The sequence below is a fragment of the Medicago sativa genome, chromosome 5, assembly GCF_051527215.1.
Source record: "Medicago sativa cultivar Bolivia chromosome 5, Bolivia_mono, whole genome shotgun sequence".
NCBI lineage: Eukaryota > Viridiplantae > Streptophyta > Magnoliopsida > Fabales > Fabaceae > Medicago > Medicago sativa.
This window is the reverse complement of record NC_140753.1, coordinates 70,397,668-70,468,230: the sequence shown is the minus strand read 5'-3', so window position 1 is coordinate 70,468,230 and position 70,563 is coordinate 70,397,668. Positions and strand designations below refer to the sequence as shown.

The window sequence follows — 70,563 nt, the reverse complement described above, 5'->3', positions numbered from 1 at the left end:
AGAGGGGAAGCTGCTACTCGGAATCGGTTTGTTGTTGTTCATATTCAGATTTAGATTTACCGGACGATTGTTGGGAACATGTGTTCAAATTTCTTAACAAAGATAGCGAGGTAGAAGACGACAACCGTCGCTACTACTTGAAGTCTCTCTCCCTCGTCTCAAAACACTTGCTCTCCATCACTAACCGTCACAAATTCTTTCTCAGAATCACTCATCCAACCCTCCCTTTCCTACCCCGTCTCTTCCGTAGAATCACCAACCTTACCTCCCTCGATTTTTCACACTTTTACTGTGACCTCAACAATCTTCTCACCCAAATCTCTTATTTGAAGTTGAACAATTTCACATCTCTCAATCTCTCTAACCAATCCACCATTCCCGCTATCGGCTTGCGAGCTTTTTCCTCCTCCTACTCCTCTACAATTACCACTCTCACTTGTTCCAACATAGGCTTTATCAATACCATTCATGATCTCAAGCTCATCGCAGATTGTTTTCCTTTCCTCGAACAACTTGATCTCAGTAACCCTTCAAATTTCCAAGTGATGGAGGAGGAGGAGGAGGAGGAGCTTCTTTCAGTTGTCGCAGCACTTTTCAAACTCCTTCGTAAGGTTAATCTCTCTCGTCATTACTATGTCAACGACCAATTCATTTTCCAGCTGTTTACCAACTGTAAGTTTCTCAAAGAAGCCATCCTAATAGACTGTTATCGCATTACCAACCACTGTATTGCCTCTGCTCTCCGTCTGAGACCCGACTTGAACTCTTTATCCCACTCCCCTTCACTCAAGTCCATAGCACAACCAATGTTTGTTACTTCTCATTTCATCGACTCCTTGGCCAGTTTAAAGGCTTTGACTTGTCTTGATTTGTCCTGCTGGCGCATCTCCGATCACTTCCTTTCCTCTATTGCAATGCAAAGTCTTCCTTTGACGAGCCATGGCCTCGGATATTGCACCGGCTACACTTTTTCTGGAATCTTACTTTTTTTATCCAAGTGTCTACGTATACAACATTTGGACCTTCAAGATACTGATTTTCTCACTGATCACCATGTTGCCGAGTTGTCTTTGTTTCTTCCTGATTTGGTGTCTATAAACCTTAGTTATTGTTCTCTGCTCTCATATTCTGCTTTTTTTGCACTCGTTAGGAACTGTCCTTCTCTTAGTGAGGTCAATCTCAGATTCGCATGTATAGGGAACAAAGTCATGGCCTCCATTGACAACTTTAATTCTTCCAGGGATTCTCTTGTTGCATACCCTCAATTCAAGTCTCTCGGTTTATCCAACAATTTTCGTTTACAAGATGAAAACCTCATACTATTTGCTTCCATTTTCCCCAGTCTGCAACTTCTTAATTTGAAGCGTTGCTCTTGCATAACCGACCAATGTGTTGCTCAGCTTTTAAAGAGATGCCATAAGATTAGACATTTGAACCTAACCAACTGTAAAAGTTTCAAGTCACTTCAAATCGACTTTGAAGTTCCCAACCTTGAGGTGTTGAACTTGACACATACAAGAGTAGATGATCAAACACTCTATGCAATGGCAAAGACGTGTCGTGGGCTTTTGAAACTGTCGCTGCAACTTTGTACGAATGTCACCGAGAAGGGAGTGATGCATGTGGTCAAAAACTGCACAAAACTCAGAGAGATCAATTTGGATGATTGTAGTGGAGTCCATGCTAATGCTGTTGCATCCATGGTAGTTTTAAGCCCATCCTTGAGAAAGATAGCTGCTCCACCAGATTTTCCTACGAGTGAAAGAAATAGGAAACTCTTCTCGCGTCATGGATGCCTTCTTGAAGATTGAACCGTGACATGCTCAAGTGAAAATGCTATGCTCAAGTGATGTAAGATTTACTTCTCAGATTTGCTTAAGTTATTTTGTAGCATATTGAGAAATTAATGATGTAAGTTGCTCGTCAGTCGCAATTTTTATTTTATTTTATTGAGATTTGCTTAATGATGTAATTAATATTATTCTTTCTAATTGTCCATTTTTTCCTAAGGTATGCATGATGTTTTGTCCTTTTCCTTATTGTTTGAATGTTCCAAGGAAAATTGGATCTTCCTGTTGATTGATGCCAACATATTATGTTTCTTATTTTGAAGTTGCCCTTTGTCTGATATTGTCTCTTGAAGCTATTTACTAACTAATGTTTCATCTCTGCTTTTACTTAGCGTTTCATTAATTTTAATTTGGTCCAATTAGTAGATAAAATCAAATGATGAAATCTTTTACTATTAGCAACCTTAAGTTTATAAATCCATGTGTCACTTATGCGACAACATTTATTAGGCCACATTAAAATGACCATCACCTATAACTAATTACTCAGGTTTTTTATCCTCTCCTTATTCATGTGTGGGTTATGAGGGAAAAAAACTATAACCCATAAATAGGAAACCGTTTCCATTTCCTTTCTCTATTATTTTCCTCTCTCTTATCTAAATCTGGACTTTATTTTTTGTTTAAAACTTCTTCACATTATCTACTATCAATCTCCAACATCAAAAATCTAAATCACTAAAGAGAAGAGACCTCTCTTACCTTAAATAAGAGCACAATAAGATGGAACATGAATTTATTCCTCAATATCTTAGTGATCCATATACTTTCCTTTTATGAATTTTGTCCTTAAAACTTAACTTCCTAAGTTACTGATGCTGAACACATGAATTGAAAATGACAGTAAGTGTATTTTTGGTATCACGGTGGAAGAAAAAATGAATGCATAATTCTCTTCACAATCAATCATATGCCATAGCATCAATAGAAGACATGCTATGTTTGAAACCACAACTAAGGGTAAGATCTTATTCCTTGTGTCATTAAGAGACCATTTCAAAGCACCACGAAGATGAAGCCACAAACGTTACCACCATTGAAGTTTTTCAGTTCTATAGAAGATTGTTTATCTTCCATCAAAACAATTAAAATCAGTGTCCAAACCACCTTTTTGTTATACAAGTGTCCAAACTACCTAATCACTGCAATTGTTATGCTTTGCAAATAAAACAGTGCTATCTTTTGAGAAACAAGCTCTTAGAAGTCATGCATGTTTCAACTAGAAATCTCACACTTAATAAATTTGAGTTTTTTTTTAATAATAAATTTGACTTTTTATTAGTTTTATTATTTAAAATTCAAATTTTCTCTATACTATAACGCATAAAATTTGGAATAAGATTAGTTTTTTCTACGCATAAAATTTGGAATAAGATTAGTTTTTTCTTTTTGAAGGAGGAATGATTTTCTCTATACTATAACGCATAAAATTTGGAATAAGATTAGTTTTTTCTACGCATAAAATTTGGAATAAGATTAGTTTTTTCTTTTTGAAGGAGGAATGATATTAGTTTAGAAATCCATAAAGCGTGGAGTTATCGTTTTTGGTTTTACGTTTAAAATTCTAATGATTTGATTCTTTTTTTAATAAAAAAATATTTTATGAGGATAATCTATTATTGTCTATGCATCTAATCTAATATATAGTTTATTTTAGGGTTTTGTTCTGAAAAATAAAAACCATCCATCCAACCAAGTTTTAAGCGAACAAACCTAATCCCTCATAAGTCCCTATCGGCAACGGCAATGAAATTAAAAAGGCAGGGGAGAAGCTGCTACGTACTCGGAATCGGTTCGTTGTTGTTCATCATATTCAGATTTAAATTTACCAGACGATTGTTGGGAACATGTGTTCAAATTTCTCAATGAAGGTGGGGACGAAGAAGACGACAACCGTCGCTACTACTTGAACTCTCTCTCCCTCGTCTCAAAACACTTCCTATCCGTCACCAACCGTCACAAATTCTTCCTCAGAATCTGTCATCCAACCCTCCCTTTCCTACCTCGTCTCTTCCGTAGATTCACCAACCTCACCTCCCTCGACTTTTCACACTTTTACGGTGACCTCAACGATCTTCTCATCCAAATCTCTTCTTTGAAGTTGAACCATCTGACATCTCTCAATCTCTCCAACCAATTCACCATTCCCACTATTGGCTTGCGAGCTTTTTCCTCCTCCTCCTCCTCTACAATTACCACTCTCACTTGTTCCAACATACGCATTATCAATACCACTCATGATCTCAAGCTCATCGCCGATTGTTTCCCTTTCCTCGAACAACTTGATCTCAGTAACCTGCATATTCTGAAGTAGTGGAGGAGGAAGCTCTATCGGTGCTCCTGGCACTTTTCAAACTCCTCCGCAAGGTTAATCTCACTCGTCATTACTACATCAAGGACCAATTCATTTTCCAATTGTTTGCCAACTGTAAGTTCCTCAAAGAAGCCATCCTCATAGATTGTTATCGCATTCCCAACCACGGCATTGCTTCTGCTCTCCGTCAGAGACCCGACTTAAGCTCTTTATCCCACTCCCCTTTACTCATCTCCCAAAACCAAGCAATGTCTTCTAATTTCATCGACTCCTTAACCAGTTTAAAGGCTTTGACTTGTCTTGATTTGTCCTGCTGGCACATCTCCGATCACTTCCTTTCCTCTATTGCAATGCAAAGTCTTCCAATCCATTCACATGGAAGAAACTCATTCATAATGCTACTAATTTAAGGGAGCTTTATCTAGATAATGTAGATATGTCTTCAATCGGAGAGATCTCTTTGTTTATGCTAATGAATTTGTCATGCTCTTTGGTTTCTCTTAGTCTATCAGAAACTGAGTTGCAAGGAAATTTGTCAAGTGACATCCTCTCTTTATTAAATCTTCAAAAATTAGATTTGTCATTTAATCAACATCTTAGTGATCAACTTCCAAAGTCAAACTGGAGCACTCCTTTAAGGCTTTGTTTGGGAGTTTGGAGGGGAAGGGAGGGGAGGGTTTTGGGGGGTTGAAAATATATAGAAAAATGGACAAAAAAATCACATTTTTTGAAATAACAGTTTTTTAGAGAACGATAAACTAATATTTATAATTAATATACTTTTAATTTTAAGAATATTATAAGAACATAGATTGAATTTGAAAAGTTCATATAAACCCTCCATAACCCCCCAAAACCCTCCCCCAATGCAATTTTTGAGTTCCCCCAAATGAGGGGGATTTTTTATTATGAGTAAAAAATTAACCTCCAAAGCCCTCTCCTCCCAATGTCTTCTATTTCTTCCACTTGCTCCTTCCTTTTTTCCAAAACCCTCCCCTCCAAACTCCCAAACAAAGCCTAAGGTACTTTGTCCTATCTGACATCACTTTCTCAGGTGAAATTCCTAATTCTATAGGGCATTTGAAGTATCTTTCTCAATTAGCCTTTTCAGGTTGCAATTTTGATGGGATGGTTCCTCTATCTTTGAGGAACCTCACACAACTAACATATTTGGACCTATCAAGAAATAAACTTAATGGTGAGATCTTACCGATACTTTCAAACCTCACACACCTCATTCATTGTGACCTTGGATATAATAAATTTAGCGGTAACATCCCAAATGTTTATGGAAATTTAATCAAATTGAAATTTTTATCACTTTCCTCTAACAACCTAGCAGGACAAGTTCCATCATCACTTTTTCATCTACCTCATCTTACTGTTTTAATTTTATCATCTAACAAACTAGTTGGCCGAATTCCAATTGAAATAACAAAACGTTCAAAATTGAGCTCTTCTTTGATTTTGGGTTATAACATGTTAAATGGAACAATTCCACAATGGTGTTATCATTTGACTTCATTGTTAAGGCTACATCTCAACGACAACCATCTCACAGGGTTCATTGGTGAGTTCTCAACATATTCGTTGCAATCTTTGTATCTCTCTAATAACAACCTACAAGGTCATTTTCCAAATTCAATATATAAACTCCAAAATTTTAACAACTTAGATTTGTCTTCAACAAACTTAAGTTTGTGGAGGTTCAACAATTTTCAAAATTTAAAAAACTAGGTTATCTGAATCTTTCACACAATAATTTTCTTTCTATCAACATTGATAACAGTGATGATTATATGTTAATGTTACCCAACCTTTCGGATAATGCATTGCAAAAACTAGTGAGGCTATGGACGTGCCCTACTTAGTGAGAAACTGAAAACATAGTAAAAAGAAACAGAGCCCTAGATATATATTTTGTATGCCTCCATAGTGAAGGTTTATTACACATTTTTCTTCTTACCTTTGCACACTTTTGTGGATGAAAACTTGTAATCGGTTTAGTATGTAATTGAAATCGTGTTGCATAGTTCATTCCCATTATGAAATGAAATTTCAAATGTGTATGAGAACATATTTAGAGTTGCAAATATCAACGAAATTTGGTCTTCAAATTTTGGCTAATTCAAAATTTGAATGAGGTCTTAGCAAAGTCAAATTTGGTAGATTCACAATTTTAGTCTAGGCAACTTTGCGACACTTTTTACAAATTCTCAAAAGTTATTATGTGACATTTTTTTTAATGTTACTGGTGATATTAAAGTGTTGCAAAATATAAATAAGCAACATTTTTTTAATGTTACTAATAATACTATAAACCGGTACATAAGCTATTACACGAGTTTTACCTAACAATTGTTCAAATGTTACTAAATTTAATTAGTAACATTTTTCTTGATTTGGTTATATTTTTCAATTGTTACTAAATTTCAATTATGTTGTAGTGTTGGAAAACATGGACGCTTCAATTTTACTTTTTACCTTTTGTGATTGATCATGTCATCTTCAAGGGTGGACAGAAGATAAATTGGTGCTTCTTGGTTGGATTCCCAATCAACTATTCTTATCTGACCCTATTACTCCGGAATAACAATGTTAAAATCTGGCATGGTCTAGACCTGACGAAGGTTGCCTCTTCCCACCCATACTTGAAGAGAAAGATGATATCAAACACCAAATCTATATTACAAATAGTTTGCCAAGTGTGTCAGGATTTGTGAGCATTTGAGTATAACAATGTTGAAATTTTCTCAAACAATGTGAGGTATGAGGTACGCTCACTGTGACTGCTATCATCTTTTTTTTAAATGGCAAATGTTGTGTTAATTGTTATTTTAGTTTTTCTCCTTACCAAGACTTGAACCCTGAACCCTCAACTTTTTAACCCTTAGCTCAAACTTGTTGAGATTTGTCATCGTATATCAAGTTTCTCTAGAATGGGTTCCCCAAATAAACTAAGAAGTTTTTTCTTTACATGAAACATGTTGCTCCATGGTAACATAATGTTGCAAATTCTTGCTATAGTTGTTCTACGTCGTCTTCTTACTCCTAATGAAAAGATATTTGTCTCCGTTATTTTTGTGGTTGGTTGGTGTAAGGTTTTGAGAAACAAGCTCTTAGAAGTCATGCATGTTTCAACTAGAAATCTCACACTTAATAAATTTGAGTTTTTTTTTTTTTAAGGAATAATAAATTTGAGTTTAAAATTCAAATTTTCTCTATACGCATAAAATTTGGAATGGAATGAGATTAATTTAGAAAATTTGGAATGGAATGACTAATGAGATTAATTTAGAAATCCATAAAGTGTGGAGTTATCGTTTTGAGGGTTACATCTAAAATTCGAAAGATTTGTTTGTTTGTTTTTTTAGTAAAAAAATCTTTCAAGAGGAGTAGAATAATCTATTATTGGCTATGTATCAAATCTAATATATATTAGTTTAGTTTAGGGCTTGGTTCTGAAGAATAAAAAAAACCATCCATCCAACCAAGTTTCAAGCTAACGAACCTAATCCCTCCCCACCGGTAGCAATGAAATTGAAAAGGCAGAGGAGAAGTTACTCCTCAGAATCAGTCCGTTGTTCTTCTTATTCAGACTTTGATTTACCGGATGATTGCTGGGAACATGTGTTCAGATTTCTTAACGAAGATGGCGACTTAGAAGACGATAACCGCTGTTACTTGAAGTCTCTCTCCCTCGTCTCAAAACACTTCCTCTCCGTCACCAATCGTCACAAATTCTTTCTAAGAATTCGTCATCCAACCCTCCCTTTCCTGCCTCGTCTCATCCATAGATTTACCAACCTCACCTCTCTCGACTTTTCACACTTTTACGGTGACCTCAACAATCTTCTCATCCAAATATCTTCTTTGAAGTTGAACCATCTCACATCTCTCAACCTCTCCAACCAATCCACCATTCCCACGATTGGCTTGCGAGCTTTTTCCTCCTCTACAGTCACTACTCTCACTTGTTCCAACATAGGCTTTATCAATACCACACATGATCTGAAGCTCATCGCCGAATGTTTCCCGTTCCTAGAACAATTTGATCTCGGTAACCCTGCGAATTTCCAAGTAGTGGAGGAGGAGGAGGCTCTTTCAGTGCTCCCTGCACTTTTCAAACTCCTCCGCAAGGTTAATCTCACTCGTCATTACTACATCAATGACCAATTCATTTTCCACTTGTTTACCAACTGTAAGTTCCTCAAAGAAGCCATCCTTATAGATTGTTATCGCATTACCAACCACGGTATTGCTTCTGCTCTCCGTCAGAGACCCAACTTGAGCTCTCTATCCCACTCTCCTTTACTCATCTCCCAAAACCAAGCAATGTTTGTTACTTCTAATTTCATCGACTCCTTAACCAGTTTAAAGGCTTTGACTTGTCTTGATTTGTCCTGCTGGCGCATCTCCGATCACTTCCTTTCCTCTATTGCAATGCAAAGTCTTCCTTTGACGAGCCTTGGCCTTGGATATTGCACCGGCTACACTTTTTCTGGAATCTTGCTTTTTTTATCCAAGTGTCTCCGTATACAACATTTGGACCTTCAAGAAACTGATTTTCTCACTGATCACCATGTTGCTGAGTTGTCTTTATTTCTTCCTGATTTGGTGTCTATAAACCTCAGTTATTGTACTAACCTCTCATATTCTGCTTTGTTTGCACTGGTTAGGAACTGTCCTTCACTTAGTGAGGTCAATCTCAGATTCGCATGTATCAGGAAGGAATTCATGGCCTCCAGCTACAACTCTAATTCTTCCAGGGATTCTCTTGTTGCATACCCTCAATTTAAGTCTCTCTGTCTCTCCAACAATTTTACGCTGAAAGATGAAAACCTCATACTGTTTGCTTCCACTTTCCCCAATCTGCAACTTCTTGATTTGAACCGTTGCTCTTACATAACCGACCAATGTGTTGCTCAGGTTTTAAGGAGATGTCGTAAGATTAGGCATTTAAACCTAACCAACTGTTCAAGTCTTAAGTCACTTGAAATCGACTTTGAAGTTCCCGACCTGAAGGTGTTGGACTTGACACATACAAGAATTGATGATCAAACACTCTATGTAATCTCAAAGATGTGTCGTGGGCTTTTGCAACTCTCGCTGCAACTTTGTACGAATGTCACCGAGAAGGGAGTGATGCATGTGGTCAAAAACTGCACAAAACTCAGAGAGATCAATTTGGATGATTGTAGTGGAGTCCATGCTAACGTTGTTGCATCCATGGTGTTTTTAAGCCCATCCTTGAGAAAGATAGCTGCTCCACCTGGTTTTCCTTTGAGTAAAAGAAATAGAAAACTCTTCTCGCGTCATGGATGCCTTCTTGAACATTGAACCCTGACATGCTCAAGTCAAAATGCTGTGCTGAAGTGATGTTAGATTTTTTTTTTAAAAGATTTACTTATCTGAGAAATTACTTTTGTAACTTATTGCTTATTAGCCTGGGCATGATAATTGCTTAAGTTATTTTGTAGCATATTGAGTACTTAAGATTCGTTCATTTTATTTTATTGAGATTTAACTTATTGAGAAATTAATGATGTAAGTTGCTCATCAGTCTCCGATATTTTTTCATCCCATTAGCTTTTGATTGTTATTTCATGTTCATGATTAGAAGATAGGGATGCATGCTTAAGTAGAGGTAGTCCCTGGTTTATCTATCTCACTGGTCACAATAAGGTGCGGAGCAAAATAACAAGTAAATTCAAGTATGACAAAAATATATTTTTAGTCCTTTATCTTTTATCAAAAATGTGTTTTGGTCCTTTATCTTATTTTTAACATGTTTTGGTCCTTTATCTCTTTGAAAAGATTCACAATTGTCGAATCCATACGTGAGAATGGTGTAAACTAAACCCAAGTGGCTTTTAGCTTGTCAATCGTGTTGCATCAATTTCATCTTCTTCAAAGATATCACAACAAATCATTCTCCTTCAAAGACACCACAACCAAATTTCCTTCAAACGCTTATGTTCTTGTTTTGTTGTCAAAATTCATTCACATTCACAATATTTCTACAAAATTATGTTGTTTTCCCCTCCACTATGTCGCATGAGTTTATGTTAATACCGTAATTGACATTTATTAAACTTATATGAACTTATGTTATGATTTATGACTAAAGGACTAAAACATGAATCTTTTGAAAAAGATAAATGATTAAAACGTGTTAAAATAAGATAAAGAACTAATATGCATATTTAGTAAAATATAAAGGACCAAAAATATTTAAGTCATATTTTAAATTTAATTAATATTATTCTTTCTAATTGGTTTTGCCCTTTTTCCTCATTGTTTGAATGTTCCATGGAAAATTGGACCTTTATGTTGATTGCTGCCTTCATAGTATGTTTCTTATGTTGAAGTTACCCTTTGTCTGATATTGTCTCTTGAAGCTATTTACTAACTATTAATATTAAATTTGGTTCAATTAAAAGATAAAATCAAATGATGAATTTTATTACTTTAGCAACGTAAATTTATAAATCTTGATATCACTTATAACGTGGCAACACTTATTAGGCCACATTTGAATATCTATGTCGGTATAAAAAAAAGTTTAAACTCGTTGTACCCAGACCAAGTTATCAGAAGCAATGCAAGAACTACTTTAAATGTAAATCAAATAGAAAATCAATCAAACCAGCCAAACTTTCCAATTGTAATTATTTATTCACTGCAGAGATATCATAGCAGAACAAAAGTATGTAAAATATCTTGGCAGTAACAAGAACATAAAATGCATTCTAAACAACCAAAATATCTTGGCAGACACTCCAGCTACAAGCAAAATTCATTCTCATGGAACAACCTCAACTTGAAAAGTTAAACGAAGCATCTTGCAACTCGCCGCAAAATAACATTATAGTCTTCATGTTCCTCACCAAAATCCTACAAGAAGTCAGCAGTCGAATAACAAAAAAAGTAAGGCACAACGATAACCAATTATTTGCTATAGGGTTAGAGCGATAAGGTCTTGAAATCAACTCTACTAACTAACAAAATAATAACGCAGTCTAATTATATACTAACAAGGATTTTAAAGCAAGTACGAAACATATGCAGTAACATAAATTCTAACATGTAATATGAGGAAGAGAAACTCACTTTCACTGGGTCGGAACCAAACTTTCAACATAATCCTTTGCCCACAACCACCATGTTCTATTAGTAATTCTAATTTTCTCACATTTATTCTCTCTGCAATTATAGATAAAGGCTTTGTAGTTTTCATCATTTGCAAATATCCATGTATCACCATCCGCAGACAGGTACAGCGGAAATAACTCCAACCTTGAACGTTTTCTTCTTGGATAGATATTCTGATAACTAAATTCAAATAACTTAATCCAAGACTCTTGAACTCCAAAATCCTTCATTTTCCATATAACAAAATGGGTTCCCTTGTAATCATGACAAAAACAAAGACAGTCCATCAAAACCACAAGCGTTGGCTGAACACTTGGCACCTCGGTAAAACCTTGAGGAAGCAACAGTTCAGTGTATGACTCCGTGGAGAGATCAAGTGAAACAATCACATATTGCTCAACAGTAATGCTACTAATATTGTACAAGCGATAATCATCACAAAAGTAATCGCGAATAGCCAACCAGCTAATCGTACCATTCAAATGCACACCATTGTTCTTATCACTATTAAACCAATAAAGTGGAATCACTGGAAAAGATTTGATATATCTCGGATATTGACTTCCCAAGCTGAAAATTTTCACCACACTTTTGGCATATGTTGCATTACCACGTTGCACTTCAACAACAGAGAACGCTACCAGCTTATAAGTTTCACTCAAACTATCATAACCTAAACAATAATCAAGATCATCAGGATAACAATCTAAAATAATTCTGTCGGATACCATCCTTGTAGCCGGGTTCCAAAAATAGACACTACCATTATTTCTTCGCCCATGTGAATTACACGAACCATTATTTCTACCATTATTTGTTTCGCTCAAGCATAACAATCCATTACACGAACCAACGACCCACAATTTTTTATGATGAAAATCATTGTCGTTTAATTGATAGTAAGCATCGGTGTGAAGAGTAGTACCCTCTTCTTTTTCGGAGAAGTTATCTTTTGAGAAGTGAAGGTGGGTGTATTTGTTTTGAAGTAAGCGAGAAATTGGGAGAGTTATGAGACTGAGCGAATGGCGAGATTTTTTCTTGTGTCGCCACATGAGTGCGAGATTAGGGTTTTGTGCTGAATTTTTTAGATGTTTTTGAATGAAGTGACTATTGGATATGAGAGTTTTGAAAAATTTGTTGACGCATTTGAATTGCATGAGAGGTTTCACGGGGAGAAGGGAGAGTATTTCCGCAATCAATTCTTTGGGGAGGAACAACGTTGCCCTCGCCACCATAGCTTGCCGTTCAAGTTAAACCCTAGCTAGCCAGCCACCGTTCCAAATTTTGAAAGAAGTGATTTTAATTGACTTCTGTCCCAATCAGATACTTGTTCAAATGTGGAAAAATAACAACCTAAACTAAAATTACGCCTTTTATTGGAAAAATAACAACCTAAACTAAAATTACGCCCTTTATTTTAAACTCAAATATATCAATAGTCTTTTTTTTTTTGTGTGGTGTCCGGCATTCGAGCAGACCTTGTATATAATATGCATTATCCCTACCAACCAACTGAGCTAAGCTCACGAGGATAATTTAGTCATTTTTTCAAATATTATACAACAATTTCAAATATTCCTTCAGAAGAAACATTCCCCTAAAAAAATAACAATTTTGAAGAATTTATGTACTGTACAACAAATTTGAAGATTTAATGATGTAAATGCATATCTATGGACGCGGATATTATGATATTTATTTCTGCCTCGTTCGATAGATATGATATCCATGCCTCTCCATATTCGTGCGGATATTCATTATGTGGGTAATTCATAGATTTTCAAGTCTCTACAGATATCCACAGTTCTTAAAAATATTTTTGGTAATTTTTTTATAATTATCGAAAATTTTAGATGTCTGTGACGGATTTTATCCGCGGATATGCACGTATGTATGCACGGGTGCTGGATCTTTTTGTTGTCCCTAGTTTTGATGCGGCAAAAATTATTTAAGTTAGGGAAATGTTGATGCACAAGTTAATAAACCAAATATAGTAATATTTTATAAGAATTTATACATTGAATTTAATTTATAAATTTGTAATAAATTGAATGCATAAATATTAAGAGAATATTTTTAGAGACCCCTTACATTAATATATTCTATGTATTATATTAGTTTTGATGGATGTTAACTAAAAAACGACGAACTAAATTAATTGATATTCTTTAAATTAAGTCACAAATATGTTGTTTTATAAATTTGAGGCACTAGCTAAAACGACCCTTGGACATTTTAAGAAGGAAAATGTCTATTTACTAGTTGACATGGTAACAGTGATGGAGCCGGGAAATAAAATATGGGAAATGTTAACTAGTGTCCCGGGGCATTAGTTAAGCACCCAAAGTAGTAATATTTTATAAAAGTTTGTGTATTTGTTGTATTGGAAATTGAAATCTTTACTTTTCTTAAAGAATAATTTCTTCATTAAGAATGTTTAAAGAGTGCCCGGGGCACTCGTTAACAACACTCATAAAATATATGGAGACCATGAACAAAACCTCAATATTTCTATAAATACATTTTGCATGCCACATAATGAAACAATAGTTTGACATAGCAGTAGTTTGATGGTTTAGTACAAAAAAATACTCGAAATTGTCATTCTACCATCGATTCTGTCGAAATCTCAAGTTTGTGTCATCTATAACTTGTACATCTCTCGCACATGTATTATCTGTTTCAAGCATAACCTGATTTTGAGAATAAAGATAAATGTGTTACCATAGATTAAGTATTACAATTGTACATCTTATATTGACCAATGATTTGATGAAGGAAGAATTACAACTGTGAATGAAAATTTAATAATCCAAAAGCTCATTTGAGAAAGGAAAAGGATAATTTACATCACTCGGTTCTTCATTTGCACGTTTAGGTACATCAAGATTCTTCTCAACTACCTGAACCCAACAGTTCTTCTTTCTTACACTATCTAAAAAAGGCCTAAGTAGATTCGAGGAAATATCTTCACTTTCATTGAGTATTGCAGTCATTACTATATCCATCGATTGAGTTAGAAGTGAATGAAAAATTAGACATGGAAAAAGAAAGAAAAATCAATCTACTTTTTTTTAGTATAAAAAATGAAAGATTTTGTTAGAAAGTAGTTCACCTTCATACACACTATAAAACAGAATACTCTTTTATTCAAAAGATTCAGTGAAGTTGTTTTTAGTTCTATTGAGACCAAAGTTTATCCAAGGGGTAGCTTGACAGGAAAATAACAAGGTGGACTGAATTTCCGTGACATTGAAGGCTTTAATCTTGCCATGTTAGGTAAACGAGGATGAAAACTTACCACAAATCGTAACTCCCTTCTCACACAGGTCCTCAAAGCTAAATACTTTTCCAAGTGGGGTTTCTTGGATGCGAATCTAGGTCATAGTGCAAGCTTTACTTTGAAGAGTATTCTGTTAGTTTCCCTTGGTTATAGATGGCACATTGGCACGGGTAATCAAATTAATGTTTGGACTGATCTCCAATCAAACATTGTGTCCCTGCGAGATATAACGCATACTCACTCTCAATTGCAGGTCTAAAAGTCTCCCATTTGTTTGATCCACTTACCAATTCATGGATGTATGATCTTGTCAATTTTATCCTTAACCAAAATGATGTTGATGCGGTACTTCAGATGTCCCTCAACTCCCGTTCTGATACTGACAGCATAATTTGGACTAATACTCAGTTAAGACTTAAGACAGCCTACAACATGAAGCAAATTATGTTAGAAAGCAACTCCTTGGCTCTTGAAGGTGTTTCGAGGTTTATATGGGAGCTCAATGTTCCTCCAAAAGTAAAAAATTTTAACTTGAGAGCAGTAAGAAATGTTTCATAGATAGCTCAGGCAGCTTCATACAAGCGCAGACCTCGTACCATGACTCTTTACCACCACCTCCAGAAGCAGAAGCTGCAGCTATACTTACAGCCCTCCAACTAATCATACTTAGCATTTTGACTGTGATTTTTGAATCCGACAATCAAATAGTGGTGAATGCAATACATTCAAGACTTACAAAAATGAGCTGGGAGTATTATCAACCAATGTAGGGAATTGTTATCTCTTCATGCAAATTATAAGCTATTAAAGTAAAGAGACAAGTAAATAGGAACAAAATACAATCATTTGTTTGAGCTTCAATGTGTTTTGCCATCCCTTAAAGTAAAGAGAAACATGTATGTACAGGACACTTGCAATAGGAACCAAATACAATCATTTCAAAATTTTGAGGAATCTAAACTGAAAAATTACAGAAACCAAATACAATCATTTCAAAATTTTGAGGAATCTAAACTGAAAAATTGCAGAAACCAAATATATATTTCACAAAAGAACAAAAACCATTTACCCTTATCTTATAACAGTTTTTTTATTGGTTATGTATTCATTGAAAATAAGTAAAGTTTCGATTAAAATGTTTCAATTCTACTTCCACAACTCCCAAAATAGTACAACAACAAATTTAGCAAATAAATCAAATATGTCATAAGTTACTCAAGAAGACATTGGATATACCCAAGTGTGCGACATTGATTCTGAAGGGAAAATTGTATAAGGACCAGAAGTGACATGTTACAGACTACATATATTGGATCAAAATTTATGGATTAAATTCACATGACATGTGCGCATATTCCATCTCTAGAATGAAGAACACACTAAGACTTTTGCTTCTTAGATTTCTTTTTTGATGGTTGTTCTGATGACCCCATAATGTATGTCTCAGCATTTATATTTTCTTCAGATTTGCGCTTGCCAAACTTCCTAGCTTTTTCCTGTGGAGGAACCAGTTTGGATTCAAGTGAGATAATTGTCCATTGAAGATAAACTACTAGAGTTTGGCAAAGAAAACTTGCAATAACAGAATAAGAAAAATTGTCATGCTAAATGAAAATTCCAATAGAATCTCTTACCTTTAAGGACATTGCCATTTCAGCTACATTATTACTAGCATCCTCAGAGTTACCCACTAAATTTGCAGGTTCCTAAAGAGTGCAAATAGAAGTTCGATAAAATACCATGAAGAAAATTATAAAGCAGTATGAATGACATAGATTTGTGGAAATGTAAAAAAAAAAAAAACAGCGCAAGACCTTGGGTGGGACAAAGGACTCGTCTCGTTTTCTTTTGTTTTCAGCAGTTTTTACTGCCTGCTGCGCCTGCCTCTCTTGCCATTTCTTTGCCGATTTCTTTTTGTCACTCAAAAAGTACTCCCCAGTTTCTAATTGTATATCAACCTGAAATATCACATAAATGACCAAGCACGCCTTAGAATTTAATTCACAAGTAAACAGAAAATATCTGATAGAAGAGGGAACTCTCTAGTCTAAGTTACATAATGGAAACAATCCAATATGGAAGGAGAAATCTGTTGTCTCACCTTGCTAGGCTGTTGAGGAGGAGGGAAAGGAGTATACGGCTTCTTTGGTTTAGCGTTAACCTTCTTTTGCTTTACATTTTTCCTGGAAAAAGAAGTGAGGCATCAACAAAACTGATGCAGAGGATGCATGCTCTGTATATACAAATTATGAAATAATTAAAGCCATACTTGTTAAACTTTGGGAGAAACCTATCCCAGTTCTCTTGGGCAAGTGCGGGATCTTTTTCAAGTTCCTTCTTCATCATAAGAATCTGACAATGTGAAAATAAATAAGATATTTTCTACACCTGAAATCTATACTATAAAATAAGCTGGAGAAAATTCAATTTTATAAACCTTGATGTTGTAGACAGGGTGCATTTTATTCAGCATGCATTCCTCAACAATCCTTCTAACTTGTTTCAAACCTTTGTATGAACCCATTACAGAAACCGTGTTTCCCTGTGAAATTACAAGCAAAATTAGATTCTGGACTCAGCCCAAATCTTTGTGCAAGTAAATGTCCAGCCTTTAGAAACTGAGGCAACAATTAATATTACCTGGACGAGAATGTAACAACCTGTGAGTATTTCAAGAGCCTGCACCATTGTAGTTGGAGAAAAGTGAGTTACAAAGCTATGCAGTACCAACTTATAATAAATAAAATAAAAAACAATCCCAGTGCTAAAAAAACGAATCTACACACAATATACCTTCAAGGTGGAAGAATTGGGACCCACAAGATGTTGCCTTCTTTTTACAAATCGTTCCTGCATTCAAATATCAATGGAAGCTTCCTACCATCAGGCTAATTTCTTTGAAACGTTTCTATTTTGAAAACTATCAGGCTATATACAATGTCTAATGAGCAAGAATGCTGAATAAAAAGGCCAAAGAGTTTATTGGAGCATGGAAGGAAAAACCTCTGGGGTTATATGGTTCTTTTTGGGAATTTCAGTTCTTTATCAAACAAGGTGTCCTAAAAGTGTTTAGTGAATTTCACTGCAAACAAAATTAATTGAATTAACTAACTAATAAATTCTACTCTTATTAATTTGGTGCCTCAGAAGGATAGATCGCTAAAGTTGAATAATTATTGCTCCAGCAGTCTGGTTAACATGTGTAAATCCTAATATTGTTTTCATGGTAGTCAATCGTGAACAGAAGCATTGCAGCGTTATTGTACTGCAGCCAGTGACTACTACATGATTTCCTTCATTGCAACTGCCATTGCAGCAAATCACGGTTGCGATGGCTAACAGGGGTAAACACCTGATTATTCATACAAAGACAGATAACCTGACCTGTTTTGGATTTGACCCTAGATGCACATATTCTAAGTCCAATTTTACCAAACTGTTTTCCAATTTGATAACTGGACAACAAACATACCCAACACTTGGGATTAAGAATCAAACCAAATAAGAATCTAACATAGGCATCAATATTCTGAGATTAAAACAAAACAAAGAAAACCACAGAGGAAGGGAGGACAGGAGAACATCATAACAGTAAGAACCAGCAAAAACAATATGCAGATTGCAGAGTAGCAAAAAACAATTTGCATAACAAACCCCACAAGTAAAAAAGAGTCAACTAAAATAAGAGAGGCAGCTAATTGAAGTTACCTTGTTGCGAACCAACCCACTAATTTTAATGATGTCGCATTGCATTTCATCATCAAGTACTTTTATTGCCTGAGAAACACAATCAACAGACAAACACCTAAATCAACCAACATTAATAAAATAACAACACTAAAATTTAAGTCACCCATATAAATACTTGGACATGGTTAAAATATTTTTTTTAACTCTTATAAAATAATCTCTCATTAAATTTAGCCCAGGCAAAAATATGTTTTATAATTCATCAATTTGAGTCTTGAAGTCAACAATTAAAGAACTAACATCTACAGCTACATTTAGTCCCGATGTCAACAAATTAGAGTCTAAACATTAACGAAGGACTATATTAGGTAAGATGATATTTTGTAGAGACTAAGACCCAGTTTGATTCCCGGAAAAAAAATTACATGTTTGAATAAACAGCTTGATTAAGCACATATAACATAAGCTCTCATCATATAGGCTTACGCATAAACTATTTCTATCACAAAAGATAAACTAAAATCAAGTTATTTTCAAAAGTTACCCTACAATGTTTATTGAAATAAGCTGAAAACAACTTATGGATATTTCATAACTCATAAGCTGTTTTTATAAGCTCTCCCAAACAGTATGCTAGTAGATAACCTCAAATAAGTCAACCCAAACAAACCCTAAAATGATACTTAATTGTATAACTTATAATATACTACAACTAAAAGTATAATAAGAATAACCTGTGGAGCAGGAACACTTCGAGAAAGAAGTCTGATAAGATCCCTAGCTTTAACAATAATATAAGGATCCTTAGTTTTTCTGGTTGTTGAAACTGTCATTGAACCCTCAACCTGTTAATTGTGAAAAAAAATAAACAAAGAAAACATTAACAATGAGTAAAAATTAATCAATTAGAGATTCGAAAAAGCGCGTCAAGTAAAATATCAATAGCATACATACCAAGTTGAGTTCAGCAGAGATACCGAATTCTTTGAGGGAGGATTTAACAAGTGGCCAAGCTTCTTGAAGATATTTTTCACGATATTGAGGAAACAGGGTGGAGAAGGAACTGACTTCAAGCATTCCACTTTCGTTCCATGATGGATCGAATTTCTCAACCTTCCAGTGGTCGATGTTAGGATCGTCATCCCATGGTTTTGGTTTATCGTGCTTCCCTTTCTTCTTCCCTTTCATTACTTCGTTTGATACATCATTCTCGTCCATAGCTGTTTCTGTACCTGCTGATAAAGTTAAGCATTGGTTAGCCTGTGCGGTGGATTAGGCACCAAAGTACATTCAATGCTGCATTATGCAGGTACATTGAAAACTGAACGAAACCATAAGGCATAAGCTAGATACCAAATCTATACCCCTGTCTAGAACGCAATTATTCTGTTTGATCCAACATCAAAACATAAGGCAGTATAGTAGTCCTGAAATGCAGTATAGTAGTACTGAAATTACGCACACGTCCACTTTTCTAAATGACAAGTTTTATAATTCTTTCTTAAAATCAAGTACAACCAAAAGTTCAACACATGATCCATTGATTAAAAGGGCAGGATCCGGGAAGGGGTCCCATGCTATTGGTGTATTGTATGTAGCCTTACCTTGTTCTTTACACAAGAGGTTGTTTCAAGGATTTGAACCCGTGACTTTTCAGTCACATGACAACAACTTTACCGATTCGCCAAGGCTCCCCATAGTAGTATAAAAATAAAAATAAAATCAAACACATACTTGACACACACATCCAAAAATAACAGAGACATTACAGAGGACATCAATTTGTAGCACGTTTATCACAGTCACAGAGCATCATATGTAGCACAAACTGCACAATAAGAACGCATGCATCATTCTTTGTTTGCACAAAAGATTGACAACTTACTACTAGTTTATGCTATGATTAAGCTTGTTCAAATCTACTCAATCAAAAGTTGATACAGTGAGAGATAGAACTGAGTGTGATAGCACATCTACGAAGTTTTGAGACCTTAAACCGAATAAGATGGACAACAAAAGAAATGTTGTCAGTCATGGATGGCGGAAAATGGCAGATTGTTAAAACTCCGATATGCAATTGTGTTATAGCGCTACTATAGCACAGCTATTTGTTAACATTTTGTACTAAATAGTGTGTTGTCTAAATTCTGCTTCGCTATAGCGGTATAGCACCCACCACTATAGCTGCTATTTAACAACACCGACCAAAATTAATCTTTTAAGTCTTCTAAATTTCTACAATACTAACACCGTAATTGTTCCCTTCATCAATAACACATGGGGACACGGTTACAATTAAATCAAGACCATAGTTGCCAATCCCGGATAACGGAGGGAAGCTCGGAACAGATGCTATTTGATATATGCAGGAATTATTATACAGTTAATACAAATAAGCGTATAACTGCTGAAAAATAAAATAAAAAATTACTCAAATTTCAAGGAAACAAACAAGTTAAGCCTCTAAAGCTTGAAGTACCTAAACACTAAAAGTTTAAGCATCATAAAAATCGAATTTTTCATCTTCACTTCCACTTGTAGTTGGAAATGTTATCCAATGAATGATTATGAAGAGGAATCGTCAATGAAAGAAACGAAGGGTGAGAAGAAAGGTAGCGAAAATACCTTGGTTGAGTACCGAGCTGAGTTGTTCGACGGTGAAAATGACCGGTGATGGTGGTCGGCACTCGTAAGGAAGACGGTGGTTTCGCAAAATGTGAGGAGAGAAGAACTAGGGTTCAGTCTTCAACTGGAAATCAAATATTACATGGGCCATCAAATTCCTAGCCCATATGGCCCAAATCTACAAAATTAAAAGCTATTACTTTCCCACCCTATCCATTTCTCGCTAGCACTATTTTTTACGGTGTTCGGATTTTAAAATCTGGTTAAAAACGATTTTTTTTCACCCATTAAATATGAGGAAAACTCATTTCGAATTATAGAATCCAAAAAACTCATGGACATTTTCATAATAAAAATAGGACACACGAGAAATGTGTAGGATGGAAAAAGTAATAGCCAAAATTAAAAGCAATTGTTTTTCCAATACTCCGTTCTTCTCGCGTGTCCTATAAAATTCCATAAATATTTTTGGGATTTTAGATTATATAATCTCAAATGAAGTTTTCCTCTATTTTTTTATGGAAAACATGAATTTTTCACTAAGTCGATTATATAAAATCTGAAATAATTGTTTTTTCGGATAATAAAATCATGGGAAATTAAACTACATAGTGGATTCTTATACACCCTCTTTTGCAAAAAAAAAAAAAAAATTAGAAAAACATATTCTGATTAATTAATATAAATTGTATCATCACAAAGATTGAATTTGTTTTATGACGTAGATAGTTTATTTTCGGTCATTGTTGGTTGTTCGAGTTGTATCTTAGGCGAAAATATGGTTTTCATACTACTTCGTCGGATTACTGCGAAATTTGGCACAAAAAAAAAGGAACAATAACCCTTTAGATCCATTTTATTTTACTTTTTTATTTTCCATATTCTCATAAAAATTTGAAAAAAAGTTCATTACCTTTATTTGATTTTTTGAATTTTTTATGATAATTTATAACTTTTTTTCATTTTATTTGACAGGTCTTATGTAACACCCCGTTCTCCCAACAACGAAATATTAATTATTATAATCAGAGTAATCACACAACGAAGTGTCACACTACTTTTCAAAAATTCATAAATAGAAAATATCTATTTATTTAAGGCCAACATAAAGAATCTTAATAAACTGCAGCGGAATAATTCTTTAAAAATATAATTTCAACCAAAATTCAACATCAATGAAAATCTTGGCACAAAGGCCCCAACATAATTCAACTTTATTTTCAACAACGATAAACTCTAATAGCAAGTTTTTTCCAAAATATGTGATACATAAAAGAAATGAGAAGACATTCGCAACGATTTCCCCATCCTAGTATGTATCAGTGCCCTAGACACTTGAGCCGACCAAACCTACAAGTCATCAGTACCTGCACATTACCCACGGTCGAGGCAACATATACGCAGAAGGGGTGAGAAACTTATCCAATAATAATAATATATAATTCATCAAATTAATGAAAACAACAAAGCATATCACAACAGGCATCATTAATAATGTATTTAAATAAACACATAAGCAACGACATAATTATTTTCAGCAACAAGGTACAGCAACAACAACAACAACGTTATCCACAACGACACCGACAACTCGACAATGCGACAACGACAACAACTCGACAATGCTACAACGACAACAACTCGACAATGCTACAACGACAACAACAACTAATGCATCATGCAGGTGGTACCAATCTACGCGCGTTGAATGCTAAGCATTCCAGGGCATAAGCCCCCAACGATTTGGATGGTTAAAGCATCCCAGGGTATAAGCCCCCAACAGGTGAATGATAACATTCCAGGGCATAAGCCCCCAACAATTTGAATGATGAACATTCCAGGGCATAAGCCCCCAACAGAACATGAGTATGCATATGGACTCGACTTGTGTATATCAACATACAACTTCAACAACGACTACAACAACAACATATGTGCCTACAACAATTATGACACGCTCCTCAACTTTGACATTAGACGTTACAACAACGTCAACAACGGGAATCAACAACATAACATATATTTATAAATCAATTACATTCATCTCAAAGTCTAAAACATCCCCCAAAAGCAATTAAGTTTTGATCAATAGGACATAAGCCAAATACCCATAAAACACCTCAACTAAATCCCTAACACTTAAGTTTGAAGTTGGGAAACCAACCATAAGTTTTTAGACTAACTTGGGATTAGTTTTGCTAAGTTTTCTTAAAGTTTTCTAAAGACCCACTTTGACTATTTTTATCATAACTCAAAATCTACAAATCTTTTCCACTCCAAACCAAGGCCATTAGAAAGCTAACTCAATTATCTACAACTTTTATGTTTACACCGAAAGCTAATTCAAAACAGAAACGGGTGAAAAAGACGCAAGAACGCGAAACAGGGAATGCTGTCAAATCGGAGTACGATTTGGAAAATCGGAGTACGATTTTCTGGGTCAAAATTTGCATTTTCATTCGTAAATAATCGGAGCACGATTTGGCACAGGCTGTTACGATTTTTGCACCATTTTTCACCCCAAAACCCAATTTTTGATCCCCTAATCACCCAAAATGAATTAGAAACATATTTACAGGTTTATTAGACAACATAGGGGATAAAACAACATATAATCATGCAATTCAACAACAAGTTTCATCATAGTTCATCATCTAACATAACTTCTCAAACCCTAAAAACCAATAACAACAAATTCATCAATTTTCAAATTATATATTATGATTATTGAAAGGAATCCCACCCTTACCTTAGTTTAGGTGAATCAAAAGCTTACAGAATTGTTCCTCCTCTTCTCTTTGCCTCTTCTAGGTTTTCTCTTCTTCTCCCAAAACTTATGTTTTTCTTTTGTACGTGAAAAATGTTTCTGACTCCTCTCTATTCTATTTCCCAATAAACATAACTTCTCCTTTATTTTTCTTAGCTCCCTTAAACTCACATAATTACTAATTAACTCCCATTAACCAAAATATTAATATTTTACTCCTATTTTTATTTCTCCTAATGTTTCCACAAATAATAAAGCCATACTCATTTAAATAATATACAACTCCCTAAATCATATAATAAAATAGCATCACACCATATATCACATAAAATCACCAAAAACACATATTTCACATAAAATCATATATTTAACAGATAAAGTCATATAAAAATATTCACACATCTATTAAAAGTAATAGAATAAAAATGGGGCGTTACAACTCTCCCCAACTTATAGAATTTCGTCCTCGAAATATTACCTCAAGCAAACAACTCAGGATATGACTCCTGCATCTTACTCTCCAACTCCCAAGTAAGACTTTCACCAGTTGCTCCTCCCCAAACAACCCTCACTAGAGGTATATCTTTGCCTCTCAACGTCTTCACCTTACGATCATCAATCCTCAAAGGTAAAGTTTCCACCGTAAGATTGTCCCTAACTTGCACATCATTTCTAGGAATAACATGTGAAGGGTCCGCTACATACTTCCGAAGTTGCGACACATGAAACACATCATGCAAGTTCGAAAGATGTGGTGGCAAACCAACTCTATAAGCCACCGTGCCAATTCTCTCAGATATTTGATAAGGACCAATAAACTTTGGAGTCAACTTCTTGGACTTCAATGCATGACCCACACCGGTCATAGGAGTGACTCTCAAGAACACATGGTCACCCTCTTGAAACTCAAGGTCCTTCCTACGCTTGTCATGATAACTTTTCTGTCGACTCTGCGACGCTTTCATATGCTCTCTTATCATCTTGACCTTCTCCGTAGTCTGCTGAACTATTTCAGGTCCCAACACAATACTTTCACCCGACTCAAACCAACATAAAGGAGTTCTACATCTTCGACCATATAAAGGATCGAAAGGTGTCATACCAATACTCGAATGGTAACTATTGTTGTACGTGAACTCTATCAATGGTAGGTGACTGTCCCAAGCTCCACCTTGCTCAAGTACACACACCCTCAACAAATCTTCTAATGATTGAACCGTCCTTTCCGACTGACCATCTGTTTGCGGATGATAAGCTGAACTCAACTTCAGCTGAGAGCCCAAAGCTTCTTGCAAGCTCTTCCAAAATCTCGAAGCGAACCTCGGATCTCTATCTGACACAATACTCGACGGGACACCATGCAACTTCACAATATTATGAATATAAATCTCCGCCAACTGAGCTACCGAATAAGTGATATTAATTGGAATAAAGTGTGCCGACTTCGTCAATCTATCGACAACAACCCAAATGGCATCATGCCCTCTTTGAGTGTTTGATAAACTCGTCACAAAGTCCATGGAGATGCTATCCCATTTCCATTCCGGCACATCTAAAGGCGTCAACAAACCAGCAGGCTTCTGATGTTCAACTTTCGATTTCTGACAAGTCAAACAAGCATATACAAATTGTGCGACATCTCGCTTCAACCCAGACCACCAAAACAGTTTCTTCAAGTCGTGGTACATCTTTGTAGCTCCCGGATGGATACTCAAGTTGCTTTTGTGACTTTCTTCTAAAATCAACTTTTTCAATTCATTATTATCAGGAATACAAATCCTACCTCGGAATCTCAACACTCCTTGATCATCAACCTGAAAATCACCATCTGCATTCTGATTACTAGCACCTATCAAGTCTACAAATTTCACATCAACCTCCTGGACTTCTTTGATACTCTTCAAGAAATCATTATTAATTTTCAACATACCCAACTGCACACTCTGAGGTGCCAATTCACAAACAAGACTTAAGTCTCTAAACTGTTCCAGCAATTCAAATTCTTTCACCATCATAGCCGACATGTGCAACGTTTTGCTACTCAAGGCATCTGCAACCACATTAGCTTTACCCGGATGGTAACTTAAGCCAAAATCATAATCTTTCAACAACTCTAGCCACCTTCTCTGCCTCATGTTCAACTCTTTTTGATCAAATAAATATTTCAAACTCTTATGATCACTAAACACTTCAAATCTGGAACCGTACAAATAATGCCTCCAAATTTTCAACACAAAAACCACAGCAGCCAACTCTAAATCATGTGTAGGATAATTCTTCTCATGCATTCTCAATTGTCTCGAAGCATAAGCTACTACCTTGCCATCTTGCATAAGCACACCACCTAAGCCCAACTTGGACGCATCACAATATACCACAAAAGGTTTATCCGGCTCTGGTAAAATTAAAATTGGAGCCATTGTCAATCTTCGCTTCAACTCATTGAAATTATTCTCACACTGAGCATCCCACACAAAAGCTTTACCTTTACAGGTCAACTGAGTCAATGGAAGTGCCAACTTCGAAAATCCTTCGATAAATCTTCTGTAATAACCAGCCAAACCAAGAAAGCTTCTAATCTCTGTAACTGACTTAGGAGTCTCCCATTGTGATACCGCTTCAACCTTCGACGGGTCAACTGCAATACCACTACCAGAAATAATATGGCCAAGGAAACTTACTTCACTTAACCAGAACTCGCACTTTGACAACTTTGCATACAACTTCTTTTCTTTCAGCACCTGCAACACAATCTTCAGATGTTCTGCATGCTCTTCTTCAGTCTTAGAATAAATCAAGATATCATCAATAAATACAACAACAAACTTATCCAGAAAAGCATGAAAAATTCTGTTCATATATTCCATGAACACACCTAGAGCATTAGTGACACCGAAGGACATCACTTTATACTCATAATGGCCATACCGTGTCCTAAAGGCCGTCTTCTGCATATCTTCATCCTTCACCTTAATCTGATGGTAACCTGACCTCAAATCAATTTTACTAAACACGCGAGCACCCACTAATTGATCCATCAAGTCGTCAATTCTCGGAAGTGGATACCTGTTCTTTATCGTCACTTTATTAAGCTGACGGTAATCTATGCACAATCTCATGCTACCATCCTTCTTCTTCACCAACAATACCGGCGCTCCCCAAGGTGAGACACTCGGTCTTACAAACTTCTTATCAAGCAATTCTTTCAACTGCTTCTTCAATTCTGCCAACTCGGAGGCTGACATACGGTAAGGAGCCATCGACACAGGCTTCGTACCTGGTACAAGATCAATCGAAAATTCAACCTCCCTCTCTGGTGGCACATCTGGAATCTCATCAGGAAAAACTTCAGGAAATTCATTCACCACGGGCAATCTATCAATTATCGACTGACTTTCTACAGACAAATACGCCATCAAGGAAAACATTAAGTTTCCATCATGCTCTCACCGCTTCAGCTGCTTGGTAGATAAAAATTCTGCTCCACTCTCTTCTTCAGCAGAAGAAAAGTACACCGTCTTTCTAAAACCATTAATATGCACATGGTTGTATTCCAACCAGTTCATACCAAGGATCACATCCATACCCGTCAATGGCAAACATACAAGATCAACTTCAAAATCTCTACCATACATGGATATAGGGCAACTCTGACAAACAAACGATGTGGTTACTGAACCCTTAGCTGGAGTTTCAACAACCATTTCCACAGGCATACTTGACATAACTAAACCCAACTTATTTGCACAATCAACAGCAATGAAACAATGTGTAGCATCAGTATCAATAATAGCAATTAAAGGAGTACCATTAAAGAAACAAGTACCTCTGATAAGTCGATCTTCATTAGCCGTTTGTGTACCGGCCAATGCAAACACCTTCCCACTAGTCTGAGTCTTCTTAGGCTTCTTCCACTGAGAACTAAGATGACCCTCTTCATCACAATTAAAGCAAACCATGTCACCACGCTTGCACTCAGCCATGATATGCCCTTTCTTGCCACAACGATGACACTTCTTCTCATCCCGTTGAGTACATGCATTACTCTTGTGGCCTTTCTCACCACACTTGTAGCAAACTATCTCAGCTTGAACATCTCTTCCCTTGGGTCTCCTTTCCTCAGGCATCCTCTGTTTGCCCTTGTCAGCAGGGGCACTGTAAGGCTTCGGACGACTCTGCTGTCCCTTACCCCTACGGTCACTCATCACCTTGTAGTGAGCTTTGGTATCATCTTCATAGATTCTGCATCTGCTCACCAAGCAGAAAAGTCACGGATCTGCTGGTAACCAATGGCTCGCTTAATATCAGCACGCAAACCATTCTCAAACTTTATGCACTTAGAAAATTCAGCATTGTCTCCAGTATAGTGTGGATAGAACTGAGCCAACTCCACAAACTTGGCTGCATACTCTGTCACCGACATGTTTCCTTGCTTCAGCTCAAGGAACTCAATCTCTTTCCTTCCGCGAACATCCTCAGGGAAATATCTGTTTAGGAACTCCCTCCTAAACACAGCCCAAGTCACAACTGCATCACCTTGCTCTAATTCAGGTAAGAGACTCACCCACCAATCATCAGCTTCCTCAGCTAGCAAGTGCGTACCAAAACGTACCTTCTGGTCATCAGTACATTGCATAACCCTGAAAACTCTTTCAACTTCTTTGAGCCATGTCTGTGCTCCATCAGGGTCGTACCTTCCTTTGAAGGTAGGAGGATGATTCCTCAGAAAGGCCTCCAACATTCTTACGTCAGCATTAACACCAGCACCAACATTTTGTTGTTGTCCTATTGCTTGGGCTACAGCTTCCAACGCAGCAGCAACCACAACATCGTTTCTTTCAGCCATTCTATTTCTCTTGTAACAGATAATATTCGCAGCCTCCAGGTCTCTACTCTACATAACAACAAAAATCAGCACAACTAAGACAATATAAATTGTCAAACAACTCTACATGGCTCGACATGACTCTACTAATTGGCCGGACAGACCGACCTGCTCTGATACCAATTGTAACACCCCGTTCTCCCAACAACGTAATATTAATTATTATAATCAGAGTAATCACACAACGGAGTGTCACACTACTTTTCAAAAATTCATAAATAGAAAATATCTATTTATTTAAGGCCAACATAAAGAATCTTAATAAACTGCAGCGGAATAATTCTTTAAAAATATAATTTCAACCAAAATTCAACATCAATGAAAATCTTGGCACAAAGGCCCCAACATAATTCAACTTTATTTTCAACAACGATAAATTCTAATAGCAAGTCTTTTCCAAAATATGTGATACATAAAAGAAATGAGAAGACATTCGCAACGATTTCCCCATCCTAGTATGTATCAGAGCCCTAGACACTTGAGCCGACCAAACCTACAAGTCATCAGTACCTGCACATTACCCACGGTCGAGGCAACATATACGCAGAAGGGGTGAGAAACTTATCCAATAATAATAATATATAATTCATCAAATTAATGAAAACAACAAAGCATATCACAACAGGCATCATTAATAATGTATTTAAATAAACACATAAGCAACGACATAATTATTTTCAGCAACAAGGTACAACAACAACAACAACAACAACGTTATCCACAACGACACCGACAACTCGACAATGCGACAACGACAACAACTCGACAATGCTACAACGACAACAACTCGACAATGCTACAACGACAACAACAACTAATGCATCATGCAGGTGGTACCAATCTACGCGCGTTGAATGCTAAGCATTCCAGGGCATAAGCCCCCAACGATTTGGATGGTTAAAGCATCCCAGGGCATAAGCCCCCAACAGGTGAATGATAACATTCCAGGGCATAAGCCCCCAACAATTTGAATGATGAACATTCCAGGGCATAAGCCCCCAACAGAACATGAGTATGCATATGGACTCGACTTGTGTATATCAACATACAACTTCAACAACGACTACAACAACAACATATATGTAACACCCTATTTCTAATAAGCGGTAAAACGCGCGAATATACAAACATATTCTAGAAATAGATGCTACGTCTTCGAATAAACCACAGTACATACATGCATAAAGGTCATGTCACATCACATAGCAGCGGAACATATACATATAATCCATAAACAACTCCCAAAACATGTATAATAAAATATATCCTCCATATCTCAAATACAACAATATCTCAACTCCAAAATACATAGTTAATAAAGCAACATGCAAGAACTATCCTAGATCAGAGCCCTAATTTAGACACTTGCAAATAAAGAGGAACTTCACTCCTCGGCATCATCAAGAAGAGCAGACTAAGCATCCTGCACTCCATCTACCCGTCCATACGAAAAGGTAGGTGGTAAACCACTGAGGGTTAGCATTACATCATCATAATCCATATAAGATTAATAAGAACTTTGAAAATGAAAGGTATAATCAATGATAAAGAATGACAATTCATACATAGTTCTTCAATATTCACATCATATAAGCAATCCAAGATCATTCAATATCATTATATCAAGTTCATATCCACAGCGTATCATACACATATCACAACCTCACCTTGTCAATCAACAATTAACAATTCAATCCGCAAGTACAATTAGCAATAATCAACCATCAAACACCTCTTAATGCAATTCAATCCACCAACAGTTTATGCAATGTCTCTAGACTCATCTAGATGCATGTGGTACCAAAACACCTCAAGGTCGTCACCTTCGATGCAACAAAAACATCGTAATCACCTCTATTGGATATAAAATCCACCACCATCAGTCATGTATGCATGAACATATGACTCAACTACAAATGAATATGTTCACACAAACAATAATCACCTCACCATCACCAATACTTGTATATATGCAATCATTAACAATTCACCACCACATTTCATATATACAATCACCAACAATATTCAAAAATTCCACAACATGTAGTTGTTACATAAATACACCACCAATCATCTTTACATAACATATAATAACTCTCCATAAAGGATTCACCATCAATTAATTCTCAAAAGTCATTTCTAGTTAAGTTCGTCTCTCAAAATCACAACATTGAGTTAATTGAACATTTGAGTCAGAACCAAGTAAACAAGCCTAATTGCCTATGCCATGTATTCTCAAAAGTCACTTATAGGTGCAGTAGAGGATACATAAGTATTTCATCGGCCAAAAACGACGAATTCAAGAAAAACTCAAAGTTCGTCTCACTTTTTCACTTTTCACAAAATTTTCCATTTTCAAAGCAAAACAAGTTAGATCCATCACCTCATAGATTAGATAGTATTAAACACCTTAATTGAACTCATAAAACCCAAGTTTGAAGTTTGGAAACAATCCATAAGGTTTGGGTTGACTTAGAAATAGTTATGCGGATTTTTCGTAAAATTTTCCTAAGACCACCTTGGAGTATTTTCCTCATAACTCACAAACCAAAAATCATTTGCAAGTCAACCCAAAGCCTCTGGAAAGCTAACAAAATTATCTACAACTTTCATGTTTACGTCAAAAGCCAAATCAAAACAGAAATGTGAGAAAAAGACGCAAGAACACAGAACAGGAGTGCTGGCTTCTGATCTGGATCAGCTTCTGATCAGGATCAGCTTCTGATCTGGATCAGCTTCTGATCAGGATCGCTTCTGAACTGGTTCGCTTCTGAACTTGTTCGCTTCTGAACAGTAGCGCTTCTGAACGATGCTTCTGAACAGTAGCGCTTCTGAACAGTAGCAGATTTTTTTAACCTTCACGTTTTCGCGCATAAAAACCAAACCGTTAATCCGTTTTCGACGCCGTTTTCGCCTATACGCTCCTGACACTTAGCTCTATCATAATATACAAAAAAATTCAAGTTTCAACCATCCCAAAATCATTTCTCCCAAACCTCACATAATCATTTTCTTTGCAAAACCGCTTAAACACCGACATTTCACACGAAAAACCCGTTTTCTCCCAAACAACTCGACTAACACAATCACAATATGCAAACAGAAATTCTACCAATTCCAATTCATCCAAAAACATCAAAAACTCAGTCAACAACCTCATATATCAAAATTTCATTTGGGTCCTTCACATGAACAACTTGACACAAATTTCACCAATTTGAACAACAACAACAAATCTCATCATAATTCATCATTTCAATGATACCCATTGCATCAATTCATCAACAACATATGTTAAAACAACAACAACAACATTTGAAAATGAATTCATCAACAATTCAACAACCACAACTTCATTCTTCATCAATTTTTGCTCAAGAACACAATTTACCCACAATTATGCATTTCAACATGTTAATTCACATACTAGCTTGCAATTATCATATAAATCATGTTCTCAAACATAACAACAACAATCATGCACGAATTTACAACAATTAGATTCAATTCATCAATTTCATAAAAATGGGTAAGAAAGAAAAAGTTATGAATTATGGTTGAATTCTAACCCTCTTACCTCTAGCACCAAGACTCTCTAACCCAAGCTTCAATTTAGCTCCTAGATGATGAATCCTCTCTTGCCTCTAACCCTTGTTCTTGTTCTTCCTTCTAGCCTCTATCTCTTTTCTTCTCAAATGAAAAATGTTGTGGAAAAACCATATTTCTCTACTAACATTAGTTTATATAGGTTCACTTAATTGGGCTTATCTCTCAAACCTTAATGGGCCTAACCCATTTCTATTCTAACACCCAAAATGTCACTACTCACTTAACGGTAAATTACAACACTAACGGTCACTTAATGGTAATTAAAATAATTACTACACCTTCTAGTAACTTGGTAAAATAATACTCTTACTAAGCACTAAAAATAGTCCTCAACTAATTTACAAAATTACCCCTACTCTCAAAATGACCAAAATGCCCCGAAGTCCAAAATGACTAAAATACCCTTCTACACCGAATTCTACAATTCCCAACCAAAAATACACACAGATGCAAATAATCACATAATAGCACACACAACACACATAAATAAATAATAAAATAAATCTAGCGAAAAATCGGGCTGTTACAATATGTGCCTACAACAATTATGACACGCTCCTCAACTTTGACATTAGACGTTACAACAACGTCAACAACGGGAATCAACAACATAGCATATATTTATAAATCAATTACATTCATCTCAAAGTCTAAAACATCCCCCAAAAGCAATTAAGTTTTGATCAATAGGACATAAGCCAAATACCCATAAAACACCTCAACTAAATCCCTAACACTTAAGTTTGAAGTTGGGAAACCAACCATAAGTTTTTAGACTAACTTGGGATTAGTTTTGCTAAGTTTTCTTAAAGTTTTCTAAAGACCCACTTTGACTATTTTTATCATAACTCAAAATCTACAAATCTTTTCCACTCCAAACCAAGGCCATTAGAAAGCTAACTCAATTATCTACAACTTTTATGTTTACACCGAAAGCTAATTCAAAACAGAAACGGGTGAAAAAGACGCAAGAACGCGAAACAGGGAAGGCTGTCAAATCGGAGTACGATTTTCTGGGTCAAAATTTGCATTTTCATTTGTAAATAATCGGAGCACGATTTGGCAAAATCGGAGCACGATTTGGCACAGGCTGTTACGATTTTTGCACCATTTTTCACCCCAAAACCCAATTTTTGATCCCCTAATCACCCAAAATGAATTAGAAACATATTTACAAGTTTATTAGACAACATAGGGGATAAAACAACATATAATCATGCAATTCAACAACAAGTTTCATCATAATTCATCATCTAACATAACTTCTCAAACCCTAAAAACCAATAACAACAAATTCATCAATTTTCAAATTATATATTATGATTATTGAAAGGAATCCCACCCTTACCTTAGTTTAGGTGAATCAAAAGCTTACAGAATTGTTCCTCCTCTTCTCTTTGCCTCTTCTAGGTTTTCTCTTCTTCTCCCAAAACTTATGTTTTTCTTTTGTACGTGAAAAATGTTTCTGACTCCTCTCTATTCTATTTCCCAATAAACATAACTTCTCCTTTATTTTTCTTAGCTCCCTTAAACTCACATAATTACTAATTAACTCCCATTAACCAAAATATTAATATTTTACTCCTATTTTTATTTCTCCTAATGTTTCCACAAATAATAAAGCCATACTCATTTAAATAATATACAACTCCCTAAATCATATAATAAAATAGCATCACACCATATATCACATAAAATCACCAAAAACACATATTTCACATAAAATCATATATTTAACAGATAAAGTTATATAAAAATATTCACACATCTATTAAAAGTAATAGAATAAAAATGGGGCGTTACATCTTATCATTTATTTACTTTATTTTTTTGTTGTTTTTAAAAGCAAAACTTGCAACTGCTGAAATGAAAGAAGGTTCTGATTGTTGCGTGTATATAAGCATATTTCAGATTATATAATTTGAACCATATTTTTTTTTGTTCGGATTATATAATATGAAAGGTGTGAGTGTTTTAGTCAAAAAAAAATTGAAAAATTCAAAATGGGATATATTAACAACGGTATTGGAAACTCCTCAGTACAAGGTGTACTTGAAGGTCCAACCCGGAAAACATACAGTCACAAGGTATAATTACAAAAATAAGGTTAGTCGATACCCAAACAAGCTAAAGGATCCGACCATCATCTCTGAGAACCGTACACAAAAGTTGTTTTATTGACTTTTAGCCACCACAACGAATGAAATTCAACTTTTTCTAAGAGCTGCTCAATAGGTGTTTCAATGTTATCAAAATTAAACTACTCAATAGACTGCCAAATTTATCAATTTAGACTAAAAAAACAATACAACTCTCAAAACAATATCATTAACCGACAATATGAGGGTTTAGATGCTTATTATATTTGAGAAAATAAAACTTACATTAAATACAACTACATGTCAAAAATATTTAGGCAAACATACAAATAAAAATCAATAATTTAATAATTTTCATTTCTTTGAATACGTAGTCAACTGCTAAAAGGGTTGGGATGATGCAGGAGTTGAGTTTATGAAGGAGGTCCGAGTTCGATTCTTGTTGCTAACATTTTTTCATCTCCTCTAACAAAATAATAACAACTAACATTTGTTTGTTAAAAACAAAATTATTTTCTCTTTTATTTTTTTTCTTATTTATGTTCATGGTCAAAAACTAAATTATATGTGTTTGTGTCCAATGAGCAAGTCTTGGATAGTCATAAGACTAAATATTATGTGTAGACACACATACACAAAGAAACACATCCTTAAAATGTTAGATCGTTTATTATTATTTATTTTTTTAAAAACAAAGTCACTTTTTATGCGTATGACTAAACACTGTACATTTAGGTTTGTAATCATACCATAATTGTTTTGTACAATGAGTATATGATGTGATTTATGAGCTAGGTAACAAACTGCAAGTCACCTTTCCTTGTTTTTTATGTAAGGAAAAAGAGTGCTACACGACTCTGTTAAAGTTCATGTGTTGGCTTATAGTAGACAGTTTGTTTATACTATGAATGAATTGATTTTATTAAGTACATTGAACATATGTACAAAGTGGTGATTAAACACTATGAAGAGTATGACGTGTAGCGATGATCTCTAACAAGAAAAACGGTAGCGCATCCGAGAGGATGGTTAAACAATCACGACTTACTAACATAGTCTAATATAAGTGATTGATGTTTGAGTTTCTTAACCAATTGATTAGAGATTCAATCTTTATAAATGTAAAAATATAGGTTGGAAGAAATAGAACTTGATTACCTATCTCCATATTGCACGCTGTAAATTAGCTTCTATTGTACCCTGCACAATCACCCCCACCATGATACACCAGTGGATTGATACACCATTGGTATTCAAAGTGTCTAATTGAAGATCTTGATATTCACTTTTAGCCAATTCCACACACTATACAGTGATATTGATACACTTCAATTACTTATATAAATTTAATTTAAACGTAAGCATGTTTTTATATTTTCCAGTCTAACAGTAAAAATGTGTTTGTTGGAGCCTTCCTTTTGTCAAATTTTGCAGGCTTGATGAATAACAAGGAGTCATGGACTGGTAACTGGTTAATATAGCTCTCAGACTCTCAGTTGATTGTGTTTGTCAAACTTAAACAGTTAAACTTAATAATGCATCAACAAAAAGAAGTTTACCCACGAAAAGAATAATCTTAAGGCAATTTCTTCATCCACATTCCTTATAATTGAAGGTAGACTTCTATGATAACATGATAAAAGAATAGAATAAATATTACACCAAACAATAGGAGTAGTTTTACAAATTGAAACTACTTATTGCAAAGAGTTTAGGAACAATCATCCCTCTAAATAATGTCAACAAATATAAATCAAATTAAAGCCAAAAGAATCTGCTTCTCCAATATTACTTGTCATGAAGTGTATGCTTGTGTCACTGCAAAAAGTATCAATACAGCATAATATCAATTAAACTATTTTATTGATCAAATGAAAAAGATTGCCTGAATAAAAAAATGAAGGATGAATACTGATGATGAATTGAACAAAACTAAAAACTAGACTCAAATATGAGAAAATTTGTGGAGGCCTTTGAAAGCACAGATTGGTGCAACATATCCAAGTTTTCCTTTGGTAATTATAAATTATATTTTAGACTAAAGAAATCTTCTTGATGATAACAGCCATAATTTGGGGTATGAATTGGGACATAAACAAAGATAAAGTCTTCAATTTCCCTGTCATTATAAAGTGTTGCTACATAGTTAATTAGACAATTTGAGATATTAATTAGGAAATAAACAAAGATCAAGTCTTCAATTTCCCCCTTTTTAAACCCTTCAATTTCATTTGTCATTATAAAGCACCGACACAGATAAGGACCTTAAATACAGAGTTTCTAACACCGAACAAATATCGGTGACATGTTGGTGTTGGACACGACACCGAACATACGCCGAGCACCGAATACGACTTCAATATGAAGCGTTTATGATACATAGTACTAGATATTTAGACACACTTTCAACTAGTTGCAATAAAATAAAACATATTTCACATTCAAAACCTCAAAGCCTTAAACAACAGAATTTAAAATTATACATGTGTAGCGACAAAAAATAGGGGAAGAATTGAGTAAAAGAAAGAGTACTTACATATTGTTCTCTCTCTTATTGTTCTTTCCTTTTGAGTTTCTTTTACTCTGGTCTTTCTCTTTCTCTTCATTGTTCTATCACTTTCATTTGTCTTTGGACTTTTAGGAATCGACTCACTCAGAACCTTCCCACAATCTGTGCAACAGCTATAATCGAATCATTGAAAATCACTTAGATCAATAATTCATGGTACAACTCAAAAGAACAAGGTAAAGAATGATAAGCAAAAAAAATACTGACCGACGTAGAATTTGATTGTTTAATATGTTACAAATATATATTTCTACAAAAGATGATCAACATTGATCTAAGAAAAATAAGTGATTATGACTTTACCTGAAATATACGCCGTCGCTTAAATAAGCTATAGTTTGACGAATCTTGCAGCAATGATCACACATCTCCATGGCAACCATTGTGTGTGGCTTGTATGCGTTAGTTTTTATGAATGTGTGAAAACATAGTTGTAAGATGAGTAAATATTGTTCCGAATTCCTTGGGAGCCAAGAAAAGTGGTGCCCTTTGACTAGGCATTAAACTCTTTTTTTCTTTTACAAAAACTGTCCACGTATAAAAAACATAAATACCTAAACAAAAACGTGTCCGCGTATAAAAAAAACATATATAAAACCTAGACGATAATATAAATATAAATAAATATTAAATTAAATTTTGAAAAAACATATATAAAACCTAGACGATAATATAAATATAAATAAATATTAAATTAAATTTTGAAGTAACGTTTATAAATAAAAATAGAAAAATATCTTCAGTTCTATTTTAGTTTTTGGTGAGAGAAATAAAAGTAATTATATTTCCAGTACTATTTTAGTTTTTGGTGTTTGAGAGAAATAAAAGTAATTTTTAGTCGGAAAGAAATTGGGACAACTTAGTGTCTTAGTCCTTAAAATGATATTCATTCGTTTAAATTGATAAAATACATCAGATACAATAGCATGTAAAGAATGAATCTACGAACAAACCTACAACATCCAATTTAATAGCATATAACGGCAAAATACCTACAAATAACATGATAAAATCTAAATCACCAAAAGAGAATATACTAAACACGAATAATATAATAAAAAACTAGGCTTGAACTATTTAGTTAATTAGTTAAATAATAAAATACTTCACCTAGTCGGTGTAACCATAAGCCATATGTCATGTTAGTCTATTACTAATTGTCACGGCCTAATATTTGAAATTCAATTTTGCAATTGGAAAAACTGACCAAAATCGCAGATTGAGTGAAATAGGAGAATAAAATATGCAATTAAGTCTATTTATCTCTTTATGAATGGCTAAAATCTACACTACTTGTGTATATAATTTATCATTTCATTATTTGATTATAACTTTTTAATTGATTTAATTTGGAGAAGGAAAAATGAAAACTGGAAGAGTTATATTTCACCTCTACACTGCACTCTATTTTACAAGGTAGAAACTTATTCAGAGGCACTCTTATAAAAACTCAAAGAGCAGCATCTCGTCATAGGCAAATACTTAGGGAAAAGGAGAAACTTGTTTTTGATTTAAGCGAAAAATTCAATCTCTGTAACTGTAAGTAATTTGTCAGTGCTGACTCTTTGAAAGAAGTACAAATTTTGTTCAACCTGTTTTGTCTAATGGAACATTTCAACTTCAAGCCTAACTGCACCAAGCAGGAAAATTTTAAATTTAATGTCTGTATCAATCACCCGTATTACTACTATTATAAAGGAAATTATCAACAGTCAAAAGTAAATAAAAACTGACAGTAAAAGCAAACTCAAACCACAGTGAGATTAATGTTGCAAGACATCTTATTTTGCTTGAAGAATAGTTATGTTGATTTCCCGACAGCATGAATGCAGATAATATGAGACAGAAATTATCTCCACTTCATTGGACATGAGAAAAAACTGTACTCAATCAATCTGTTTGCAGAAACCACTACAATCCATTCTGCCATCTTTCAACACATAAATACTTGGTTAGAGCTTCCTTCTAACTTAAACATGAACTAACGAGGTAGTAATGCATATTGCCATCCAGAAACATTAACACTTTTTATGAGGTTTAATGAAAGAAAAAAAACAAAATGTTCACAAAATGAATATTTTTTACAAGGTATAGCAACCATTCTATTGAACCTAATTCTGCAAACATTAGTGTTTGAACAAAGGATATCAAGGGACAATGCAGTTGGATATATAAAGTCAAGTAACTATGACGTCCAGTTCAAAAGTATGGATGGACTTGGATCCTCTCCAAAAGTATATTGCAGAAGAGCTCATTTTCAATAACTACTCTGCACTAAACAACTTACACCCCATCGGAGACATTTACATAACCTGCATAGCATCTAGTCTACCTTCTTTTTCTAAAGCACTTTCTATTGAAACATAGAGAAGTTGGCAGGAAAAAGATTTTCCTTCTCTTTTGCCTTTTCCTATCCCCATTCTTTCAACATTATCACTTTCAATCATTTACCATTTACAAAAGAATCAGAGATACCAATGCGAGACAACAGATATCAATGTCTCTGTCTGACTCTCCTGCCAATTGTGTCACCACCATCTGAAAGTTGGGCCCACACACTCTGAGATTTTTCCCCTGTACTGCAACTATCACCCTCACAGCCAGCAACTGTCTTCAAGATCTCTGACTGTAGCCATGGGCATTTTTCTTTCATGGACTCGAATCCATCCGACCTCATGACAGCTGCAACAAGTCCAAACCATAAGAACCATCTTATCAAGCATGTGGATAGTACAAAGTAGACAAAAATAATTTTCTATGTCCAAAAGTTTTAATAATGCATGATTAAACATGGATTTAGAACAGAGGATCAAAAGATGGCCAACCAACCTATATCTAAAATTTCAACACAAAAGGGAAAAACAGATAGAAACCCGCAGGCCTCTACAATGGTCTGACCTCATTGAATGTCAATGTACAAAATCATTTGTATTCACTATTAAGGTGACATAATAGACATCAGAAAGTACATGAATAAATTGAATAAATGTAGAACACATGTGATGCTTGACATAGAAATATATAAGCACAAAAAAGTCCAAATTATCGAGAACGGAAAAGCAATCAATAAAAAAGAAAGTGGTGGAAAGAAAATAACAAGAGAAGGGAAGGAGGAGCTTACATGGGTCTAAATGTTTCAAAATGCAAAGAAGGTCAAAAAAAATCTACAGCAAAAACCTTTTCCCACTAAGCAGGGTTGACTATATAGATCGAATGATGTCATACTGTCTTATCCAAAATCATGTTACACATTGCAGGTTGAAAAAGTAAAGAAAATTAAAGGATAAAGACAACAAAATCATTCAACAACATTTCACGTGATTAGAGTGGAAGAGAACAAAAACTAGAAGAGAAAAACGGACACATTTGGAACACATGAAGGCTAGGTAAAACAAAATTTCATCAGCTGCTAAAGTAATATTATCTCCATTTTTGGTAAATAGAAAAGTGAGTAAGCAATGCATTGTTATAGTAAATACTAGTAACTAAGGTCTTTTACATAGCAGGTTGAAAAAGTAAAAAAAAAAAATGGAAGGATAAGAAAACAAAATCATCCAACAGCATTTCACATGATTAGAGTGGAAGAGAACAACACATATCAGAGAGCAAAATAAGAACATTTGAAACACATGAAGGGTCAGTAACACTAAATTTCATCAGCTGCCAATGTCAGATGTTTTTTTTTCCATTTTTGGTAATTAAGAAAGCAAGTCAGCAATGCATCATTATGGTAATAAGTAACTAAGGTCTTTCAGTTCCAGTAAAAGCTTTGAAGATTTAACTTCCTTTTTTGAACAGGTGGCAGCATACAGTTCACTAATAACTTTTTTACACAAAAAATTAAATACTAAACAAATGTTGTCAATTCAATTTTTCTTCCCATGTATTTTTCATTACTCGTGTTTAATGGCATCATCTCTACTATCACTTATTCCTACTAGTTTGCGTTTGACCGACATATATGAAACATAAACAGTAAACCCCTGGTGGCCTATGGTCAAACCCTCCATAGAATTAGCCATGTCATTAATTCCGTAACTAGTTAGATTGGCAAGTTGAGAGCAAAGATCCCCAAAATGTAAAGTTATAATGAATCATCTTAATGTTTTAGGAACGTGTAAGATTTATTTTTGCAATATATATAATCTACATTTTCTGCTGCATACCTACTCGTGTATGTCAAACAACTTTGTTTAACTAGCAGAGGAAGCTTGTAGCTGAATGCATTTTTCTTTTATATTTTGTCACTTTTCAGTAACAAGTGTTGTAAGGTAAAACATCAGTGTTAATGTTAATTGTTAGCACTGTTACCCATGCAAACCAGACAAAAACAAGTGATTAGTAAGTAGGTATACCGGCTAGATTTTGAGAAGCAAATTTTAGGCAAACAGCTTTTAACTCTGTGGCATGGCAATGGTCAGCCAAGGTCAAAATGTTGGCTACAGAACTCACACCAATGTCCTTGCAAAGACGAGACTCGCACATCAGTCTAAGCCTCTCCAAGCCATACTTGTCTGCTGCAGCTAACAATTTTGCTATCAACGTCTCCGAAACTGGAAAATCACTAGATGTTGTTGATGAAACCATGTCCACCTCTTCTGTAAGGGAATCTCTGTAGATAAAATGCAGCATGGCCTGTAAAAGTAAACGGAAAATCAGGACATCTATCCTCCCGAGCAGTACTTCCCCCAAATAAGATCTTTTCTTATCAAGAAAAGAAGAATTAAACAAGAAAAAACTGCAGAAAAACACATAATAACAGAGAGTAGATCCTAGCCGTGCTTAACACTACCATGAAAAGAAGATGGTAAAAGGGAAGAAAAAATAATAAGAAATAAATAGTTTTTACCTTAAAAACCTTTGGTTCTAAATCTGTCACAACAATCTCCTGTGTGTCCATATCCGTGCCATCAAAAAATTTAGATCGAAATTCTGGAGATCTAGCGGCCAACACCAACTTATGACCAGGAAACTTCTCCCCAGCCACATCAAAAGTAACATCTGAACCTTCATTATTCTCCAATAGTGCACCAAAGTGTGATCCAATGTCAGATTCTGGGACATGAATAGAGTTAAGCTGTGGGCAATCAACAGCAGAAACCACAACTCCAACTGTACAGTTGATTTTCAAGCAATCATTCTTGAGGAAATCAGAGCTTTCAAGCAAAGTCCGTCTGAAAAAACGCTTGTAACCCCTACAAAAACAAATGAACAAGATCAACATTTTTACAAATCTTGACACAACATTGTACAAAATAATATGCATTGTCCTTGTCCACAAGGTTACAACTCAGAGGAAAGAGTTCGACATTTGCAAACTCAAAGAACGGAGTTCAAAACCCCTCAGAGACAGATGTAAAATAACTGTGAATACCACTTTAATCAATGATAATTTACCTCTTTCACAAATTTTTAAAACATATGCATTGTCTTTGATTTAAAAAACAATATAAATGATAAAGGCATATTTTGGTAAACCAAGTTATCCCCACACACAACTGCATAGACTAATCCAGTAACTAAAATTCACAGGAAAGAGCAACAAAGAGAGTCTTTTTGCCAATGAAGCCTTCATGTATCATATGGTTATATAGTTATATTTCATATACACCATAGATATAAAGTTAGGGTCTTGCTAACCAGTGCCCTCAAGGAAATGGTCAAGGAATCTATAAATAGAAAATTTGTCTTGAAAATATAAGTTTTGACTTTTGATTAAGTAATAATTACACTTCTTTTAATAAAAAAAAGTTACTTGTTTTGATTGTTTAACCATTGCCTTGAGGGCATTGTTTAGCATTCTCCATAAAGTTATATTTGGTATACACATATAACTAAGAAAAATCCTTCTAATTCACCTATGTAATGTTTTTGGTAAGCAAATTGCAAAATAATCAAGCACGTTCAACCAAAAAAAGAGATAAACCACATTCTTTTAAAGGAGTAATAATACAGATATAGTAAATATTTTAAATAAGAACAACTACAATGTTCATCCTCTAAAAAAACTAAACTGCTCATCACTTCATACAACATGTCTTCTCCTTTAAAAGAATGTGGTTTATCTCTTTTATGAAATAGTCTAAGGGTACTCGCTCGCAAAGGGAATGGGGGTCGGCTACATGGATCAAACAACACAGCAATGTCTTATGAAATACAATATTTATATCCTACTCATTAATCTATAGTTTCTCTTACAGGTTTTCTAGGTCTTCCTCTAGTGTTTTGACTTTCCTCCATCTGATCTACTCTCCTTAGGTCAGAATCCACATGTCTTCTCTCCACATGACTAAACCGCCTAAACATAGTTTTCACCGTCTTTTCTACGATAGGTGTTATCCAACTCTCTCCCTCTCTCTCTAATGCTTTAAATTTTTATCTTATCATGTCTAGTTTTCAACATCTTCATCTCCGTTACGCTTAACTTATTTTCGTGTTGGTTCATCATTTCATCATATGCATAAAAACCCCAAACTCACATCAAATTCAAACAACAAAATTCCCAAATTATCATCAACATTAAACCAAAAACAATCAAAATTTGAAATAAATAATCAAAACCCTACCACATGCTACCCTTATATTTCAAGGTATAAGGACCACTTTCAAGAGAGCGATCAAAATGGCTATGAACCTTATGCTTCCCCTGACCACTCTGATCAACAAGCGTGAGTTCAAAAAGCGCTCTCACATCCGTTCCTTCACTCGCCAACGCGATGAAAACCGAAACATACGCAGAATTATCCTCCGGATTCTTCCCATCGGGATAGAAGTAGATCGCCCACTGATACCCTCCGACGGTGAAAACATCGCTCGCAATGTGTTTTCCAACTCCCATTCCCTTTGCGAGCGAGTACCCTTGGATCAAGAATTTGTGCGAACCGTTAACCGTTTGCGTTATCGAGCGCGAGATCGTTGGGGAGGATAACGGCGCCGGTGACGGTGATGGTGTCGGAGATGATGCGTTTCCGGTCATGGCGGTTGTTTATTTAGGGATTTTGAATTTGATTTTGGGGGTTTTGTGAAGGGTAGAATTGGGGAAGAAGTGTTTTGGGTTGACGAAAAATGACGATGGTTTTTGGGTACGTCACGGTTTTGAGTAAGGTAGACTTTGGGAAATGACGTATTTGTCCCTGAAGTTTCTAAAAAGTGAAATTCTGTGGGCTATATCATGACGTGGCATATTGTTGTGTACATGGGTTGGGTTGCCCAGTTTTAGCCTAACTGATTATCGGATCCGATCAAACCTAATTGATTTTGATTGGGAAGAAGTTACTAAAAATATCCATCAAGTTGCGAACTGATCAAGTTCGGTGCTCTCATCACATCTTACCCTATGCTTCTTGTTATAGATGCGGTACTTAGTTGAAAACCATTTTACATTGATTGTTCGAAGGCCATGCAAGTTTGACACAAACTCGAGCTTGATTTTCATAATGATCCTTATGAAGATGATCTTAGTTGATAGTTCAAGATGCATTCAATCGCCCAAGATAGCACTTTTTTTTGCATCGAATGTTGTGGTTGGATCATTGGTTTTGCACGATGTTGTGATCATACTACCAATATGATTGTTGAGCTTCATGCTATTTCACACGAATCACAGCTTACTTGGGGTCATGGATTTGAGACGTCATTAGTGAATTAGATTTTCAAACAACTTTGACTTTTTAATCAAGGGATTAGTCTCAAATACTTACTTTTATACTCCTCTTAGCGATAAAACATTCATTCCTTTAGGAGTTCCACATCGGATAAATAAAAATGTTTGATGCAGTATTTAAACCATGAAACTCTCCCACACCTAATGGATTAGACTTTTGGGTTGAGCTCTCCTCGTGGGCCTAAGTCCTAAGATAGTGTGTGAAGGAGACTCTTGCCCATATTTACTTGCTAGATATTTTTAGTATTTTTTATACGAAAAACGTGTAAATAAAAAATAATTTAATTTATATACACTGTCAATGTATAAAAACTCACATGTATTCAATGATGTATTACCATATGAAGAAACTTATTCAATGGTCACCGCTAACCGCTTTTGGTCCCAAATCTTTGGGGTTGCTTTCTCCAATAAACGTTGATTACATTTCTTTATGTTATTTGTACCAGTAAGTGGTTTATGGATTTAATTATATGTTATAACGATACATTGTTGAATCAATGTGTAAAACTCTTTTACACCAACAATGCATATCAATTAAACTCGTAAAAAAAATTATGAGTTTTTTGTTTAAAAAAATAGTTTTTGTTATGACAATACATCATTTTTTATCTAAAAAAAGTTTTTTGTTTGGCGGGCCGACCTGCCAACTCGTAAGTCCGCCACTAAACAGGACAGAATGAGATTTTGGACTCGGTCACCTAATTTGAGGTGTCTTGTTCCGTTTTAAATTTTAATCAGAATCAGACGAGACAGGTCTAAATGGCACGGACTGGCATGTTTTACCATCCCAATCCATAATCCTCTACATTGCTCAAAATTTAGAGAACTACGCTAGATTTTGTAAGAAAAAAATATTTGTGGAAAGATGCATTCTAACAAGTTTAGAAGCTCAGGAGAACGTTAAAGCAATTGGCGAGAAATGTTTGCTTAGAGACAAACTCAAATTAATTTTTTTTGGACACATACACAAATGTGTTCTTAAAGAAGACAAGACGGTTTAATGACATGACTAATTTACTTAAGGTTCTGCCAACCAGTGTCCTTAGGGCAATGGTTAAAGATGTAAAAATAGAAAATTTTTGTAAAAAACAATTTTTTGACTTTCATAAAATTAAAGATTTCACTTTTCACCAATTTACAATGCATATATTAACCTTCTTAATTAGTGTCCTTAAGGTACTATTTAGCATTTTTCCCTTTTGGTTTGTTTGGTTCTAAGGAAAGGGTATGGACAGAAAGCAGCAAGGAAAGAAAGTTTACTTATAAGTATTCTTTCCACAGTTTGGATGGTTTGTCAGAGTGGAAAGATAGTGTTATTTGTGTGGGTCCCACGTTGGAAAACCTTCTCCCCTATCATGCGAAGAAAGCACACGGAAGGAGCATCAAATTGATATATTGACAATACAACCCACACTTTTTGAGGTATATTTCTACTTTACCACACATGCATTTTCATCAATAAATTGCTTCTGACGTCATCGTAAGGCATGACACCATTGTTCTACCATTGTTCTATTTTAATTTGTTTCTCAGACCGTCACCTTTTTTTTTATATCTCCATTTTTATTCCATTTTTTTATAACTGTCTATTCTATTTCAATATAAGGGCATTTATGTCATTTGAAAAATATAAATCTTTCTTTCCACTCACTTTCTTATCACTTTCCTTCATGCCAAACAACCTAACAAATCATCTCACTTTCCATTCACTTTCCTCATACTTTCTTTCCTTTAACAATCTTTCCTCTTACAATCTTTCCTCTTACCTTCTTTGGTGATCCAAACACACCCTTAATTTTCACTATTGTTTTATTGTTGTGTGTATCCAAACAATTTCATTTGTGATTGTGTCAAGACCAGTTCGCAATTAGTTTGCCTAATTTATTTATTTATTTTTTTTACAAATTAGCTTACCCAAATTCCATTCCTACCCGCAAACCAAAATGAATCTGGACCATTTCTCGAATTGGAGGTTAGATTGACATCCTTCTATATTCTTTTTTTCAATTAAATTGAAAGTTTCTTTGTCAAAAAAATGAAAAAAAAATTAAATTGAAAGTTTACAAGAAAATAATAAATTTGAAATGTGAAAACTCAAACAAAAAAAGAAGAGCATTAATAGCAATCAGAAATCCCCTCAAAATGGAAAAGAACTGGCAATATCTCTAATCTCCTCTCTCTACGACTCCTGGCACTTTGAAGAGACAACCATCACCTTTCTTATGTTCATTCATCCATATGCCTTTATACTATATGATAAAATAAAATAAAAAACATAGCAACAGTATCAATCAATATCTATCTATCACATCGAACACAATGATATCAGTCACTGACGCTCTCGAAACGGTTCTTAACGCCGCTAAACGTCTTCCACCAATTTCCGTTTCACTTCACGAAGCCCTCGGTAAAGTATTAGCTCAAAACGTCCACGCCGTTGATCCTTTACCTCCTTACCCTGCTTCCGTCAAGGTTCGTTTTTACTATCTTGTCCTTCCTTCATTTCTTTTCACATTTCATTTCACTAAACTAAACTAAACTTAACGGGCTTGGGCTTTGGAACAGGACGGTTATGCGGTTGTGGCTGGAGACGGGCCTGGTGAATACCCGGTGATTGCGGAATCAAGAGCTGGTGATGATGCTCTTGGTGTTACTGTGACCCCTGGAACTGTTGCTTATGTAACAACCGGAGGTGTGTAATTTAGTTTATGAAAACAATTTAACTTTATTTTATTTTTTGTTATCGAAGTGGCTTTTGCATAAGCGCTTATTCCAGATAAGTGCTTATACTAGAAGCTACAAATTAAGCTGTTTATCCAAACAGGGAGTAAGTTGTGACTGTTTGTTGTGTTGGATCAGGACCGATACCTGATGGTGCTGATGCAGTTGTTCAGGTTGAAGATACTGAAAAAGTCAACAATGCTTCTGATGAGTTTGACCGGGTCAGAATATTGGTCAAAACCAATCAAGGCAATGATATACGCCCAGTGGTATGTATGCATGTTGTTAACACTCCTATAGATTAAAGCCCTGTTTGTATGAAATACTTATTTGGCAGCTTAAAGTGTAAGCATAAGCGCCTATGGATAAGTTCTTTCTATAACACAAGATAAAATAAAGTTAAACTGTTTTCGTTCAATCAATAAGCTATATATCCTGGAGAGCTTATGGAAAAATAATCTGTTCTGAAGATGTTACAAATGCTTATGCCAGTAGGTAAGCTCAAATAAGCCAATCAAAACAGGCCCGAATTCTCCTGAATTTTATGAGTATATAAGTATAAGCACAATACATTACACATCCACTGTTTTGAGTGGGATTGTTTTCGAGGCTATGGCCTCTCGTTCGCTAGATTCGGATTTCCTGTATACACGCAATCTTAGGGTCTGGACTGTTTGACTAATCACACTGGGACTTTTTTTTTTTATTTAATTTTTTACTGATTTACCAAAATTATAACATGGGCCATCTGATTTTTTATCCGGTTAAGATTTCATGACTGTATCAAATGCATGACATGGTGGGAACTTGAATCCCTCAGATGTCACATATATAATATAATATTTATAATATAAATAATTGGTATACTATAGATACACTAATCGTTGGGAACTTGCTCTATCTATACATACATAATCGTAGTGACTATTTTAATGGCATCAGACAACGCACAAGTTCAATATTCATGAACATAAACTTCTATTTGTTGATCAAAATAAGTTAAATTCATATTCTTTCACTTTTTTAAGTACCTAGCATTCTATGTATTATAATATTGATGTTTTGATATATTAGGTGATCTATGATTTTGTGGTTCATTCATCCAAAAAAGTGTTGATTGATAGGGAGTTGATATTGAGAAAGATGCAGTGGTCTTAACATCTGGAGAAATATTAGGTGCTTCCGAGATTGGCTTGCTCGCTGCAGTTGGTGCGACGACAGTTAAGGTGGAGTCTGTAGTCTGTACTCAAGTTAGCTTCCCATAATGGAACATGGTTTTTATTTAGTTCCTTTTACGTAGGAATTTTTATATGCCCCTTTATGCTTTGGTGCAGGTGTACCCTACTCCAACTATTGCTGTTCTTTCTACCGGCGATGAGCTTGTGGAGCCATCTACTGGGCATCTGAGTCGTGGTCAGGTATTGTTATGGAGGACTAGGACTTGTGAGATGAGTTGATTGAATTTTTGCAAAGATGCGTAGCAGGAACAATATTGTTTGTAGTTATTAAAACTATGATGATGTGTAAGCTGGTTTTTAAACTTTAATCAAAGTTCTAGGTAAGCTCTAGAGTTTTCTTCGATGATTATTAGTGTAATATAATGCAGATTACCTATAAACTTCATATTACCGAGAATATTTGATTTAAAAGAACAGTAACAGGGGAGACAATGGCTTGAAATAAATTTCAAAATTTGCCAATTTGGATATTCTCTTTAATAGATCATTAACCTGCTAATGCATGTTTGGTTTTCATTTTTCATCGTAGCCTTCCCCAGCGCTTTTGTTTATTTATTTATAGGTTCTAATACTCATCAGATTAAAAAAAAAAAACGATAAGGATGTCTTAATATTTAGTCCAGATTACTCTGCTAAAACCAAAGCACATAGCAAAACTGCAGACATTAATGTCACTGTGTGCTTAGATTTTAGCATAACATGTTGATGAATGAGGGTTGAACTAGCCACAAATTTTATCGTGGACATTGTTAGTATTCTCTTGGAGCTTTAATGCTCAATCAACTCACTTGAGGCCGAGCGATTGAAGCTTAAATCGAACTTGTTAAGGCATTTGGATAATAATAAATATATGTTTAGGATATGAATTTTTTACTATGTATATGTGCGTGTTGTTCAAAATTTGTTGTACAGCATTGTACTTGCTTTACCATGTTGCTCAACTACCCATTTGTTGGCTATATGTTTGGATTTTGGATGTAGTTTACAAGAGTTATTTGGTTAATGTAATTATGTTATTATTAAAACAAACATAAGCTAATATATAGATCCTATGCAGATTAGGGACTCTAATCGTGCCATGCTTCTGGCAGCCGCAGTACAGCATCACTGCAAAGTTGTGGACCTTGGTATCGCTAAGGATGATGAAGAATCCCAAGGAAGGATCTTGGATAAGGCTTTTGCTTCTGGAATCAACATTCTCATAACTTCAGGAGGTGTTTCAATGGGAGACAAAGATTTTATTAGGCCTTTGCTTGAAAAGCGAGGAAAATTACATTTTGATAAGGTAATGTCACAATTTTATTTGATTATTATTGTTTATTCCGGCAATCCTGTAATTTGGTTTGGTGGTGCAATGTGTATGCTGTATTTCTGCAGTCGTAGAAATAGTAAATTTTTTAAAATTTTATCTAATGTTTTGGTGGGTGTGATTTTATAAATCATGTTATCTCAACTCAGGATTGATCTTTCTTCCAGGTGTCTATTAAACCAGGCAAGCCGTTTACTTTTGCAGAGATTGACTCTCAATCAACAGAAAGTAAAATTCTAGCTTTTGGACTACCTGGAAATCCTGTCAGTTCTTCAGTTTGCTTTCATCTCTTTGTGGTCCCTGCTATACGCCAGCTTGCAGGGTGGACAAATCCTCATCATCTGAGGTACATAAACTTCAAAAGAACACTTGTTGTTGCGATGGCATGCCTGCTTTCTCTATGATTTCATTCATTCATTTCTGTGCAGGGTACAAGCTCGGCTTCAACAACCCATAAAGACAGATCAATTTAGACCAGAATATCATCGTGCCACTGTTATATGGACTGATAATGATGGAACAGGCAGCCCTGGGTAAGTTAATGATGAATTTCATTATTGATTCTTTTCTTTATGGCACATGTTTTTTTTGCGCATGTATTTGTTTTCCAGAGGCATAATTGCTATGCCTACATTTGACCGGGTTTCTCTAATGAATGAGCTTTACTTGCCGCCAATGAATTTCAGTTTTGTCGCCGAGAGCACTGGACATCAGAGGAGCAGTCGACTACTTAGTATGAAGTCAGCTAATGCCTTTTTGGAATTTCCAGCAACAGGCAGTGTTGTATCTGCTGGGACTCCTGTGGCCGCTGTCATAATTTCCAACCTAAGACCTGTGGATTTTGCCAAGAATCATATATCATCAGACTCAAACTTTGCTCTGCCAGGAATTAAATCAGATAAAATAACTACAGATTCTTCTGGCGGTGCTGACCTCAGAGTGGCTATTCTTACAGTAAGTGATACAGTTGCTGCGGGGGCTGGACCAGATCGAAGGTATTGTTGACCTTCATCTTATATTTCATATGGGTGCATGCAAACAAAGAGACATACATAGTGTGGAAGATCAGGACTAAGCATTTTTGTAACCAATTTGGACTTCATTATTAAACAAGCGGAGCACATTGATTGATTTTTGTGGTATCCAAACAATTTTATGTGGAATATTTAAGGCTAAAACCAAAGTTTTTGCATTCCTCGATGAAGTAACTTCTAGATGCTTCTGATTCTTCACCATTTATATACAACTAATAATTTACATGATTATAAAAAGGTTAATGGATTATTGGCCATATTTAACTTATTTATTCTTGTCCTATAAGGCTAGCTATGAGTTTTTATTGTTACTTGTTAATTGGTTGCATCTAGTGTACCCCTTCAAATCAATGTAAAAATTTCTGTGAATGCTAGAGGAATGGAACAACATATTGTTCGTTCTCATTAATCTACATTTCTATATAATATATTATACACGATAGCATGTTTATGCTCTTGGAAAAGTTATATCAAGTGGTAGTGTCATAATTCTTAAATCATCTTTCCATTTGGATAAGGCTGAATGGCATCTAGAATCCTAGATACACCTCTTTTAATCATTGTTTGGAAGAGGTCACAAAGTTGATGCCAAACTAAAAAGCAAACTTGATATTAGTCAATGCCAAAAGGGGCATTGGATGTACTGAGTGTTCTGCAACAGTCTTGAAGTTGGAGCTTAGAAGATAAAAATTTCGTGTTGTTTCTTCTGTTTTAGGTGTGGATCTATTGACTTTAGAAATCAGCCTTATGTATGTGGTATCACCTCAGGCTTCGTAGTAATGAATTGCCACTTATCTTGTGTGTAACATTTGAGTTGTGTTGGGATGTAGAATAATGACTAATTAGAGTAGTTAATGTAGTTAAGAGTTGTTAAGTTAGTTATCTGGATTTGTTATAGTTAGTTATTTGGATTAGTTAAAGAGTATGTGTATAAATAGGAGAACACAAAGGTTAGGGAGTGTCTTTTGAATATTTTAAAACTTGTGAATAGAGTAATAACTTAGCTTTTGTTCTCAATGAAGCTAGATCTGGATATGATATCTCACGTTCTACAACGTTTGTATGTTATTTAAAAAGTTAGTATCGTCGTAATTGTTAAATCATCCTCTTCCCAGTTGGATAAGGCTGAACAGCATCTAGATACATCTCTTTTAATCATTATTTGGAAGAGGTCACAAAGTTGATGCCAAATTAAAGAGCAAATTCAATATTAGCCAATGCCAAGAGGGGCATTGGATGTACTGAGTGTTCTGCAACAGTTGTGAAGTTGGAGCTTTAGAGATAAGCATTTTGGTTTTGTTTTTTCTGTTTTAGGTGTTAATCTATTGGCTTTAGAAATCAGCCTAATCTACATGGTATCAGCTTAAGCTTCATATTATTGAATTTTCACTTACCTTATGTGTAACAATAATTGAAGTGAAATTCCCCTGGAGATTTCCCCAAACCGAAGTTAGTGGAAATGGAACGGAATAGATGGATTACTTGAAGTTTCTTAGTATTTTCCATTCTGTAATATAACAATAGTTATTTTGATTGAAGATATCAGATTACATAAAAGCAAGCTTTTTAAAGTAAAGAAAATGCAATTATGTATGTTCGCCAATGTTTTAAAATCCGTGCTGTATATCAAACTAGCAAGATCTCTAAGTCATGATTTGATTAGGTCAACTAGTTAAATTTTTGGTCAAACCATGACTGAGCTGGACAATATAATATGTGGAGTAATTGAACCATAATTGGTTCAACCAGACAGTCCAAACTAGTTTTTAAATAATTGGTATTAACATCAAAGTTTGCTGACTACTTTACCAATTAAACAGTGGTCCCAGGGCAGTTTCTGTTATTAATTCTTCTTCAGAAAGGCTAGGAGGTGCCAAAGTTGTAGCAACCTCTGTTGTTCCAGATAATGTGGCAAAAATTCAGGACATTCTAAGAAGATGGAGCGATAATGAACAAATGGATCTTATAATTACTCTTGGTACATTTCCATCTAACCTATCAGTTTCTCTAAGGCTTTGTTTGGGAGTTTGGAGGGGAGGGCTTTGGGGGGTGGAAAATATAGAGAAAAATTGAGAAATCTTTCACATTTTCTGGAAGAGTATTTTTTAGAGAATGATAAATAATGTTTATAATCGATAAATTTTTAATTTTAAGAGTATTATAACAATATAGATTGAATTTGAAGAATTCATATAAACCCTCCAAAACCTTCCTCCAATACAACTTTTGAGTTCCCCCAAATTAGGTTGATTTTGTATTATGAAGAAAATTAAACCCCCCAAAGCCCTCCTCTGCCAAAACACTCAATTCTTTCCAGTTTCCACCTGATCCTTCATTTCATGCAAAGCCCTCCCCTCCCCTCCAAACTTGCCTACAGAGTAAAACTTATAGTTGTGTTGAATTGACTTCCATTGTTTTTGTCTTTGCCAATCAAGGTGGTACTGGCTTTACCTCGCGAGATGTAACACCGGAAGCTACGAAAGAGTTGATTGAAAAAGAAACACCTGGTCTTTTGTATGTAATGATGCAAGAGAGTTTAAAGGTATGAGCAGTTATGCTTATGTTAGTCAACTTGGAAATTATAGTTATGTCCTTTGCATGGCGTGGTTTCTCATTTTCTTAATTTCTGATTTTTTTTACACGTTTTTATTTCCAAATTAATGTTCAAAGAACACTTCTAGACTGATTGTTTGTGCTGGTCTGTCAGCCATAAATTTTTATCATTATGTCTATGTTACTTTGAAAAGGAAGAAGCCTGTTTATTTAGAGTAATGCTGCGTTTGTAAACTGCTAATAGCAAGCTCCTTGCAATGATATCGATTTGGACTAGAAGTGATATTTGAAACACATTGATTTGATAACAAAGTAAAAAAATGATTTAGTTAGGAGCTTGTGTATAAAAGTTTATGCAAGTAAAATTGTTCATATTTATCATTGTTTAAGGGAAGATTGGCCTTTTATTTTCTTAATTTGCTCTTCAGTCTTTTTGAACGATGCTATTAAATGCATGCTTAAGCTTAATTTTGTTGATATCAAATGTATTATCTGTCCTGCTTCTTAATAGATTTAGTACTGTTTCCAGTACCTTCTCATGTGTCTTTGTTGTCGTTTCTTGGCATAAATAGGTGACTCCATCTGCTATGCTTTCACGATCTGCAGCTGGAATCAGAGGATCAACCTTGGTAAGGAAAAAACGACAAAAAATCTATATCTACTTTATAAGTATAATGAATTTGGCTCTCTACAAAACAATTTCACCGTTTTATTGGTACAATTGATACTGCTTTGTGACTCTTTTTATATATCTTACAAATTCTTTATGGAACATATTTGTTGTTGTCCAATAAGGCTAGCTATAGGTTTTTGTTGTTACTTGTGAATTGGGTGAATCTAGTGCATTTCAAACCAAAGAAAAAATTTCTGTGGAGGCTAGAGGAATGGAGCAACCTAGAGTTTGTTCTAAATAACACTAGATCTGGATATGCTATCTCATGTGCATCAGCATTTTGTATGATATTGAAAAAGTTATATCAACTAGTATTGTCATAATTGTTAAATCATCGTCTTCCAAGTTGGATAAGGCTGAATGGCATCTAGATACATCTCTTTTAATCATTATTTGGAAGAGGTCACAAAGTTGATGCCAAACTAAAGAGCAAACTTGATATTAGTTAATGCCAAAAGGGGCATTGAATGTACTGAGTGGTTTGCTACAGTCTCGTAGAAGATAAGAATTTCTGCTTTGTTTCCATGTGCTGTTTGACATTAGTTTGATGTGCTTAGATTGCCTTTTTTCTTCACTCTTCTTGCTTGGAAAATTCTAATCATCATATAGGCTTTTAAGCTTCTACTTTTCATATAGGATCTGCTGTTAAATTTTCCTAATTACTTCGTCTGTGACTTGTTTGAGAAAATAGTACAATTTTTTTTTTTGTTTTGTTTTCAGCCTGCATAAATGTTTGAAAATTGGAGACAGTAAATATAAGATGAGGTGATAGACTGACAGATTTGTAATTAAAAGTGGAAACAAATAATATTTTCTGAAATAAAAAATGCTCGAAGTGTATTTGACATCTTTGAATCATTTGGCTTGGGTATTCATGAGTCCTTGTTGGTTTCTGACTGCTGCTGCATTAGTGCTGTATCATATCTAGTAAGCGAAATCTTGCATGATTTGATTATTGCTATAAATAGTATACCCTGAATTCAGACATATAGTGAGTGACTTAAGACTTGTATTTACTGGCTAAGTTGTATTTGATTTGTTAATATTCAGATCATTAACATGCCGGGAAACCCGAATGCTGTTGCTGAATGTATGGAAGCCTTATTGCCAGCACTTAAGCATGGTCTAAAGCAGCTCAGGGGGGATAAGAGAGAAAAACATCCTCGGCACATTCCTCACGCTGAAGCAGTTCCTACAGATGTTTGGGAACGGAGTTATATGTCAGCCACTGGTGCTGGGGGCTCTGAGGTCTCTTGTTTCTGTTGTAAGTAAATTTGATTACATTTTCTCGCTTGCTTCCCCCCTTTTACCCCCAAGCATCCTTAGAGGAGATCGGTTATGTAGTTACTATCCGATAGTGAGCTGAATGGATGAGATGAAATAAACAAATTATGATAAAGTTACCTTTTTGTTATGTGAATATTTCGTATTGTAATAAAATGTCATAGAATAAAAGAGAATATAGATGTCTGTTTATGAAATATACAGCATGTCTACATGACAACTGAACTAAAGTACAGTTTACAGAGTCTGAACTATATGTATAATTTTATTCTTTTATTTGATATATGCATTTAAACGCATATGAATATAATATAATGCAATGTTCACAAATATTAGTACATCAGTAAGGAAATAATAACAGCTCTTCGAGGTCCAATTCTCCCTGAGACGATCCAAATGTATTTCTACAATAAAGCCCAAGTCCCACGACCAATAAGATTAGCATGACACATGCAACCAATCTCTTCCACTTCTTAAGACCTGTGGTCGAATTTCCGAGGGCTTCATTTTCATCCTGATTACAGAGAGCCTTAGAGAGAGTGAAATCTACAAGCCTGGTTTTGCATCTAGCAATAAACTTGGCATCTTTGGTTTTAGGAGAATTAGATGTTGCTGCGTCTATTGTCTCAGCCGAGCCATTAGTCCTCACTTTCTCCGCCACTTTGTCTATGCTAGCTTCTGTTCTGCTCTTTTCGGTTATTGTATCATTCTCCTTTTGTGGTGGTATCTTTTGATCAGAGACATCATTAGTCTTTGTTTCTGCTTTCTCTTCTATAGCTTTTGGGGTACCCTCTTGAGCACCCTTTTGCTCATCAGCCTTTTGTGGCGATTCCTTTGGTCTTGGAGCTTCTTCTGGTGGATTTATTGTTGTTTCCTTTGTTTCTGCTTTCTCTTCTTTAGCTTTTGGGGTACCCTTTTGCTCATCAACATTTTGCGATGGTTCCTTTGGTCTTGGAGCTTCTTCTGGTGGATTTGTTGTTGTTTCCTTTGTTGCTACTTTCTCTTCTTTAGCTTTTGGGACACCCTTTTGCTCATCAACCTTTTGCGATGGTTCCTTTGGTCTTGGGGCTTCTTCTGGTGGATTTGTTGTTGTTTCCTTAGGATTAGTAAGTTTAGCAAATTTGACAGATAGCTTGCCACCCTCAAATGTTGCAGTCACACTGTCCGTGTCATAATCAGAAGGAATGGGAAATTCTAATTTAAAACGACGCCATCTGTTCTGAAAGGTCGGTCTTTCACCTATCAGCCTTAGGGCAGGTTTTGATGTCACTTGAACCTTCATTTGATCCCTTCTATATCCTGCATGATAAGAAAGTATATAGTTCGTATTTTTTGGATATGAAAATAGATGAAAATTTAAAGCACCTTCAAATTAATGAAAAACAGAGCTTTTTATAAATGGAAAATAGTTGTCTTATGAGTTATTTTGTGTGACCTTACAGTAAAAAATGTATATTATTTGGGAGAAAATCATTTTGTTGACAAGATGCGTCCAAGATATAAAAACTTGAAATAACATTTACCTGGTAGCATAACAGTGAAACGCCCATCATATTTATCCCATTCATGATATGGTTCAAAGTCTTCATAGACACGATCAGCTTCTGGCTGTGTCTTTGTATCCATTTATTATTTATGCCTTTGTTTCTCTTTTGCTTATGTATCTTTGCCTCTTAGTAATTGAAATGGTCATGACATGGTGTTTCTTTTATACTCATTGAATTGATGAGAGACGTATTTAGAATGCATTATGCACGCAAATTCTTGTTCATGTATTTTATTACTTTCTTTTCGTGCAAACATTATGTTATTTCTGTTTATGACTTTAGTCTGTTTGGTGCATCAAGAAAAATAATATGCTTTGGTAGCAAATGAGGTAACCTCGTACCTTGGTAATGCTAAAACCTAAAGCCAAGATTTTGTTCTTAGTGTTAATCTTTTTACCGACAGACTAGTCTAGAGCCTTTGCCTATAGTTCAAGACACGAGCTAAATATTGGTAAAATCTTAGGTAGCTTAAGTTTGGTTGAGTATCGGTACTCCTTAATACTTATTTAAAATTTGATTTGATTTTTAAATAAATTTATAGAAAAATATGACACTACATTGAATAATTGGATGTTGAGTACATATTCAACCGAGTTTCGTGGTACCATTGTGTTTACCTTATATGTTTCCATTAATATCATAAATCTGTCTAAAACATGACAAAGTATTATTATTACTACTATTATTATTAGTATCATCATTATCATCATCATCGTGTAGACGAACACTATGCTTTTCTCGAATGAAGATCATAATCGGCCTCCATAAAAATTAAGCTTGAAGTTTTGAATAAATTCTGTCATTTGGTATTGTTATATTTATTTTAAGATTGGTTTATATTTTGATTTATTGAGATTGAAACTAGATTTGATTTATAATTTAAATTCTATTATTTGATTAATTTTTTTTATACCAAAACTACTTGATTAGTTCAAAAAGTATAAATTGTTTTTTTGACCAAATTAGTTCAAAGAGTATCAATTATAAATAAATAGTTCAAATTAAGGGTACAATTTGAAGAAAAAATTACACTTAAGATTATATATCACATTTATAGTTATTTTTTTGAAAAGAAATGGGCTAATGCCCAACCACAAAAAAATCACACGTGGAATTATTTTTTATGAATAATCACACTGGGGAGTCGAACTCCTAATAAAATTCATCATTGTACAAACTACTAGGATTATTTATTAGGCAAATGCTAACATGTGTTTGAAGGATATTTGTTAAGAAATTCTAAATAGAAATTCGTCTTAAAAGATATACATCCATTCTTCTAAAGTCAAAAGTTTAATTTTTTTAATGCAAAATTGCTAATTTAAATGCTTTTAGGTGCAAATCTTATTTATAAAAGTTCTTAAGTATCTTAGACAACTTTTTTGAGTGAAAAAAGTTGTTGCACATCTCCTTCCTAATTTTTTGTCGTTTCTTAATATCTTTAGAAAATGATCGCATACATCTTATCTTATCTTATTTATAAATGTTCTTAAGTCTTTCAGCAACTTTTTGGAGCCAAAAATGTGGTTGCACATTTCCTTCCTAATTCTTTCTGTCGTTTCTCCAGTTTTTTAGAAAATGATCGCGTATCTTATATCTTATTTATAAAAGTTCTTAAGTATATTGGACAACTTTTTGGAGTGCAAAAAGTTGTTGCAAATTTCCTTCCTTATTTTTTTCGTTTCTTTAATATTTTTATAAGATGGTCGCATATCCTATTTATAAAAGTTCTTACGTCTCTTAGATAACCTTTTGGAGTCAAAAAAGTTGTTGCAAATTTCCTTCCTTATTTTTTGCAGTTTCTTAATAGTTTTAGGAAATGGTTGCATATCTGATTTATAAAACTTCTTAAGTCTCTTAGAAACTCTTCGTAGCCAAAAAAGTTGTTGCAAATTTTCTTCCAACGTTTTTGTTATTTTTTTATTTTTTAGAATATGATCGCGTATCTTATCTTATTTTCTTATTTATAAAAGGTCTTAAGTTGTCTTAAACAGCTTTTTGGAGCCAAAATTTGAGGTTAATTTTGTCATTTTAATATTGACACATCATTATTCTTATTATTATTTAGTATATATTTAAGCAATTGAACAAACTTTTGCTAAATTTAATATTGACAACTCATTATTGTTATTATTATTTAATATATATTTAAGCAATTGAACAAACTTTTGCTAAATTTGTGCCATAAACTACTAAATATGTTTTTTTTTTCTTCCATAATCTTAGTTTTTTTTTTCGTTTTTTTTCTTTCATAATTTTATTTTGTTTTTCTTTCACATTATTATTTAATAATATATATTTAAGCAATTGAACAAACTTTTGTTAAATTTGTGCCATAAACTACTAAATACGTTTTTTTTTTATAATCTTAGTTTTTTTTTTCCTTTCATAATCTTATTTTGTTTTTTGTTTGATGAACATCATAGTTTGTTTTCTATTTTCTCTATTTTTTTAGTAGTGCTATTTTCTCTATTTATTTGGCAATATAAACACCGATCCCCATATGTTTTTTTTTGTTTTTTTTTAACTATGTTTTTCTAAAATTTCTCATTAAATTTGTGCCACCAAAGAAAAAAAATCCTCATCTAACGTTTGTCTTTGGTAACTAACTCTGTCTACATCTGTGCCACTTTATGCCAAAATATAAGTAACATCAAATAGGATTTATAAGTCATACTTCATCCTTCTTCCTTCGATTAAATCATCTTGCTTCAAATTAATCGTACGTCATATTTTTTTGCTTTGAATCTCTTTTTTTATTTCTAACTTCTTTTTTATATCAACGATTAAAGTATCTCTCTATTAATATTTTTAACTTTGTCTACCTTTCCATGATTTATTTCTTTTCAATTCTATGTAGATTGAATAATGGCTTCTCATATTACTGATATTGATGACATTGTTGCTGGAAAAATCGATTAGAAGATACGTGTTCGTATAGTTAATCTTTGGAAAATTCCTGATTTCAACAAACCAAAAGAGGCATCCAGTATTGAATTACTATAACATGTTTGTGTTATGTGTGATGAAACAGCATGCCTCTATATACTTTTATATGGTTCTATTATACCTATCCATTTTTATTATTAAAGATCATTGATTTATTCATGTATTTCACAAGTTGTATCTTCTGTTTTTCATCACAGTTAAATTAGCCTATTAAATTAAAAGAACCATATATGAACATGTTAGTAAAACAATTAGCCTATTAAATTTAAACGATTAGACTATTAAATTTAGAGGTGGGGATTTATTTGTTTTGGTTGGTGCTGTGCAGTTTTTGGGTGCGCGGGGTTCCTGTTCCTCCACTATAATCTTCTTTGTTATTTTGAATTCACTACACTTTCTTTTTGGGTGACTCTGTTAAAAAAAAAAAATAAACAGCCAAACTGCACAGCCGCATCTAACAGGACTGCCCAAAACACACCCGAAAAACAACCTAAACTATTATAAATTGATAATAAAAGAAGTTTTTTAATTTGATTCATGATTGTCCATACTATGGACGTGTTGATAAGATTATATCATTGTTTTTTTATGTTTCACCTTTATTTTTTTTTAAAGAATTTGTTTCAGTTTTATAATTCTCATTATCTTTTTATTCACATAAATTCACATAATATTTTATTTATTTCAGTTGTCAAAGATACAAGCTTCTATTAAAAGCAAGGATTTCAAACAACTTGGAGATTCTATTGAAGAGGGTGCTTCATATACTATAGAAAAGTTCTTGGTCCAATTTAATAAAGGAAATTTTAAGCCAACAAATCACAAATACAAGCTAACTTTGATAGGAAGCACTATTATAACCAAAACATCTTATGATAAAATTCCTGCAAATTTGTTCAACTTCACAAAATTTCAGGACATTATTGGTGGTACTGATAACGATGTTTTAATGGGTTAGTACTTTATACTAAAATTACAAATTAAATATTAACTTATTTTTAGATTTTTATGATTTCTTCTTTATGATTCTGCAACCATGTTTATTTTTAGATGTCATTGGCCATGTGGTTGGAACGACTGACATTAAGGATGTTCAAGTAAAAGGAAAAATGACTAAAATATTGGACTTGATGCTTGAAGACCTTGAGTTAGTGGAGTTTTTTTTTATCTTTGTTTTAACTACATATATAGATGTTTTTTTAATTATTATTCTTAGTCTAATAAAAATTATTTTGTAAATTTCAGGAGCAATACAATCATTTGTACTTTATGGGGTCATTTTGCTGAACAAATGAATAGCTATATGAGCACAAATGGAAATACTTTTCCCATTGTAGTTGTTATGCATCTATGTCGACTTAAAGTTTTTGGTGGTAATTAGATTATCTTTTTAAAGGTAATTATTTTAAATTTCTTTGTATTGTTAATGATATATATTACTTAATACCTTTTGGTGTATCATTTTAATAGGTATGTATGAGATTGCCAATGCATTCAATGAAACCAAGTTGCTTATAAATCCCAACATTGAAGAATGTTGCACCTACAAGAAAGGGTATGCACTAACCTATCGTTATTACACATATATTATATATTGATAATTATTGAAAGTTTTTTTGTTTTTGTTAAGTATGATTTTCTTATATTTTACGATAGAATGGAAACTGGCAATGCATCTTTGACCCAAGGGGTCACCCAGATGATAGCACAATCTTCACTTTCTTTGTCTAATGATCTACTCCAAACAAAAAACATGACAATTTCAGATATTACACAAGCTAAACAGGTCTACAACTTTATGTTGATTTGCTTTGACTTATACTATTATACTATGTTGTTAAATAATTCTTAATCCATATCTTTGTGTTTTAATTTTCTAATTATTATTCTTAAAATAAATTTAATAACTATGCAGGTGGGTGCATGTGTTGTCTTGGCTAAAATTATTGACATAGACACCAATAAGAAGTGGTGCTACGTTTCATGTGATAAGTGTTTCAAGAAGGTTGAACCTGTTTGTACAAAACACTTTTGTGAAAAATGTGATACATTAGTCGATGCTACAAAAAGGTAACGTTTTCGATATTAATTTTTCTTATGATTCACTCATGTTTTTTAAGCTAAACTCAATTATTCTTTCTATTCGGTTACTTATATAATTAGCAAATCTAATTTCAATTTTTTTTTCTTTCTAATAACTTACTATGTACATGATTATATAAACGACAAGTTGCATCATCACCACTTTTATTCTTTTGGTCACTGATTTTTTTGGTTAGTGATTCCTTATAAGGTTATTGAATCTTTCATGTATATTCACTTTTCATTTTAGGTTTATGGTGCACATTCATGTTATGGATGATAGTGGGTCAACTACCTTTGTGTTGTTTGATGGAGTTATTTCACAGCACTTTGGAAAGACTGCAAAAGAACAAATGGTATTGATAATGAACTTAAGTATATTGTCTTTTGTATTTTTTATGTTATATTATTAAAACAATAAACATTGGTTTTAATTGTTTACTAATCCCTTTCAAAAAAAATTGTTTAATAATCCAAATCAAAAACAGGAAAAGACCACAAATGATTATCCAACCGAGTTTGACACCTTACGTGATAAGGAAATGCTTTTCAAACTGGAGATCAATCAAAAAAATGTTGAACAAAGGTTTTATACCTATGCAGTCAAAAAGATGTCCGATGACAATGAAATCATTGATGAGTTTAAGAAAAAGTATTATATTGAGTGTCATGCTGCTCCTCCGAATGGTAAGGAAGATGATGATGTTGATATCATAGGTCCTATTACTCCCCAAACTGATGATAACATTAAGGTAGTTAAATATTCTTTATATCTACTTTAAAAGTATTCATAAAACTTATTAAATTAACTATTTCTATGAATGTTTATTATTCATGTAGCTTCTTGGTGATGAAGCTAATTCTATTCCTAAAGATACTCATCCATCCAAGTCTTTGAGAAAGAGAAACGCCGACTCAGATGCAACATATATTGACGTTGATTGTCAAACTCGGTCGTCCACCACTAAATTGCGGAAAGTTGTCAAAATTAAGCAAGGACCTCAAGATTGTTTGACACCTTATTTTTATTTGTCTATTCGATGTGATAACGAGAATTCTAAATTACTTCAAGTTTTTATTGGTTTTATTTTGGACACGTTAATTCATGCTCACTTACAACTATTATTGTTTCATTTACGATTACTTTATTTATTAATCAATGTCATATCTAACTTCCCGTGCATCGCACGGGTCTTAATACTAGTCTTAATTATAAAAGGTCTTAAGTCTTTTGGACAACTTTTTGGAGCCAAAAATGTTGTTGCACTTTTCCTTCCTAATTTTTTGCTGTTTATTTATATTTTTTGAAAATAAGCGCGCATCTTATTTGTAAAAGATCTTAAGTCTCTTGGACAACTTTTTAGAGCCAACAACGTTGTTGCACTTTTCCTTCCTAATTTATTGCTCTTTATTTATATTTTTAGAAAATGATCGTGTATCTTATCTTATTTACCTTATCTTATTTATAAAAGGTCTTAAGTCTTTTGGACAACTTTTTGGAGCCAAAAATGTTGTTGCACTTTTCCTTCCTAATTTTTTGCTGTTTATTTATATTTTTTGAAAATGAGCGCGCATCTTATTTATAAAAGGTCTTAAGTCTTTTGGACAATTTTTTGGAGCCAAAAATGTTGTTGCACTTTTCCTTCCTAATTTTTTTGCTGTTTATTTATATTTTTTGAAAATAAGCGCGCATCTTATTTATAAAAGATCTTAAGTCTCTTGGACAACTTTTTAGAGCCAACAACGTTGTTGCACTTTTCCTTCCTAATTTATTGCTCTTTATTTATATTTTTAAAAAATGATCGTGTATCTTATCTTATTTATCTTATTTATAAAAGTTCTTAAGTCTCTTCAACAACTTTTTTTGAGCCAAAAAAGTTGTTCCACATTATCTTCCTAATTGTTTGTTGTTTTTCTATTTTTTTAGAAAATGACCGTGTCTTATCTATCTTATTTATAATCTTATTTATAAAAGGTCTTAAGTCTCTTAGACAACTTTTTGGAGCCGAAAAACTTGATCGACATTTCCTTTCTAATTTTTTGTTTTTTCTTAATATTTCACATATCTTATCTTATTTATAAAAGGTCTTAAGTCTTTTAGACAACTCTTTGTAGCCAAAAATGTTATTGAAGTCTAAATTATTTCGAGGGTTTTATTATTTGTCTTTTGGAAGCATTATCAATGATTTTTTTCATAACAAGGATTGGACCAAGGGTCGACCCTAATCCCTATCAATGTATTTTTCATTATAAGGATTGGACCGAGGGTCAACCTTAATCCCTTATCTTTTTACATTAGTTTTGGATGCACTTCTAAAACACATCCAATAGCTAGCACTATGATGTATGAGTTTTGTAGATGATGTAGTCTTTATTGGAAAGTATTTATAAAAGGTCTTAAGTCTTTTGGACAACTTTTTGGAGCCAAAAATGTTGTTGCACTTTTCCTTCCTAATTTTTTGCTGTTTATTTATATTTTTTGAAAATGATCGCGCATCTTATTTATAAAAGGTCTTAAATCTTTTAGACAACTCTTTGTAGCCAAAAATGTTATTGAAGTCTAAATTATTTCGAGGGTTTTATTATTTTCCTTTTGGAAGCATTATCAATGATTTTTTTCATAACAAGGATTGGACCAAGGGTCGACCCTAATTCCTATCAATGTATTTTTCATTATAAGGATTGGACCGAGGGTCAACCTTAATCCCTTATCTTTTTACATTAGTTTTGGATGCACTTCTAAAGCACATCCAATAGCTAGCACTATGATGTACGAATTTTGTAGATGATGTAGTCTTTATTGGAAAGTCGGGGCAAGAATTGAATGGGATGTTGGAGACATGGAGTCAAGGCTTAGAAGCGTAAGACTTTTGTTTGAGTAGAAGCAAGACATGGTATATGTAATGTAGCTTCAACAAAAGACAAAGTAGTTCAACCTTAGAGGTGAAAGTTGAAGATCATATCATAGAAGTTATACAGTTTAGATATCTTGGATTCATTCTTTCAACAAAAAAAATCTTGGGTTCATAGTTCAAAATGATGGAGAAATAAAATTAGATGTAATTCATTGTATTCAAGTTGGATGGTTGAAATGTAGAAGAGCCTCATGTATTTTTTGTGATACCTATAGTATAAATATTGTGGAAAATAGGTTTATGTGGTTTGAACATGTATAGAGAAAATCTGTAGATTTTATAGTAAGAAGAGTAAATCAAAAAGAGGATAGTCATATTACAAGAGGTATAGGAATACCTAGAAGAACTATAAGAGAAACTATCAAGAAAGGTTTGTAGATTAAGGAGTTGAATTTAAATATGGTTTATGATAGAACAATATTACTTACTTCAATCCGTGTAGTCAAGCCCACTTAATAGGATAATGTTTGGTTGTTGTTGTCGTCGTCTTTTAGAAGCATTAACTCATGCTCAACAACAACTATTATTCATTTCATGATCAACTACCACATTTATTAGTCAATGAGATAATCAACTTCCCGTGCATCGCACGGGTCCAAAATCTAGTCTTATATAATAAAGCTTAACCCCTAAAGCTATTTCTAAACCTAATATTTTCCCCCCATTTCTCCCTCCACTTTTCTGAGCCATTGGATCTTGCACATTTAGGCGCCATTCAATTTTAGCCATTGATCATCTTACTTAATTAATGCCAGCCGAATTTTGTTATCAAGTTTGCTATAATTTTGGCCATATCCGAAATTTGTTATCAATTCACTTAAATCCGAAATTTGTTTTGCTTTAGTTTTGGCCAGCCGAATCCTTATTTATAATTTTGACCATATCCGAAATTTGTTATCAATTCACTTAAATCCGAAATTTGTTTTGCTATAGTTTTGGCTAGCTGAATCCTTATTTATAATTTTGTCCATATCCGAAATTTGTTATCAATTAACTTAAATTCGAAATTTGTTTTGCTATAGTTTTGGCCAGCCGAATCCTTATTTATTAACCTATCAAATTTCATTCGTATCCTCCTTTTTTTTTTTTGAAACAAATATTTTCTACACTTTTACGATTGCAATTTAACATAACAAATTTCATCTAAAAAAAATGCATCGCACCAATTTTATTCCTATCCTCTTGCCTTTTTTTATGAAGCAAATATCCTTATTTATTAATTTTGTTACGTCTGCAGCAACTTAACCGAATTTTTTCCCGCTCATTTGCTTTATTATGTTTGCAATTATTTAACCTAACAAATTCCATCTAAAAAAATGCATTGCACACCAATTTCATTCATATCCGCTTGCCTTTTTATTTTTGAAGAAAATATTTTCTACCATATCAATGATTACGTATGATCCCTCTATTTTATACTTTTTTATGTCAAGAATTTAACACTTTTTTTTTGGATTTTTTTTTAATTTCATGTCTTTTTTTTTTTTACATCCTTATTTATTAACTTTGTTAAGTCTGCAGCAACTTAACCTAATTTTTTCCCGCTCATTTGCAAATTAGGTTTTCAATTATTTAACCTAACAAATTCCATCTAAAAAAATGCATCGCACCAATTTCATTCATATCCTCTTGCCTTTTTTTTTTTGAAGCAAATATTTTCTATGCTTTTAGGTTTGCAATTATTTAACCTAACAATTTCCATCTAACAAAATGCATCGCACCAATTTTATTCCTATCCTCTTGCCTTTTTTTTTGAAGCAAATATTTTCTACCCTAATCCTTATTTATTAATTTTGTTAGGTATGCTGCAATTTAACCTAATATTTTCCCGCTCATTTGCTGTATTAGGTTAGCAGTAATTTAACCTAACAAATTCCATCTAAAAAAAATGAATCGCACCAATTTCGTTCCTATCCTCTTGCTTTTTTTTTTGTTTTTGGCAATATTTTGTACACTTTAACCTAACAAATTCCAACTAATGCAATCCCTACTCCTCATCTCTCAAAACCGTGTTTCCTCCTCCTTCTTTTTTTAAGAGGAAAACCCGTTTCCTCCTTACTCTCTTCTTCTGCGATCTCTCTTTCTCTCTTCCTGAATCACTTCTTTTTCCCTTTCACTCCTCAAATCTATCATGCCCTTCTTTACAATCTCGGCCCACTCGCCAGACAAAGAGAAAGAATCTATTTTCACTTTCCCTATTTGATTTTCATAGAAACCCTCAGCCCTAACTGTGACAGGTTTGATTTCTGCTCCCATTCACCATCTTTTATTTATGTTTTTGCGATTTTAATTGTTTTTTTTTTCATGTTTTGTTGCATTCCATCTGATTTTTTTTCTTTTGGGTTATGTATGTTTAAGGTTTTCACTTGAGAATATTAGAAGAAAATGGTTTGGTTTCAGACCCTCATCCTTTTTAGTTTGAATTTGAGTTGTGAAAGGTTTGGAACTTTTTTGTATGTTTTGATTTGTGCTTTTTTAGTTGCAGGTATAAGGAGAAACAAAGAAGAAAGGGAATTCAGTTTTAGAGTATGTAATAAACCAACGTCCATCTTGCCTTTTGTGGTCTAATTCTTCTTTTTCATTGTTTTGGCAGATTTTGAAGCATTATATGAGAGATCAAGATTTGTATTCGAGATAAAGACCATGAGGTAACTTTATTTCTGATGTTAGATTTTTTTTTATTACTGATTCCTCTTTCTTTCAATTGGTCTTTCAATTTGATTGTTATTATTTGTACCTTCTTTCAATTTGGTATATAACTACTTTCATCGATAAGTAACAATATCATGTAAGAGATTGGGAAGCAAGTTTATATAAGAGATAGAGAACTTTTATGAAAAAATGAAATTAGATGAGACTGTATGCTAAGAGACAATTTTATGCTATTAGGGTAACTATTATGATTTTTTTTTGGAGTTGTAAACATGTTGAAAAAGAACACCAACAATTTCTGTCGTGACGAGTTATATGTTTAGTAACATAAAGTTTTGATTTTGAGCAATAAATTATAAGTGTAAATATCATAAGTGGCATGAACTTATAGGAATTGTGCTTCCAAGTAGTTTATTTTGACATAACTTATTCACAAGAAATACACTTCTGATAGTGTTTATTGGTTATATTTCAAGTAAACATTTTAACACTTGAATCCTGAGCAGTGAATATCCAAAATAAATATCCACTTGCATCATGTATTTATTAGCTTACTACTTTGTTATTATGTTTTAACATGTGATTGGGCATTCATTGTTGCATTTATTCATTAACTGCCTCATTGGTATTCAGGTGTTTTTCGCGTGTGTTTTTTCTGCATAATTCAGAATTGGTTCAGGGTGATTTTTGGCATAATTTGGAGCAAGTTTGAGGTAATTTTCTGCATAGTTTAGAGCTGGTTTTTGGCATGTGGGTTGCTGTCATGCAGCTGAGCTGTTTCGATGTTGCAACTGGTACGTACCGGTATTTCTTCCGCACCTGGGTTCTGATACGTCTCTGTGTGTTCCAGCTGTGTTATATCAGTTTTATTTTCCGCTCTTTCCTTTGGTATGCAAGTGTTTCAGTTCAATTTACCGATTTTATTGTCAGTTTTACCTGACTGTTTGTATTCGTCTCCTGCTGTTTTTTCAGTATAGGTGGCTACAGTTTGGGTCTTTAGTGTAGTTTGTTTTGGTTTGTTTTTGAGATGGTTAAATAAACACCTTCAAACAAACTCCATTCTTGCTGATATTTATTGTGTATGTTTTTTTGATGTTGGAAAATTGCAGCAAATTTAATATAATCAAAGTTGTATAAAAAATAAGTATGTGTTGTGAGTGTGTACGGTTTCGCATAGTATGCACGAGGTTGCGACAATATGAGAATTTAAGACGACATTGAAAGTTGGAACAATGAGTACATATGAATATAGTAGTGGTTATTTGAGTATTATGTTTTGTTTCTTCTATTGGTATCTTTTCCCCCTCATTTTACACACTGAAGTACTTTTCTGTAATTGCATTACCTAGCAATACACGTAATGGATGAAACATGATTTCTTGCTTTTCTTCACACTAGAGCAAATTTTGTTGAAACCATTCTTGAAAACTAGAATTTTTTTCATTCTGAGCAGTAAGATTTTTACGGTTCATTTGATAAAGAAAAAGAATAGTTTCATTCACATTTTTAGCATTCATTATAATGTAAATTATAGAGAAAAATAATTATAAAAAGAGCCTTTGTAGATCTTTGGGCTATGGCATAATCATCAGAGAGCAATACCATTGTTAGTTTGCTTTGATATTTGTTTGCTTACTAACCTATTAAAATTTTGACTGTTTTGTCTACTTTCTTATAATTTAATAGTTTAATGACAAAAATGACTTATTTTTGTCTTCTGATTTTGTGATCTATCAATTGATGCTTTTGACAGATTCTGGAATGCTACTATATCTTTCATCGTTGTTTGGATGCTTGATAGCCTAAGGTGATTGATAGTGTAATTTTGTAGGTGTATTGAGGCTTTTATTTTAGTATAAGAAAGCTCATGCAAAAACAGACTTTTTTTAGTCTTTCTCAATGTGATGCTGAGTTTGGAAGTTATTAATAAATTCTAATTTGTGAACTAATAAATTCTATATTACTTTTTTTTTTGGTTACAAAATTCTATATTACTTTGTTATAAGTTTGATTGGTTGAACTTATCCAATATTATTTTAATTTAAAAGTATCTTTAGAAATGTTAATCATGTATTAGCGCAAAAAAAATGGTAATCATGTAACAACATCATCTGTTATTTTTGTTTTTAAATGTTGTTGAGTGCATATTAAGATGATTTTAATCATAATATTGTATACTTATTAAGTTTGTTTGTGATTTTTAAATAGACCCGCGCGACGCGCGGGTCAAATGTCTAGTTAAACATAACACTTATAATTTATACCGCCTAAAATCAATGAGCTCGTACGTAATATGCCACGAGTATCACGTGGTACTTGTGTAATGCAAGGTTTGTTTTGGACATATAATGTAATGTAAGATGGATAATTAATTTTTGATTTTTGCTCTTCCCCCAACACATTTTGCTCGCGCCCTGTAGCCATGCCAAAAATGTCCTTGCGTTAGTTAACTAACGTAAGTGTTAAACACTACATTACTTAACTCACGCTACGTGTTATCTTGGACAAGGCAGAACACCTCATTTCCTCATTTCTCATTTAAAAGATCAAAAAATCTCAAAAGCCTCTCTCAAATCACCCAAAACCAAAATTCCTTCAAGTTCAAATCAAACAACACTCCAATAACAAGTAAGTTTTCATAATCAAACACCATTAACCTTTTATGTTTATATTTTAGATTTTTTCTCTTAAATTAGAAATTTTTTAGATTTAGGGTTTGTTTAAATTTTTGTTTTTTTTGGCAAGAATCATACAATGTTTACATGAAAATGACTTGTGTTGCATAAATGTTTAGATGTTTGCATGTTTATGTTGTAGTTTTGAGATTTTTTTAGATATTTTTTTTTAGATTTAGGGTTTGTTTAAATTTTGATTTTGCTTGCAAGAAATGATACAATGTTACATGTAAATAACTTATATTGCTTAATTGTGGTTAGATGTTTGCATGTTAATGTTGTAGTTATGAGTTTTAGGGTTTATGTATAATTTGCACTCCAAGTGTTTGATGAAATGTTTGAATGAGTTTTTCATTGATTGTTTTCAATTTCTTATTGTGTAGATTTGAAACAATGGCCGGGTGGATCGACGTTCATGC

The 70,563-nt window shown here is 33.9% G+C and overlaps 8 protein-coding genes, 2 long non-coding RNA genes and 1 pseudogene across 13 annotated transcripts in view; 5 read left to right on the top strand and 6 right to left on the bottom strand.

Annotated features, from left to right (window-relative positions):
• LOC146924519 (F-box/LRR-repeat protein 16-like) overlaps window positions 1-1,870 on the top strand; it is a 1,886-nt gene extending 16 nt beyond the window's left edge. The window contains exon 1 of the mRNA XM_085711871.1: window positions 1-1,870. This exon is cut by the window's left edge and continues 16 nt beyond it. Within this exon, the coding sequence (XP_085567997.1) occupies window positions 1-1,811 (1,811 nt within the window). The 3' untranslated portion in view covers window positions 1,812-1,870.
• Window positions 1,871-7,559: 5,689 nt separating this feature from the next.
• On the top strand, window positions 7,560-9,726 carry LOC146924518 (F-box/LRR-repeat protein 16-like). Its single transcript, XM_085710623.1, has one exon. It carries the CDS (start codon window positions 7,699-7,701, stop codon window positions 9,502-9,504), a length of 1,806 nt encoding a protein of 601 aa, XP_085566749.1. The 5' UTR covers window positions 7,560-7,698; the 3' UTR covers window positions 9,505-9,726.
• A 1,553-nt stretch (window positions 9,727-11,279) lies between these two features.
• LOC146924517 (F-box/kelch-repeat protein At3g23880-like) lies at window positions 11,280-12,554 on the bottom strand. Its single transcript, XM_085711870.1, has one exon. The coding sequence runs from the start codon at window positions 12,552-12,554 to the stop codon at window positions 11,280-11,282; it is 1,275 nt and encodes a 424-aa protein (XP_085567996.1).
• Window positions 12,555-15,784: 3,230 nt separating this feature from the next.
• On the bottom strand, window positions 15,785-21,010 carry LOC146924516 (RNA-binding KH domain-containing protein). Of its 3 annotated transcripts, none has more exons than XM_085709529.1 (12): window positions 20,910-21,010; window positions 19,247-19,518; window positions 19,027-19,137; window positions 18,311-18,379; window positions 17,396-17,452; window positions 17,243-17,281; window positions 17,040-17,144; window positions 16,872-16,954; window positions 16,704-16,785; window positions 16,417-16,560; window positions 16,237-16,308; window positions 15,785-16,098 (listed from the first exon to the last, which is right to left on the bottom strand). In XM_085709529.1, exons 2-12 carry the CDS (start codon window positions 19,508-19,510, stop codon window positions 15,982-15,984), a joined length of 1,143 nt encoding a protein of 380 aa, XP_085565655.1. In that variant the 5' UTR covers window positions 19,511-19,518; window positions 20,910-21,010; the 3' UTR covers window positions 15,785-15,981. The 3 variants fall into 3 exon arrangements, with proteins under 3 accessions (XP_085565655.1, XP_085565653.1, XP_085565654.1); XM_085709527.1 differs by having other exon boundaries at window positions 19,247-19,527; window positions 20,918-21,010; XM_085709528.1 differs by having other exon boundaries at window positions 19,247-19,524; window positions 20,918-21,010.
• LOC146924515 (uncharacterized) lies at window positions 20,520-28,530 on the bottom strand (annotated as a pseudogene).
• Window positions 28,531-35,831: 7,301 nt separating this feature from the next.
• Window positions 35,832-37,278, bottom strand: LOC146924514 (uncharacterized). Its single transcript, XR_015010190.1, has 3 exons — window positions 37,150-37,278; window positions 36,814-36,959; window positions 35,832-36,095 (listed from the first exon to the last, which is right to left on the bottom strand). It is a non-coding gene; the product is annotated as an uncharacterized LOC146924514 (long non-coding RNA).
• Window positions 37,279-38,848: 1,570 nt separating this feature from the next.
• Window positions 38,849-43,913, bottom strand: LOC146924513 (BTB/POZ and MATH domain-containing protein 4-like). Its single transcript, XM_085709526.1, has 4 exons — window positions 43,413-43,913; window positions 41,696-42,041; window positions 41,202-41,481; window positions 38,849-39,528 (listed from the first exon to the last, which is right to left on the bottom strand). Exons 1-4 carry the CDS (start codon window positions 43,820-43,822, stop codon window positions 39,341-39,343), a joined length of 1,224 nt encoding a protein of 407 aa, XP_085565652.1. The 5' UTR covers window positions 43,823-43,913; the 3' UTR covers window positions 38,849-39,340.
• Window positions 43,914-46,630: 2,717 nt separating this feature from the next.
• B73 (molybdopterin biosynthesis CNX1 protein / molybdenum cofactor biosynthesis enzyme CNX1 (CNX1)) lies at window positions 46,631-55,537 on the top strand. Its single transcript, XM_085709523.1, has 13 exons — window positions 46,631-46,984; window positions 47,078-47,204; window positions 47,372-47,502; window positions 48,358-48,459; window positions 48,568-48,651; window positions 49,529-49,756; window positions 49,948-50,126; window positions 50,209-50,313; window positions 50,467-50,775; window positions 52,635-52,792; window positions 53,250-53,356; window positions 53,940-53,996; window positions 55,091-55,537. The coding sequence occupies exons 1-13, from the start codon at window positions 46,832-46,834 to the stop codon at window positions 55,310-55,312; spliced, it is 1,962 nt and encodes a 653-aa protein (XP_085565649.1). The 5' UTR covers window positions 46,631-46,831; the 3' UTR covers window positions 55,313-55,537.
• LOC146924511 (uncharacterized) lies at window positions 55,446-57,006 on the bottom strand. Its single transcript, XM_085709525.1, has 2 exons — window positions 56,848-57,006; window positions 55,446-56,623 (listed from the first exon to the last, which is right to left on the bottom strand). Exons 1-2 carry the CDS (start codon window positions 56,948-56,950, stop codon window positions 55,665-55,667), a joined length of 1,062 nt encoding a protein of 353 aa, XP_085565651.1. The 5' UTR covers window positions 56,951-57,006; the 3' UTR covers window positions 55,446-55,664.
• Window positions 57,007-60,648: 3,642 nt separating this feature from the next.
• On the top strand, window positions 60,649-63,210 carry LOC146924510 (uncharacterized). The gene is made up of 9 exons (XM_085711869.1): window positions 60,649-60,773; window positions 60,871-60,967; window positions 61,066-61,193; window positions 61,291-61,375; window positions 61,477-61,606; window positions 61,736-61,890; window positions 62,153-62,258; window positions 62,391-62,654; window positions 62,743-63,210. Exons 1-9 carry the CDS (start codon window positions 60,770-60,772, stop codon window positions 63,208-63,210), a joined length of 1,437 nt encoding a protein of 478 aa, XP_085567995.1. The 5' UTR covers window positions 60,649-60,769.
• Window positions 63,211-66,834: 3,624 nt separating this feature from the next.
• Window positions 66,835-68,551, top strand: LOC146924509 (uncharacterized). Of its 2 annotated transcripts, XR_015010972.1 has the most exons (3): window positions 66,835-67,054; window positions 67,176-67,465; window positions 68,103-68,551. It is a non-coding gene; the product is annotated as an uncharacterized LOC146924509 (long non-coding RNA). The 2 variants fall into 2 exon arrangements; XR_015010971.1 differs by having other exon boundaries at window positions 66,835-67,465.
• The last annotated feature ends 2,012 nt before the right edge of the window (window positions 68,552-70,563 follow it).

What these genes read in the sequence shown, in the direction of transcription:
- LOC146924518 (XM_085710623.1), top strand. Translation starts at nt 7,699, where the DNA reads ATGAAATTGAAAAGGCAGAGGAGAAGTTACTCCTCAGAATCAGTCCGT.
- LOC146924517 (XM_085711870.1), bottom strand. Translation starts at nt 12,554, where the DNA reads ATGGTGGCGAGGGCAACGTTGTTCCTCCCCAAAGAATTGATTGCGGAA.
- LOC146924516 (XM_085709529.1), bottom strand. Translation starts at nt 19,510, where the DNA reads ATGGACGAGAATGATGTATCAAACGAAGTAATGAAAGGGAAGAAGAAA. An exon ending in ACCCTGTCTACAACATCAAG is followed by an intron (nt 16,955 to 17,039) that starts GTTTATAAAATT and finishes TCACATTGTCAG; the next exon opens with ATTCTTATGATGAAGAAGGA. An exon ending in AGTCCTTTGTCCCACCCAAG is followed by an intron (nt 16,309 to 16,416) that starts GTCTTGCGCTGT and finishes TGCACTCTTTAG; the next exon opens with GAACCTGCAAATTTAGTGGG.
- LOC146924513 (XM_085709526.1), bottom strand. Translation starts at nt 43,822, where the DNA reads ATGACCGGAAACGCATCATCTCCGACACCATCACCGTCACCGGCGCCG. An exon ending in AAATATAAGGGTAGCATGTG is followed by an intron (nt 42,042 to 43,412) that starts GTAGGGTTTTGA and finishes TTGTTTTTGTAG; the next exon opens with GGGTTACAAGCGTTTTTTCA. An exon ending in TAGAACCAAAGGTTTTTAAG is followed by an intron (nt 41,482 to 41,695) that starts GTAAAAACTATT and finishes TTACTTTTACAG; the next exon opens with GCCATGCTGCATTTTATCTA.
- B73 (XM_085709523.1), top strand. Translation starts at nt 46,832, where the DNA reads ATGATATCAGTCACTGACGCTCTCGAAACGGTTCTTAACGCCGCTAAA. An exon ending in GATGGAACAGGCAGCCCTGG is followed by an intron (nt 50,314 to 50,466) that starts GTAAGTTAATGA and finishes AATGAATTTCAG; the next exon opens with TTTTGTCGCCGAGAGCACTG. An exon ending in GAATCAGAGGATCAACCTTG is followed by an intron (nt 53,997 to 55,090) that starts GTAAGGAAAAAA and finishes GTTAATATTCAG; the next exon opens with ATCATTAACATGCCGGGAAA.
- LOC146924511 (XM_085709525.1), bottom strand. Translation starts at nt 56,950, where the DNA reads ATGGATACAAAGACACAGCCAGAAGCTGATCGTGTCTATGAAGACTTT. An exon ending in TTTCACTGTTATGCTACCAG is followed by an intron (nt 56,624 to 56,847) that starts GTAAATGTTATT and finishes CTTATCATGCAG; the next exon opens with GATATAGAAGGGATCAAATG.
- LOC146924510 (XM_085711869.1), top strand. An exon ending in TCGACTTAAAGTTTTTGGTG is followed by an intron (nt 61,194 to 61,290) that starts GTAATTAGATTA and finishes TCATTTTAATAG; the next exon opens with GTATGTATGAGATTGCCAAT. An exon ending in AAACTGATGATAACATTAAG is followed by an intron (nt 62,655 to 62,742) that starts GTAGTTAAATAT and finishes TTATTCATGTAG; the next exon opens with CTTCTTGGTGATGAAGCTAA.